General features: G+C 40.7%; 3 protein-coding genes across 3 annotated transcripts; 2 read left to right on the top strand and 1 right to left on the bottom strand.

The window, feature by feature from the left end:
* Positions 1-1,146: 1,146 nt before the first annotated feature.
* ppp1r14c (protein phosphatase 1, regulatory (inhibitor) subunit 14C) lies at positions 1,147-25,580 on the bottom strand. The gene is made up of 4 exons (XM_085431651.1): positions 25,233-25,580; positions 6,203-6,286; positions 5,196-5,228; positions 1,147-3,480 (listed from the first exon to the last, which is right to left on the bottom strand). Exons 1-4 carry the CDS (start codon positions 25,464-25,466, stop codon positions 3,406-3,408), a joined length of 426 nt encoding a protein of 141 aa, XP_085287777.1. The 5' UTR covers positions 25,467-25,580; the 3' UTR covers positions 1,147-3,405.
* A 5,115-nt stretch (positions 25,581-30,695) lies between these two features.
* On the top strand, positions 30,696-35,298 carry iyd (iodotyrosine deiodinase). Its single transcript, XM_085431650.1, has 5 exons — positions 30,696-30,966; positions 32,411-32,617; positions 32,727-32,886; positions 33,002-33,158; positions 33,269-35,298. Exons 1-5 carry the CDS (start codon positions 30,768-30,770, stop codon positions 33,449-33,451), a joined length of 906 nt encoding a protein of 301 aa, XP_085287776.1. The 5' UTR covers positions 30,696-30,767; the 3' UTR covers positions 33,452-35,298.
* A 1,150-nt stretch (positions 35,299-36,448) lies between these two features.
* On the top strand, positions 36,449-50,960 carry sec63 (SEC63 homolog, protein translocation regulator). The gene is made up of 20 exons (XM_085431649.1): positions 36,449-36,727; positions 37,413-37,512; positions 38,970-39,084; positions 39,283-39,395; positions 39,506-39,567; positions 40,531-40,589; positions 40,782-40,832; positions 40,928-41,036; positions 41,179-41,273; positions 41,531-41,663; positions 41,957-42,046; positions 42,177-42,322; positions 42,446-42,593; positions 44,652-44,734; positions 44,914-44,982; positions 45,116-45,271; positions 45,401-45,589; positions 45,744-45,944; positions 47,225-47,329; positions 48,835-50,960. The coding sequence occupies exons 1-20, from the start codon at positions 36,604-36,606 to the stop codon at positions 48,970-48,972; spliced, it is 2,286 nt and encodes a 761-aa protein (XP_085287775.1). The 5' UTR covers positions 36,449-36,603; the 3' UTR covers positions 48,973-50,960.
* Positions 50,961-51,611: the final 651 nt, after the last annotated feature.

Genomic DNA, 51,611 nt, shown 5'->3' with positions numbered 1-51,611 from the left:
GCATGACGTCAAAGCTTTCTTTACACGGTCATTCTCTTTTTATAGTTACTTTGAAACTGGAGCAGCCACATCCTTTATGCAGTTTACTAAACTCCTTTTACTAAAATGTAGCTTATTGTGCCTCTGTGTGGTAATCTCTGTGCAGTAGTGTGCTGTTTAAACCTGATGGCAAACCAACCAGTTAGGGTTGGCGAATGGTTGCTTTCAAGTTTGCGTTCCATTTCTTTCCAGTTTCACTTCTGCTAGGCAAAAATTTAGTGAGTGTTTGCAGACAAGTCAGCATCTTTCACACAGACTGTAGATGACCATGAAACCTGCTAGCAAACAATAGGGTCATAAGGATGTTTTGCGAGTAGCAACATATATGTCATAGCCAGTGACTGCCAGTAATCTCCAGCATCTACCACAATTCACGCTTTTCCCTCAAGACTGGTCGTTGCTTGGGGTTCACTGATCTGTTTTTAGGCCTGGTGACTGTGACTTTAGGAGTTGATTTCACAGTTTCTGTCAGTAACCGCTCGCTAACTGGTACACGTTTCCCTCACGACGACCAGTCTCCAGGCCTGTGTGACTGGGGCCATAAGTAATCAGTGACGTTGCAGTTGCTGTATCATCTGCATAAATGTTAACACCTTCTTGTGCTTTGGAGACACTTGGGAATGGATCTTGCTGCTGTCTGGTTCTGTAAAAAACTCTGAAAACACAGGTCTTTCAGTCAACTGCCTATTGCATAAAAATTTACTTGAAAAGGAAGTTGTGATTCAAGCTGTCATTGGAAAAAATATAAGTGTAAATAAGTCTAGGTTATAGAAGACTTTTACCATGCTAAGAGAAGCTAACAGTTAATATAGTATCTATCTAATAAAGAGCAGTGTTTCAAGAGAAAAGACTATGCAAATGGTGAAATGTGGCTGTAATGAAACATACAAATGCATTTTGCATGTCAAGTAAAATGAAAACTAGAAGTAGAAGGGAAGTAGAAAAGAAATAGACAAGTAGAAACATTTTCTTAAACAGTACAGAGTCATTCTGCATTTTTATTATCGGCAAAAACAAACCACACCACATTACATTTTAAAAAGAAGAAAGCTTATTGTGGATGTACAGAACAAAACTGCAACTGAATAACATTTTTGTATCATAATAATAATAATAATAATAATAATAATAATAATAAAGGTATAAAAAAGGAAAGTGTTTTACTTTGTGAAATAAAAACCTTTAGGCCAAGAAAATGTTCCCCTCAACATGCTACTTTAAAAACACATGCAAACATAGAGCTTTCTATATATGGACACTTTCAAAATACTCTCCACATGAAATCCCATAAATAATAAAATATCTGCCACTTGCCCCTGAAGTATTTCTTGACAGAAAATCCTATAGAGTACCTTGATATGAATCTCAGTAGCCCGTAATGTCTCCATCTTCATGGTTTTCCTCCAAATTCACCGAGCCAGAAAAACTCACCATTGCTAGCTTAGAGTGATGACACGTATCCAACCCAGTTCAGACAGAGAAATAGAAGATGCAACTCTGGAGCATCCACTCCATCAGTCAAGAGAGACAGACTTCTTGCAGACACATTTCTCAGTCACCAGTCAACAGTGAAAACGCCTTTTATAACTTAACCAAAGTCTGGGAAGAACATCAAAAACAGCACCATTTTTTAAAATTTCCTGGATTATCTCCAACGTGACGTCACGTTGTCTCAACACAAAAGGTTTTACAAAGTCATACATGGTAGCTATGTCAAAAAAGTTTTTTTTTTTTTTAATTTTTGCTTGATTATAGGTCTATAATATACTCTTCATCAATACCTTGTCTCTGTTGTTAGCATGCAAGAGGGTGCTTTGCAAGTGTTATGTTAAACTAAAACATTGCCCTGCTTTTGTCTTTGGCAGCTGTGGGTTTATACTTTATATCAAACTGCAGGTTTTAGTCTGCACCTTCCTTTTTTATACGATTAATTATTCCAAAATGAAACTGGGCACAACCCTGTAAGGGATTCGTGATTGTACCAGAGATTTTTCAGTGTGTTGCTGAAGGGAAATTTACTAGCAACAAAACAAATCCACCTCTTAAACCTGCTTATATTCAGTTGTAACACAGTTTTCCTGCAACATGAAAAGAATTACTAAAACTTCTGAGCCCACCCAAAGATATCTCTGTAGTAGGAGCTGCGGCAGACTAATGCCTCCATGATGTTTGACATTTTAGGATCCCAGTTTTGGCACACCTTCTGTCGGCAAGTTAAAGTGTCAAGTCCTCCGGGGTTCTTATGCCACTGTTCTTACGCTTTCAAGTCGTCAGTAGTTTAGGTTCAGTGCTGAGTAAAAAGTGGACTGATCCTGAATGTCCTTAAAGGCAACATCAACCGCTATTACAGAGACAAGTTAGCAGAATTAAGTGAACCGGGTGTAAAAACGACTACAGTGTTTGGGTGCTGAGCTTGAATCTAAACTACCAACTGATATGTATTCCAATAAGGGAGATCATGAACATGTACAATGACGAGCAAAAGGCTGCCAATCATACAGGTTTTTGTAGTCTCATACAGAGAGCTGCAACACCCATCATGCCTTGCTGTGGTGAAAAGTATACTAGGAGACTGGGTAACAAAAAAAGGAAAAAAGAAAATCTTGATATGATTTTAGCACTGCTTGATAAAACGTTCCCACTCTTTCCAGAGTTTACACATCACAAAAGACGACGGGATTAATGTATTAATGTGTTGTGCTTTTAAATGAACTTGACACAAGACCACAGAGCTCCCTTACATTTGCAAGCAATAATGGAGTAGGGATAAAGAGGGTGACAAGAACTCAAACTCTCGAAGACCACATTTCAATCACGTGAACAAGAAATGGCAACATACAGTACTTTAGAAAAAAAAAAAGAAAGACGCAACAGCAAAAAACCTCCGTAAAAATAGGACAAGAAAAAAAAAAGATCAAGAAGCACTGTGTTTAAATAGTGCTACAGCTAATTTCACACCTACTGCAACTATTTTTACCACCTCTTTTAAAGTTTTTGTTGGCGTTTTATTCTGTATGGCTGTTTGGTTTGTAGGAGTGGTTTAAAAAGCTTACATGGCTCTGACACATGAAGTTAGGTGGTGTTTGTATTAAAGCACAGTTGCAGTTCTGGCACATTCCAGATATTGTGACTATTTAAACATTTTGGCTCTGCTTTACTTATGTACCTTTCAACAGTCAAATATTATAATACACCTTGTTATTGTGATCGTGAAAAGAATGACTAGTGCTATATTCATGGATTATACAGCAGATGTTTGCAGAACAGTTACTGATGTTTTGATAAATTATTCTGTTTAATGACAGTCCATGTATGGCGGGCTAAGTAGGAGATGACGGAGTTTATGGCTGATTGATGGTTGAGCCATTATAGGCCCTTCTTGGTTGGAGCGCTAAGTTTTCTCATTCCCCTTATCCTTGCGAGGAGCTCACGGACAAAGTTCTGTAGGGAGAAGAGGAAAAAATGATTTAAACACACACACACACACACACACACACACACACACACACACACACACACACACACACACACACACACACACACACACACACACACACACAAATCGAGCTTAAGCAATTATCAAATGAGATTTGCATCAGAAGGCCATAATTCAAATCTATAACATTTCTTTAGTTTCTGTTTGATTTTGCAGGCTGAATCCTGAATCCTTTGTCTAATGGCTTAATAAATATACAACTGACAGAAAACAGGTTATACACACAACCATATTTACTCTGCCGAATGACTTAATAACACAGTTCCTAAAGATACAATTAAAAATTGTAACAGGTAATTGCAAAGTTATTTGTTATGTGTAAACACAACAGTGATTCATTCCTTGAATTGGTGCTTTTTTTATGCTTAGATGATTCATAGGTCTGTGTTCAGCAAAAGCAAACCAAAAACATTCCTCTGAAAATAGTCAGGTATAATGACTGGACTAAAAATAAGTGAAAAAGCAACAGGAAAACTTTGAAAGACCTTCAGAAAGCCTGAAGTACTGTTGTTCAAGACCACTTTAATTACAAGGAAATCTGGTTTATTGGCACCGAAACATAAAAAATGAGTGGTGGCTAGAGTCTTAAGCGTAGTACTGTAGGAAAGGAAAAAAAGAATTTGTACCAAACAGAAAACAAACACTGGCCAACCCCAGTCATATGGGTATTGCTTTTTAAGTCACAAAAAAGAAATGCCAGTTTATGAGGCAATAAGTCAGAAAAGGATGGAAGAAAAAGATTCCTCATCTTGATCTAATGGCTCTATAAAAGTCTGCGATGGTGCTGAAATATAAACCTCACAATTGTAACAGAGGTGACACTTATCGTGCCCTAATTACTGATACCTCCCTCCTCTTGTCACTCTCTTCTTTTCCTCCTCCTTGATCTAGAGGTCTCATCTATCCTTCACCATTTGTAACAGCTTCTTTCATCCCCTGTCATTCTCTCACCAACAGTGCTCTCTTTCTTTTACTTTCATCCTTTCTTCATCATTTGCTTCCAATTGTCACAATTCACCTTCTCTCTCCATTGCCTCTGCTTTTCACTGTCCTTAGTCCATGTCATCTATGTGGGATTGTGTTCAAAATGGCATCTGGGCTACTCCAGACTCGAGGGATTACAATCTGTGTGTGTGTGCGCGCGTGTGCGAGTACGGATGTGTAGGAGTGACACGTATCAGCAGCTGTCAACCTGGCTGAACGTTGCTGTTATCTCAGATGCCAGTGACCTTGACATTTTTTCAACAGGCTGACCTAATGCCACGCACAAACACATGCAAACAGTCACAGATGACAGATGGGCAGTCCATGTTGGGCAACATGGCCGTATGTAGAGGTAATGTGATTGTTCTGCACCACCTTTAATCACCAAAATAGCTTAACCCTAACTCCCCCAACCCAGATACTTGAAAGCTTACCCGCACACACCCATTCGCACACTCAAAAACAAGCGCCAGTGTGAACAAAGTTAAATTGTGTGTGCTTGTATGTGTTCTGTGTAGCTTATGGGCCCATCTAACACTTGTTTCATTCAGGTCAGGGTGACAGTAGCATGAAAATGTGACTTTACAAATTCAATACTGCATGTGCGGATCAATAATTTCAGGTCACTGATCTCAAGCAGTGGACATGGAAAAGAGAGCTTCACCGGAAGACTTACCTCTGTTGGTTTGTAGCAGTCTATTAATGATTCCTGTGTAGAAATTGGTAAAGGAAAAACAGAGAGTTGTTTAGGGACATTTCCCAGCACTGTCTGTGTTGGATTGGTTGGTTAGCTTTTGTTGATATGGAAAACCGCGGTAATGTATTCAGACAACATAAAGACTGATGATTATGTATGTTTGACATCAGTCTGTCTTTGAGGACAGGTCCACCATACAGTAGAGCCAACAGAAACAGGATACCATACAAAGCAGTCACATGGAAAATTTGACTTTAAGGTGAGTGTTTCCATTATGGAACAACTAGGGTGAACTCAGGTAACCTGGGACAATTTCTGGTTAATCACTTCGGACACTAAGAAAAAAAAAAACCCTGTGTATGACATTTAACTGTGTTGGATTGGTATAATAGAATTTTACTGTTTTGAAATTTGGGCTGTCCCATAGTTTTGACATTGTTCAGGTAAAATGGGCCGACTGACTGCCAAAAAATGGGCCAGTCATATATATATATATATATATATATATATACATATATATATATATATATATATATATATATATATATATATATATATATATATATAGCCTCCCTCGAAAACATCCTTTCTATCACATTTCTGTTACTTTCTGATCCTCTTTGCTTCTCTTTGTTCATTTCTCTTGTCTACATTGAAACATTGTCTACAATGACTAGTCTGACATTCTTCAGTGTCAGACTAGTGATAACTAGTTTGACGCCAATATCTATTACTTCAATATCAACACACCTCTTTTACCCTCTAACGTATACATGTACAACTGTGTTCATGTGTACATGTTAGTGTATATTTGTATGTATTTATAGCTAAGATATATACAATATATACCATAGATGAGATGCATGAACCATGAATGTCCCATTTTACCTGATAACCCCACTTACCTTATTTCGCCTTATTTCATCTCCTATATGAGATTACAATGTATTTTCTGAGGACTTACAAATGCAGCCCAAAGAACATACCTGCAGTTTGCTGGCTCTCTCGTCATCACTGTTGACCTCCAGCAGGTCATCGATATCTATCTCTACCTCGGGCATCTCCTCCTCCTGGAACACAAAGACACTCTGGTTTACTGAGCAGCTCAAGCAGAGGAACTTGTGGAAGACGAGCACATAAATATGTGAAGGAGTAAATAAGAAATTAAAACGGAAAACAAGAATATTATACACTTATTATACACAGTTTATACAAACAGTGTGTCTGAGCCTCTGAACTTCAAGCTGCAAACAAGCTGAGCATATTTAGCATTTAGCTTTTTGGAACAGGCATCATATGGAAATGTCATTTTACTGTGGGTTGGTCCATTTAGTGGTTAAAGGCTGTTTTCAGCTCAGTGCCACTTCAAAGGTCCGCTGTTTCACTGGTTCATTTTATTTACCCACGGACGGCGCAGGGAGGATCAAACTGTTCCTCCCAGCTACCGCATGATGTATCATCCAAATTCTTCCTTTTGGGTTTTGAAGCCAAAGTGTCCATGTATATACAAGCAGTGGCCTTTATCAACAGCCATATTAATTGCAACAATCTGTGACTATACCACTCCACCATCCCTAGAATATATACAATTTCCATTTCAGATTATTCCCTATAATTTACATCTAATGCCAACGCTCATGTAGGTCACTGCACTCTTTTGCACAGGAAAGACTTTGTGTCTTAAACCGGTAATTAGTGTTTTCTCTTCCATTTACCAAATCTATGATCTTTCTCTAGCATCAACAAAGACACTGTTGATACTGGATTAATATTTTGGGCATTTGCACATTAATTAAAAATAAATAAATAAATACATAAATAAAAGACTAAGAATCTTTATCTACTACATGTTCATTAAAATATACCCCCAATCACCTTCTATCAACTGCCAAGTGTTAACTTTTTGTCACTTATATGGAAACTCAACACCCAAATCTCCATGGCTTTCAGATTTCAAGATTTTGCCAACCCTTACCTACTGAACTATTTGTATGTTAATAATTTATTTCTTTGTAAATTAAGTCTTTACCGGCCATAAAATTTAAGAGACAGCTATATGATGAACTTATAGGATATCAGTGCTCTTTTTTTTTTTTTTTTGCCACTTTATTGAACAGTCTTGGTGAAGGTTCACTGAAAACATCTTTATTTTCTTTTGTACTATATTACTGTACTACACATCACACTGGAAGGCTATAATGCTATGATACATTCACATGAGCCTGGCTCAGGCTCTATTATCAAACCCATGGTTTTAAGTGAATGTGACTTGCAGCCTTAATGCCTTTCTCATCTAATGCATACTAAACAACATTCCTTAGTAGTCCTCCATAAAAATTGTAGGATGATATCTATCATTATTTTTGCAGTAAACTAAAATTAATAAAAGCGACTAGTTCTTTAGTTGCACGTGTGTTTGTGTAAGCCTCCCAGAGGACTCTTGTGTAAGGTGAAGCCTCGAGCATGCACTGGTATTTAGACACAGGGACAGGAGGATGGAAGGATGGCTTGATTTTAGCTCTCAGCATTAAAGCTCAGTCACTGCTCAGTTTTGCGTGGGTGTTTCGATATGCACAGAATGAAATTAGATTACAGTTATACCTTTGAAAGTAGCCTGCAAGACAAAATGTACATTCCAAGAGACAAATGTGCTGCAATATGCACACATTTGACTACTGATGAACTAGTGCAAATGTATTGCGTGTTCTTGTTTTAGTTAGGCAACATATACACAAACATCCCATCATAGCACCCATTTACACAGTCAAAAAAAATTCTACCACATCTTAAACAGTCTTGATCATATTTCATCTATATTTCATCTCAAACACACTTGACATTCACACACACACGTAGACACACACACAAACACAAGGCTACCCCACCTCGATCCTTACTCCTGACAGGCATTTACACAACCTGCATTTTAAGCACCTCTTTCTCTGAAACGTCTTAGCGTGAGGGTCTCGCTCTGAAATCCTCACTCGTTGAGGAAACTGAGAAGAAAGGTAGCAAAGCCGGGAAAGGGTCAGAATATGTCAAAGCCTGCCACCTATTAGCATATGAGTGTGTATGTGGTGGAACCACAGAACAGAGGTTGTGTAAAAAATGCTAATCATCAGAGGAGATGAGCTTTTTCAGACTGCGGAGTGGAAGGATAAATTGATTTAGATGAAGAGGGGAAAAAAAGTGAGAAAATTGAGTTAATGTGAGGTGGTGAAATGATGGTAATGTTATTGTGTGTGTTGTCCTGCTAAGCACAAGCACTGATGTTTGCTTGAAACCTCAAGATCAGAATACTTATTTGTGTAAAATGATTATTTCCTAAATCTGCAATGCAGCATTCTTAGCTAGAGTGGAAGTAACTGACTGGTGAAATTCACACGATTTGGTTTGGTAATCAAATATTTCTTTAAAACTGATTATTGAATGTTCTCTTAGGAAACTTTAAAAACATTGTTGAAGTTTGAACTCACCTCTCCTGATGAGGGCACTCCTAAAAAGCAAAAACTGCTCATTGGAAAAACAAAAAAGTAATGGTTGTCTAGTGATAATTTTTCTGCAGTAGACTAAATGGTCACATCACTCTCATTCGCTCATTGTCTAATTCTTCATAACTGCACTTAATTGTTATTGCACGAGTCTCCTGGTGCACAAGTCAGCCTGTCTTCAAACAATGGCAGCTTGCGTCAGACTCACTGCAATCACTCCCAGACAGATTTGCAAATAACCAGTCTTATTTAGAAATGCAGAGAGATTTGAGGAATCAGTTGGAGTCAGGCTGCAACCGGCTGCAAAGTAACGCATATGTTGTGTTAATTGTGTGGAATTTCCCCAGCTGTGGTGTACATGTGCATGTCCAAACTAAATTATTTTTATCCCCAGTAGGGATAAAGCTGCAAGGAAACTGACATCCTGATCCAGAATAAATACCTTTGAGCAACAGATTTGTGATTTTTGCTGAGTTACCACAGTTAGTTGGCGTATTGTCACAAACAAATTCTCATGTAATTGCCCTTTTGACCCCAAATGATACCAGACTGATTCCATCTTATTGCTGTTTTATCACCATCTTGGTGAACCAAAGTTGCCTTGAAGACAGAAACTCTCTGCATGTGGTGGCAGGGTTGGCCCCCACCTTTCAAACAACCACTTCAAAAGGCAACAAGATTTCAAAATCACTGCACAAAGTTGCAATAATTTTACTAGTACCAAAATCTCCAACCACTGTTTTCCTTAACTGCACCATTATTGAGGCCCAAACCGGCAAACCCGGCAGCATCAGGGTGCCAGAATTCCAGGAATCGCACCCATGTTCCCACAGATTTAGCAGCTGTATTAAGGGGAACCACATGATATTAGCCAGCTGATTTCAAAGATGAGATTACAGCGATGTTATATTACAGTGATTTATATATAAATCTTAAAAAGAGAAATTAAGTATTTACAATATAAGCATATAAGAGAGGTCAAACCGTTCAGTGCCAGGCTTCCTCTACATTTTGCATTTTTTTTAAAGCTGAAAATAGGTGACAAAAAACTCTGCTCAGCTGGTCCTTAAGGAAATCTTAGACTGTTCAATATAAAAATATTCTTGCTGTTGTCTCTAAAAATTTTAGACAAAGGCTGGGTTTCATAGCCTTAGTGGAGACAAAACCTAAAAGTTCAAATCATCAAACATGCCTCCTTCCTTGGAAGGTCATGTTGTTTACACCTCACAGCAGCTACCTGCAAATTCAGACGTGTGAGTGGAGTGCAGAGATCATGGCCTCGGTCAGTGTCGATGAGTTTGTGTACTGTGATTTGCTGGTTTAACCTAATAATAAACATGAAAGCATGAATTCGAATGAGTAACAATGTGAAAGTGAAAACGTGTCAGGATCATAAATTTAGCAGACTGACCTACTTCTTAAGATGTTTGAGGGCAAAGGACAAGTCTGTCTGCCTGCCTGTGCGCCAAGCTATCAATCACTCGCTTCACCCTGAATGCTCCGTGTGGGTTTGTGTGTGTGTCCCTGAATATTCCACTTGTCAGCAGGCACTCCGTCACCCCCTGTCACTGTGATTGGTGATGACTAAAAACACGGCCTGCTCGCCAGGCGTGACTGCAGGCTATCGCCAACAAAATCCCGGCTCCTACAAACGCGCACATGCACCCACGCCGGTTTTTGCTACCATCAATCTTCTACAGGGAATCACTCACCACTGGGCTTCGCATTACAGTCCCTAAGTGTATTAAACACACTGTGTAGATGGTGAGAATGGAAAAAACACGCTCTCACACCTAACACACACATTGAAGATGTTGTCCTGCTAGATGATTGCGAGCCTAAAATGGCTAAGGTCACACCTGCTGCTACCGGGAATATAATTTTCCATTTAACCAGCATACAAAATGACAAAAGGCACAATGGCAGAGAGTGACAGGCAGCCACAAAACAAACAGAAATGTGAAAAAATGGTAAGTGCTGTGAAACTGTGAACGCCTGTTTATGCACAAGAGGCCTAGATTCAGCATTTTTCACAGATGACGGCTGGTTTTTGTTTGCATATGCAGAAGGGAGATATAAAGATGACTAGAAAAAGAGAGCGAGAGTTTGTGCGAAGAGGATGGTGTGCGCAAAAACAGATAACAAGGAGCAGTGTTTGTTGTAATGAAGGCAACTCTGTGAAGACGACGTGTGAGAGCCAGCAGGCAAAACAGAGGCCGAGAGAGAAGCGGAGAGCAACACTGCCAGCCTGTGTGTGTTTGCTGCGTGCAGAGATGCAGACGAAGTGAGGCATGCATGTCTGCCAGACTCATATTCACCGACAGCTAAACAGCCAGCAGCGTTTTCAGTCTGCTTCATCCGCAATGAGGTGAATCAAAGCTAATGTAAGCGGCCCAACCCCGTGACTCAACGCAAACTCTATTCAGACTACTCAAACGTTTTCTGCGAACAAAGAGTTAAACTCTGTTACGGGCGATCGCTTCACTCAGCCAAGTGATTCATAATTATTCCTATTCATGGCCCACTTTTATGAACTAGATCTACCAGTTACATTGGACAGAAGCAAATCCTACTTGAAGACATAATTAACGAGTCACATGAAACCGCGATCGAATGTTGTTTCACTTTAGAAATATTCTGTTTGAGGAGTAGCACATGACCTTTCGTGAGTTTTTCAGCTGAGCCAGGTAATGTCTCAGTAAGGTTGCTTTCAGTTCATCCAAGAAACAACACATGATCTGCCACGACTCTGCAATAAAGCAAAAGGAAGACATGTTAATGTATCCTGGTGTGATTCAGCAGACCACTCTTGCAGGATATGCATATCCTCCTGGTCAGTTTGATTTGACTTTCTGTTCGGTCCTGTTATCACAGATTGACAGTGTGGTTCAGCTGCCTCATTAAACACTTCAGTCAAGTCTTTATGTGTAGTGGCAACTGATAATGGATAACAGCTGAGAGTATTTTCAAGCATAGGCTTCTCTGAAATGGAAATATTCTAAGGTAAAACAACAGAGTCAAACTCACAGACGATGAGCACTCAAAGATATTTACACAGCCAGCAGCAAACACGCTCACAGAGGAACTTAGCAGCTGGAGTGCAAGATCTGCTACCCCTTGGGCCACATGAAACCTCACGTTGCAGGTCTGGATCTTTATGCTTATTTTTATGGCTTCCTGCTTGCTAGCTTAAATTCAAGCGTGGCGTTATGATAAAATGGTGCCACTGATTATTATAGTGCTGTTGCATCATCGCAAAAAGACACTTTACCTGGAGGATCATAATCCTCAGTGTGCATGTGTGTGTAAAAGAAAGAGAGAGAGACATAGATCTGCTGCAGTACAAAGAGCTCAACAACGTTCAGTCTCCACCCTCAGTGGGTAACACGTGCAAAAAAGGTGGCTGACATTGACTGATCCCTCTCATGTGTTAGCCGATATTAACCACACAAACACGGGCTCAACTGGATTGAAAGAGGAGTTATGTAGTAAATAAGATAATACCACCGCCTCTTCTTTAATCACTGCTCTGTATGCATGTGATGCAGTGCTTATAACAGAGACTGACAGGAAGAGCTGGTGGGAAAGGAAGAACGTAGGAAGAGTTTTAATCGTGCAGAGATGCTAAAACCTTCACCCTGTATTGTAAACAAGGAGACATGTCTAAAGAGAAGAACAGAGAAGAAGAATAAGCAAACGTTAGACCAGTGAAATAACAAATGCACTTGTTTGTTTCATTGGTATGAGTATCATTTCTTTCTTGATGATGTCATTACATTGTTTTATTGTTGTCTGACCCAGAGAATGTGGATGGAAATTAGCTTGCCTCTAAATCTGGTACAGTACATCTCTTCTCTTAGGAGACTAATGGCTTTGTAAATTTTCCCTGACAAATAAAAAGAAAATACAAATACAAACACAAGGAATGTAGGCCTGTGTTAAATTAGCAACCACGCAGAGATGAAAGAAAGGGGGGAAAAGGCAGGAAAAATGTGAAAAGAAACAAAAGAGACCATGTACGAGACTGCTAAATACAATATATAAGAGCCGATAATAAGATACAGGGAGATGGGGAGCGCACAGATAAGTGGGTCACTTGTGATGATGATGCAGAATGCAAGGAAGAGGAGGATTGCGCAACACTAAAACCTCACAGCTCAGCTTTCTTCCTCTCTTTGCTGCCGAGCGCTGTCACATCAAAGCGAGCAAGAGCTCAAGGTGGGATGAATTCATCTTCAGAGACCGCGTTAAACCGAGTAAGAAACACTACAGTGTGACAAAGAATGCAAAGAATCACAGGGCAGGGATAGGACAGGAAACATAAGGAAAACAGGGACGGGAGAGAAGTAAAACAACTAAATACAAGGATTTTCTTTCAATGCATGGGGAAAGCAAAAAGTTACTTGGAACAGTAACCAATAAAGGCCGGCTTCTCCTCCGTTCCTGCATCCCTCGCTTCCTAACTCACCCCCACCTCCCAGCACCTTCTTCTTGCCCTCCAGCGATGCAATTTGCTGAAACCATACAGCATAGATTATGTGACTTCGCTGGGTGAAGTTAGCTACTGCAGCAAAAGCTCTTTCCCACGCTGATTCAGCTGTACTCCGGAGGACACAGTATATCAGAGAGGAGAACTGTCAGAGAAATAAGCTTGTGGGGAGGAATTATACTCAAAGGAACTTTTCAGTTAAAAATAACAGATGATCGTGCATACTAAATTTAAGAATCTCGTTGTGATGTAAATGTCCTAATCATTCTCCCCCTGATGTTTCTCCACTTTGGTGTTGTAGTAGCTTTTATCTCCATGGCCAAAACTTGATGTTGAAGCCATGTCCTTGCCCTGTTATGCTGAGTCTCCTCTGATTTCTTTTTTTCTGTGTCATAAATGGTCTCTCCCTTTGAGTTTCCACATATCACTCTCTATCAATTAATACATCAATACCTTTGCAGTTTGGAAGAACTAGTCCCCCACCCATAGTCTTTAAGGTAATTGCTCTAATTTTGTATTCTGTGTAGCTGCATCATGCCATATGATTCTATGATTTACACTGGAGTTATATACACTTTTATATATATATATATATACTACTGGCTTTAGCCAGGTGGGCATTGCTTTTTCTCAAACAATCTCAAAATTCTGTCGTGGATGCAAATTTTGGTGACCTTTACGTTAGGCACGGGCAATGAACAAATACAAATGGACAACGTAACATTGCATTGCATGTCATGAAGATGAACATAATACATAGGAAAACCAGGAGAATTTGTATTTCTAATAAATCTTTTTTAATATATATACATATAGATGTTAATAATCACTATAAGTGTGACTACGTTTGTAGAAAGTTTCATTCAGATTGGCTCAACTGTTGAGGAGGAGATGAAGTACATGCAGACATATATACATGCATACATGAATAGGTTGGTACCATGACTGGTAACACCACTGTTTGTGACATTGCTACATTTTGCTCTAACTTTGCAAACAAAGCCTGATGGATAACTTTGCCATGGACCATTCTCCACATTTCTCAAACTCTCACCTATATTTTTTATCAGTTGAGAAATTAGCCTTACAAATCGGCAGTTTTGTTGGTTTGTTTGGGCTTTTTCTAAATGTTTGCAAGTCATGTGACTGATATACTGAGGTAGCTTCATCAATGAGGATCTTTTGCTAAATTATTATTTTTTTAATGACACCAAAGAGACAAATCTGGAAACTCGTTACGCTGCCAGTGTTAGGTCAAATACATCATATTTGAAGTTATCCCCCCTCTTGGACTGTAATCATTACCTATGTGTTTGAGGTCATGGAATATGGTTGGCGTATGAGTACATTAGGCTGATAAAGCACAATTAAAAATAAATAAATAAATAAAACCATGTTAGGATTTAGTATTCTCAAATGCTTGTTGCTCTTTTAATGCCAAATGGGCCATTTGAATCACTTATAAGTGAAAGCCAGAGACATTAAAATACCCGGTGACAGGGAGAAAGAGGCGACATTTAACCTCAGCTTTCCATACCAACCTGTGCTTATATAAGAGTTTAAGATCCTTTCCAGAGGCTATGCACTTAAGGTTAATAACTACCTATGCCTTGAATCCTCCTTTAGAGATGTAGGTGCTTATCCATCTACATGGCTGATACATAGATAATCTCCATTATAGCTCAAAAGATAACATCATCTGCAAAAGACAGGGATACCAGCATGATGTCATCACTAAAGTCTAGGTGTTCCCAAACATCAGAGGTAGTTACACAGAAAAAAATATATACTTTTAATGTTTTGTCAAGAGCCTTTAGGTCTTCTACCTTGCACAGTCTCTTCTTCAATAGCCCAAAATACTTACAGCATCAGCTGACACACAAGCCTTTTTACCCTATTGCTATACAAAATCAAAATACTTAACATCACCCTTCCTCCCCTTTGCTTTAAATCCTGATTTTAAAAAAGAGAGTAAAAATTACAGTAGACTGTCAAGCATGAAAATGCCAGTGCCGGTTTTGTGACTTTATTTCACAGTTTTGTGATCCTGCACAGGATTTATTTTACTGTATTTATCAGGCAGACAGTTTCTTCCTGAGGCTAATGGGTCAACAGCTGGGACCCATTTGGACCTTTGCCCTGAGTGTAAATGAGCACTTTCAGTCATTCTGGATGTAAAACATCATGAGCACCAGGGGCAGAAGCAGCCATGTTGCATATTGGCCAGCTATTTGGGGAGTATAATAACATAGGGTTAAGAACTGATAAAAATAATACACCCTCTTTGTTCTAATTTTCTTTCATCTCTAGTGCTTGTTTTTCAGTTGCATTAACTGCTTTCAAATGTGCAATGTCATGCAGCACATGCAAAGGTAGACAAGCCACACGCCCATATATGAGCACACGCCCATGACTTTGAGAGTCAAAACAACAGTCTTCCTTTTCTGCATATTTCCTTTTCTCAGACATGTGCGAATGACGACGGTATTTTGCATCTTCTCACTGTGCCAACCAGATAAACTGAGTCAGTGTTTACATATAGCCAGATTATGAATTGATTTGGCCTGCTTACAAAGAAACCACTGATTAACTGGATCATCTTGGGATGGGAGGAGATGTCATAGGAAGACAAGAACATCAGTGTGCGCGTGTGACAAGTCAACGCCTTTTCTTTTCATGGTCTCAGCAGCTTTCCGTTTCCCCATTGCTGGTTGCACATTTTGCAGCTGGTTCTCCTTAGTCTCTTCTTTTAATGATCATCTTTGATCAGTGTTTGGGTTCAAAGCTCAAGCTTAGTAAAATGGAAATTACACCACTACTAAACTAGGACTGAGATGCCTTGTATTTGTCATTTTTCTTCTTGTACCACTACATGTTGGGATTCAATGGCTACATTTGTAAGCAGTCTAATTCAAGTTAATAACCTGAAGACATTTAGCCTCTTTTCCACTAGTATCTACTTGGCTCTACTCGACTGGGGTTTTCCATTAGGTGGTAGTACCTGGTACCAGGTACTTTTTTAGTACCTACTCAGTTGGGGGTTCCAAACGAGCTGAAAATGTGATGTCAATAGACTGCATGCCAATCATCGTCAGGGAGTGACATCACTGGATGAGTCATGAAAGCAACTCAACTCTGAAACCCAGCAACTAGGAAATAGCTACATATACACCAACACTGAGGTCCAGTGATACGGTGCAGATGTTTACCATCAGTTTAGCAGCAGATACACCATCGCCTGATGTCCTCCATTGTTGTTTTGTGTTTGTGTCGCATACAAACGACATCACAAGACAGGAAGCGCTGCTGTATCAAACCCACCCACAATAAGGTGGTAGTCAATCGTTGTGGAAAACAACTGAAATGAGTATGGAGTAGAGTCGTGTCGAGCCCAGAAGGTGCAAGTGGAAAAGAGGCATTTGTCATTTCCAGATCTCTTTATTTTCACCTTGTCCACATTTATTCTTCATATGTGTATGTGTACACATATTTAATATCTGAAGTTATGATGTTGTTTTCTCCATTTGTGCTCACTGTGATTCCTTGGAGTTCTAAAGCCTTAGAAATGGCTTTGTAATCCTGTCCAGACTGACAGATATCAATGATTTTGTTTCTCAGAGATCTCTTAGCCTCCTTCACTTTGTCAGACAGGTTCTATTTAAGTGATTACTTGATTCAACAGGTCTGCCAGTAATCAGGCCTGGGTATGGCTACTCAAACTGAACTTAACTTTCAAAAAAATGTGGTTAATCACAGTAAATTCATGCTTTGGTAAGCTTGGATAACTTGTTGTCCCTTAACAAATGATATCAGACAGATTAGTGTTAAGGTGTTCGTACTATACAAATACTATACAAATATAGATAAAATGCATGATAAACTTTCTTGGCTTCCTCCATCCATCCATTCGCTTCTGCTTATCCTTTTCAGGGTCACGGGGGGTGCTGGAGCCTATCCCAGCTGTCATAGGGCAAAAGGCGGGGTACACCCTGGACAGGTCGCCAGTCTGTCGCAGGGCTAACACATAGGGACAGACAACCATTCACACTCACATTCACTCGCACATTCACACCTAGTGGCAATTTGGATTATCCAATTAACCTATCCCCACAAGCTTGGCTTCCTGTGCAAGCTAAATTATACTATGGCTTGCTTGTATTTATAAAGAAAGCAATACTGTTTAACACACCACATTTTCTTTCTGCTCAATTGCAGTATCCAGATGAAAAACATAATTATAATACACGATTTTCAACAAACCGCAATTTAGTAATTCCTCGAGTTAAAAGCAACTTAAAAACTCTGTTATATTTAGAGCATCTTTCAAGTGGAATAATTCTATTTATAATTTCAAAAATAGCTTAAAAGCCTATTCAAACAGCTTTGAATTATTGCAAATATTGTAAGAGGGCAATGTCATTTGTAATGGAAATTTGTGTATTTTGTCTCAGTGTTATTGATATTTATATGTTCATATTTTCACAACTGTGAAACCTCACTGTGGATGTAATAGCCAAATTATGCAGATATTTTGCATTCACTTTATTGTGTAGCATTTTATTTGATTGTATTTGATGGTTTGGGATTAGCAACCGCTGTTGTGGAAGCTAATGGGGTTCCTTATAAATAAACAAATAAACAAATATCATCAATTAAAAATGAAACTTTGTTTTTACTCTGGTTATCTTTGTCTAATCCCAAACTTTGTGTGATGATCTGAAACATGTAAGTGTGAATAATAAGAAAGCAATCAGGAAGAGGGCAAATATATTTTCACAGCCCTGGGCAGGGTGAAGCCAGTGCTGGTTGTTCGACCTGGTAACAACAGGTGAAGACTGCTTGCTTTTTCTCCTCTTTTCCTGTTAGCTTTTTCTGTTTGCTTGTCAATCACATCTTCCCTGGGTTAGGTCACAATATACTTCAGCTGTATTACGTAGTGGCACGTATAAACTTTTACCATAGTACAGATGTATCAGTCCCACCTTTCAACTTGTAGACATGTGTGATTAGGATCAATAGGAGACTTAAGAGACAGATGGTAGAATAAGTCCTGGTGAGAAAAATAACAGAAATGAGGAGGCGGAGGAAAACAAAAAAGCAGATGGGGTCAGACTGCACCAGAAGTTGACATGAAAGTGAGAAATTACACCAGGATGGAAACTATAGAGGGAGAAAAAAAAAAAAAAAAGCAATAAAACCTTCATGCTGAGTTTTGCTTTTGAAAAAGACATTTGATACCTTTCTGCAGCCACTGTGTTTATAACTGTTTCAACAGCTGGTGTTTAGCTGCTTGCTAAAAGGCCTTCTTGTCAACACCTCTGATTTGTTTAGCAGCGCATGCATGTGTCTGCAGGTGGTATGCGAAATGCGCCAGCACGTGGTTGGACACAGACCCCATCGGTTTCTATTTTTGCCCGTGTAATTTGAATGGAAGATAAGTAAACACAACAGCGACCTTCCTCGCCAGATCCATAAACACATCAGGGTCACTCAGTAAAACAATTATCCAATTTACCGGTGAAATCTCCTACCAAGTGGGTCTGCCAGTCTTGGCAGTAATGATTTACTAAATGGGGGTCATTCTGGATTCAGGTTTGTCCCCTTTTTCCTCCTTCTTAGACCCACCTTCTTGTATAATCTCGACCTTTCACAGATTTTAAAAAGCACATTTGATCGGTGTGAAACAGACCCAGAGGTTGTAGCAAAGATCACCAGTTTTCAGAATAATGAGGCAGTGCAGCCCAGCCAGCATCCTGCCATCAATCAGAGTGAGACCTGTTCGATTGATCACTGAGGGGAATCACATCCATCAACTGCTGTGGGTGGTGAATTCACATTTTCACAGGCTTGCAAAACAGAAAATAAAAGACCCACAATGTTAAACTAGTGCCGGTAACTGTTTGTGTATACATGCAGTATATCCAGTAACTTCAGTGGTAACATAATGCTCCTGTCTTTGTATATGCCGATATGCGTGTTCACCCTCTGCATGGTATTGCTAAACCTATTGAACGCCACTAATGACTTGGCTTGAATTGCACTCCTTACTTCTCCTCAGCAGCTACCACACGAGGCTTGCACGATATAGTATATGACTGTTCCTGCTTCCCAATGTGGGGGGAAACACACACAGATACACACATGCACAAAAGGCAAACGAGAAATGTTATAGAGAAGGTCACAGGAGAAGCAGAGGGAGGAGGGGATAATGATGCAGACGGAGAGAGATAATGATGTTCTTTTTTTCTGCCAGGAAGTTGATGCTAGGGGGACAGAATCCAGATTCCACTGTCCACTACCAAAGCACACAAAGGCCGCCTGGGGACCCTCCTACACAAAACAGTGTAGAAATTAAACAACCGCTGTTATTGTGGTGATGAGAAAAGGAGCAGGAGATAGAAACATTAGTATTATCCAGAACAAAAATGCTTCTTCCTCAAGTGTCCGTGCTCCATTTCGTCTGTACACTGACCTGTGAGTGTATGTGTGTGTGTCCTGATGCTTATCAATGCATGGAAAGTACCCCCGACTGCTCAGCCATGGATATTATGGCCCCGAAAAGCCCACACGGCCTTATTCACACCCATGGACGCAGACATAAACACACACAAGGCCTCAGGGCCAAGTGTTGTATGCTGGCAGTGTCTGTGCCTGTGCACATGAATGAGCTTCATTGAGTGGGGCTCTATTAAAGCTGAGCCACGGAAAAGTAGGGCATTACAGTGTCTTTCTCCCCTTATTCTACAGCATACGCCCCCCGAAGAACACACACATTGAGCTTGGTACGCAAGCCAACAACATATTTACTGCTCTAGCAATCTGTTTGTCTCGGTTATTCTCTTCTTCTCTTACACACCAAATAAAGGCCTAAAGCTTCTCCTCATTCATCGATTGCTCTCAGGTGCTCTCAGACAGACGGTCTCGTCACTGTGCTGACAAACTCTGCCTTTTAATCACCTCGGCTTGGCCTCGGCGTTAATCTGCAGTCCAACAGCGTCTACTCAAGTCTCTGACTGTGGGAGAGGCTACGGCATCACACAGTTAATCGAATCTCAATCATGATTTTGGCGTCCTGCAAATAAACCCGCACAAGCCAATCACAGCTGTTCCCTGCACCACGGAGCTTGACGTTTCTTTGACAAGTCTGGTCGAGTACTATGTTAGAGGACAGAAATACAACAGAATTGGAATATTTGGCACAGCAGAGGCTGAATCCCTCAAGGCAGCTTATCATCTGCTGTTGGAAATACTTTGGATTTTGGGCAAGTGATGTAAACCAAGGAGCAATAAAAGAGTGCTGTAGAGTTGCTGCTCCTAAATCCCAACTGCACTTTGCTCAACATGGATGAGGCTGTGTGACGGTCAAATGCTGCTTGGTTGACAAGTGGGCCGGAACAGGGAAGGAAGCAACAGCAGAACCACCAGAAATGCATGAAACAGCATGAAAATAACACACAGTGACTACAGTGGAGACTGTTCACTGTTTTTAACACTCGGTTTCAGCTGTTTGAATGTTACATATAATGTTATATTTGCCCTTCTGGCTGATGGACCAATAACAGCACCAGCAAGAGCGGCCAACACACCAGCCACACCACATGCCCCCTTCAAGAAGATTGTGGTTCAACTGCTGTTGAACCATAATCTTCCCTTAAGTTATTCGACTGGGTGAAAAGACGCCACCATCTGCAGTGTAATTAATGCATGAAGGCCAAGAGAAACAATGCAAAGTGAATCTAATAAGCACTGTGAGAAACGAGGGTTTCAGGAAAGTGGTCAAGTTACTGGACAAACCACATGTTATTTCCTATGCAAAACATTGCCAGGGAGCTATAGAGGGGTCTCAAAGCTGTCTTTGTTTTGAGTTTTATTAACAGCTATTATGTAGAGGCACCGAATAGAATGAAAGACTTTATATTTTGCTTAATACAAATGCACTTACCAGAGGTGAATAAACACTGTATTTGTCTGCAAAGATGCTTTAGTTAACAGGAAGCAGTGCCATGTTGACTGGATTTTGTTTTAGGTTATTTGTGTTTTGCTTATTTTTTGACTTCTAAGAGATGCACTCACTTTAGGTGGGTGAGGAGGGCTAATTTGGATGCATTTGTGCATTTGCAGGAATGTCACACAAAATGGATATGAAAGCAGGGTTATGTTTTCACAACTTTGTAATAAAAAAATTTTTGTCGCTAGCATAAATGAATAATTTTGACTAAAAACTGAATATTGATTAAAAAACAAACAAACCTATGATTATCATTTACGTAATAATGGTGCAGCCCTAGGAGAGGTTGTGGGTTAAGTGTTTCATAGTGTGAACTTACATGTTAGCAGTTCCATTAACACTTCAAGCTTTAATACTTTTACACATATAAAGTAATATAACAGTGAGTGATTTCTTTGGGCACTACAATGAGCCTATAATATAGTCAAGGCTTTCACTATATTAAGAGCTGCAGTGGGAGCACTTAGGACCTCAGCTTTCTAGCGCCTCTCCCTCTTTGGGTCATCCCCTCCTGCTTTTTTTCTCTCTGCTTTTTCTCCTCCCTGTCCTTTGAACACCAAAATGAACAGAGGCAACGTGTCCCGGGAGAGCAGAGGGGAATCCATCTCTGACAGAACTCACCTTCTGTTATCCTCTCACCCAAAGAGGAGGCACAGAGGGAGAGAGGGAGGGGTGGAAAAAGACAGAGGCTTAGGGAATAAATATATATATGAGATGAAGCCAAAAAGGCAAATTTGATATTTTGATATCTTGTTCATTTTAAGATTAAAGGTTGGTTTCAACATAAGAGAAAATATTCGCCTGTCTCCTTAGAAGTCCGGTAATACTCTCCTGTCAGCCACTACCGGAGTAACTTATACAGAGAGACTGGAAAAGAGTGAAAACTAGGGGCAGCTGTGACTCGGGAGGTAGAGGATCGTCTTCCAATCGGAAGGTCGGTGGTTCACCTGCCGGCTAGGCTGTGTGCGTGATTGGCTGAATGAAGATTTTATAAAAGGTGCTTTGAGTGCTCAGTTAGAGTAGAAAAGTACTGCTCAGTTTACCATTTAGCTATCAACAAGCCAGCTCCTCTCCATATCAGAATTTGGCATCCTGCATGGCTAAATGTATATCTGGTTTATTTAATCAATATAAAATCAAAGTTGCAATATTATTACAGCACAAGTTTCCCATGAATGCTTACATTTTCATTTTATTGCTTAAACAAAGGATGTCTTTATATGTTCACTCCTGGAGGTGCTGGTAGCTGGATCTTAGACATGCTAGAGGATCATCAGTACTTAGTTCAATTCTGATGAAACGGCAAGGTTTTCCATGACACACATTTTCTCCCTTTACTGTTTTCTAAACAATTTGTCTTCCAGCTACTAAGCAAGCACTGTGGCAACAGTTACAGGGAACAAGTGAAATTCTCACCAAAAACATAATCCTATTTGTTCTGAGTTCACCTTTCTTCCAGTCCATTACAATTCAGTATCACCACATTACCACACCGCCTACACAAACTTGCACACGCATACCCACACCTCTGTGATGATTGCTAGTATCAGGTTTTCTCATGAAACCGATATAGTGGCTGACCTTTCAGCTTGACCAGCACGCTCAAATCAGTAGCCTCCACTTCGATTTATCATCCGTGCACACACAAACACAAAATACACACCTTGGTCTATCTTGGGCCCTGCTCTTGAGGTGTTAACAGGCATGAAGGGGGTGTGTGTGACTTCATGCTTACAGTCATTTGAGCAAACATCAGCAGCAAAGCCATAAGAGCCTGAATGAAATGAACATGAATGCGCATAAACACAAAAAACTATTTAAGCCCAGATTTTCCTCAATGATTAATTATTTGAATATATAAACCTTGGATTTCATCTATTTCAGTTCCACCTTATGCAAAATAACTGCTTCATCTTTATGAGGGAAAAGAATATTTTTTTCAGTGTTGTGTGAAAGAAAGCATTGAACAATGCAGCAGAGTGATACTGTGTCAAAATAATGGAGAATATTGATGTGTTGGTTTCATTTCATTATCAGGCCCGTGTCTTTCTAACACTAGTCAACAACACCGATCTCATTCCAGCATCCAGTGTGACATCAGACTGGCAACAACACCAGTGAGCCAGGGGATTACCATGTGATATTATCCCATTTGCCGTGTGAAAGACATGACATGAGGAGGTGTAAGGCTGCTGGGAATATCTTTGCTGAAATCTACACTGCAGGGACTCTGTCATTAAACTGAAGTCGACCAAAAGCAGTGTTTTCTTAGAAAAGTGTTGAATTCTTTCTGTCTGGAAATCACGAGAGCTTGCGTACGTGCTTGATCTACTGTGTTTTCCTGTTTATCTAAATATCCATTTGCATGAAGCAAATCACAGTCCAAAATACAGATCGGTGCTGGGCCAGTGCACTCCAGCCGTCGTCAAACATCAAATACTCCAGTCACCTCTGTGTAGATCAAGCACACCTGCTGATGACAGTCCGACACACAGCCAAAGAGCTCGGATGGCTTTGAAATTGAAACTAGTCTGCTCTCAGGCAGACTCTGAGAAAGCCAGGGATGAACCAAAGCAGAACCATAAAAAACAGAAAGCTTGCAAACAAAATGACAGCTATATAAATCATACTAAGGTACTTCTATGTGCAGAAGGCATGCATGAGGTCTATATGCATTAAATGTGGGAAAGAAATAGCAGAAGAACAAACTACTGAAAAAGACATTATGACATTCAGCATCCTGCTGTAATTTTAACAAAAGTTTCCTTTCTGCATATTCACACACATACTGCTCTCAGATTTACTGTTAGAGTCAACATTCTGCATTCATTAACAACCACATGCGCATCTACAACTGCAGACATGAGACATACTCATGTCCCCACACCTGTACCTTATGTTTAAATAAAATTCAGCTCCTCTGTGTTGCCTGATTCATGCACATGTGCATACATGCTCGCAGACCCCTATTTAGTCTCTGATTGGCTGAGTCTGTGGCGACAGGCATACTGTAAGGCTGTATGTGTGTGCATAGTTGTGGAGACCTTCAGCTTGAAGGTGTGGGGGAATCAGAGTCAGAGGAGCTGATTGGCTGTTAACGAAAGTCACGGTATCAGCTCGTCCTTAACCCACTGCCCTTCTTATTTCCCCCATCCCCCAGGCCTGGCTCTGTTCACTTGGACATGACTTATAGATCGGCTCTCTTTCTGCACCCCTTTCGTCCCCCACAACGAGTATTGTGGCAGAAATTTGCCACAATACTGGTTTCCAGCGCGTGCTGTCTGCGCACGCAGCTCGCGGAGAAAACTACCATCACATCATGAGCCTGTGAGGTTTGGCTCTCGAGGATGGAGAGGTAAATGCACGTGAGGTGGATGGATGCCTGTTACATGGGCTGATCTCACAGCGGCGTGTGAGGATGAGGTTACTTGTTCGACACACACTGAATAATGAGACAAAGCGCGTCTCGGTCGTTCATGGCCAACGCGGCTGGTGCGTAAAAAGCGCAAACGTGCGGTTTCTCTCTCGCCGGTCTCTCAGCCTCGTGGAGTCAGCCATCCCTCTTTCTCTTTAACAAGGGAGAAAATTACACGGGACATGACACATGAGTACCACACAGCTTTGTATCTCCAAGCCAGCTGGTATGAGTGCGGCAGAGCACAGAGAGACACCGGCTAAAATATTTGGGGTCAGATGAAACATGGACGTACTTTATTCAGGTGCCATTCTTGTAAACGCAGTGAACCATCTAAAGTGATAGAGTAGTCCGGCTGCTGCAGTTCTGCCTAATCAACACTGAAACTGAACATAAAAAGCAAAGTCGACCAAACAGGAGAAATGTATAAAGCGGTTTCGATTAATCGTCTTTGAAGGCGACAAAAAGATAAGATTTAAAAACACAACCTCTCAAAGAACAACAAAGCAGCTATGCAGGGCCACTTTTTTTCATCCAGGGCTGTTCATTGTCCAGCCGTCTCGGTGACAAGAGCGCACAGCCGTGTGCGGCTTTGGAGTTTCTTTCGACTTACCTCACAGTCATACAACACGCTGAGCTGCTCGATGATCCACTCCTCCAGGACAAGTCTTTTCCGCAGCTCTTTCCTGTCGTACTTCACGGTCACTTTGCCCTGCTTCTTCTGGACCGTGTCTTCCCCATTGATGGGTCCGGACCCCACGCAGCCCACTCCGGGCGCACCTTGGAAGAAAACGCGGCTGCCGGCGGTGGGCAAAGGGGCACTGGTTTCGGTGCTGGCGGCCGACATAGCGAGATGTGCAGGAGTGTTATTAAAGAAATGTGTGGATGGAAGGGGAGGACTGCGGTGCCGAGTGGGGACTGCGTGCTGCACGGCAGACGGGAGAATGGTGAGGAGCTTTTAAACAGCTGCTATTTAAAGCGCAGCGCCGGAGACAGGCGAGAAGGCGGAGCGAACACTGCAAGAAGTGAGAGGCTCTCAAACCAAAATATAAAGGTTGGTGACTGTAATCTAACTGGTCATCCTGCTGTTGGTAAAATTGCAGACAAATGCGTAAAAATGTACCATTAGTTGGTTAAAAATGAATAAATAAATAGGCTTAAAAGATTCAAATTAGATGAATGAATGTATTCATTTTTGCAGCGTACAAAGCGAAGCCCCTCAGTGGTGCTTCATCTTCGCAGATGCAGATACTGAGGGTCTTTCCTCAGCGTTGCTGATATTTCTCAAATATATTTTTCCAATTTCTAAAGTAGGGTTTGTAAAATTTTGTGGAATATAGAAGTAGGGAAGTCGTCTGAATATTTTCCAACTCAGTACAATTCTGAACTCTTTTGCGTCACCTGTCGGACATAATAATAACCTAACTTGTATTTTAATACATTTATTTAAAATAAATTTCTCCCTTCTTGTGTCGAAAGTGATTGTTTCTATGTGTGTGTGTGTTTTATATATATTTTTCTTATATTGGCAAATAGAGTGTAATGGACAGGATTTATGAGGGCGTTATAAATAAACTAAAGAAATGGCCTATCTTGCAAGCGTGTGCCTTATTGTGCCCACGTTATAACCAGTCTTGTCATTTAAAATATATTTGCAGAACTGTTATGTTGTATTTGTTACCATTTCTGCTTCCCCCTTTGCCCGATCTCTAATTAAAAACGCATTTTTATTGTAAATGAGACGTTTTAGCTGGATTAATAAAGGATATAGTTCCTTTCTGGCTCCGAAATGACTCGATATCATTCACGAGAGATGTTTTTGACCTACATTTTTAGATTATAGGCCAACAAGTCAATTATAACTCTATTAATTTTCACTTTTCGGTACAACTAGCTAGCTTTAAAGTGCCCAAGTGTATTTTTTGCTCCTTTACATGTTTGCTGAACTGCTTCATAGGATAAAAACCTTTTTATTAATTAGATGCTGACTCTATTGTTCAAATCAAATCTATACTTTATGTTTTCCATTTGGCTTCCCTGGATTGATAAGTTTGAAAATAAAAGCATTCAACATTGTGAGTGTCAAAATGCATCATGTAAGTGTAGAAATATTTCTGTTGTGGGAAAACAGGATAAAATGACTGTGTTTGGGGCTTGATGATGAATCTGATCTAAAATGAACTCGTGAATGTCAGAAGAAGATACAAGCTTGAGTGTAATACTCTGGTAAAACTTCATAATGGGGGTAATTACTGTATACATCTTGGATGTTATCTACACTCAGAATATCTTTTAGTATATTCTTTGGGAACTTGGTTTGGTCTTGGAATAAGCAGTCTATTACAGATATCAATGACATGTGTTGGTGAAACACTCTCTGTACCTGCAGTTTGGTTTTTCCAAAAATGTAACAAACAAAACAAGGACACACATATTGATCGCTGATGTCAACTCCACTGTGTAAGGTTCTTCCACATGTTCCACAAAAACAAATAAATAAATTAGGCGAGGGAAAAGATCTACTTACTTTTTCTGTTCTCCAGCCTCAGTAACTTTCACACAGTAACATCTACTGTAATATTTAAACCTCTGATGAAATCTCATAAGTGTTTGCTTTATTTTGTTACCACGATTGTTTACACAGAGTTTGTAATTGCAGAGAAATACTTTATTTATTTTGGGCATGTCATTTTCGAGCAGGAAGCTCAGAAACCCCTTTGGGGCTTAACAGGTTAATTAGGCCTCTGATATTTATTTGTGCTAATTTATAGTTAAGTTAATGGAAGAAAAATGAAAGCTTAGTCTACTGTTAGCATATTTAAATCTAAAGAAGGGTATCAAAAAAGCCAAACACCATTACAAAAAGAAGGTAGAAGAACACTTCTCCAACTCCAACCCCCGACGCATGTGGCAAGGACTCCAGACCATCACAGACTACAGGACCACCAAACCCTCCCCCGCATCCTCTGATGTCTCCTTCCTCAACGAGCTCAACAACTTTTATGCTCGCTTTGAGTGAGGGAACCCCACAACCACAACCAAAGCAGACGTGACGCCAGACGACCACCAACCTCTGACTCTCTCCCCCACCGATGTAGGAGCGGTGCTGAGCAGGATCAATGTCCACAAGGCTGCAGGTCCTGATGGCATCCCCGGGCGTGTTCTCAGAGCGTGTTCTGGGGAGCTTGCAGGAGTGCTGACAGACATATTCAACCTGTCCTTGGCCCACACTGTGGTACCGGCCTGCTTCAAATCCACCTCCATCGTCCCAATACCCAAAAACTCCAACCCATCTTGCCTCAATGACTACCGCCCAGTAGCACTCACCCCCATCATCACTAAGTGCTTAGAGCGACTGGTCCTAGCACACTTCAAATCCTGTCTCCCCCCCACCCTGGACCCCCACCAATTCGCATACCGCCAGAACAGGAGCACAGAGGATGCAGTCTCCATCGCACTGCACTCTGTCCTCTCACACCTGGACAACAACAACATCTACGCCAGAATGCTTTTTATAGACTTCAGTTCAGCATTCAATACAATCCACCCCTCACAACTCATCAGGAAACTGACAGACCTGGGTATCAGTTCCCTCATCTGCAAATGGTTACTGGACTTCCTGACCAACCGCCCCCAACATGTCCGGCTGGATAACCGCTGCTCATCTACAATCACGATGAACGGTGTACCACAAGGCTGTGTGATGAGCCCTTTCCTCTACTCCCTCTTCACCCACGACTGCAGACCTGCTGATGGTTCCAACACCATCATTAAGTTTGCAGATGACACCACGGTGATTGGCCTCATCAGTGACAACGATGAGGCCGCCTACAGGGAGGAGGTGGATCGTCTGGCTGAGTGGTGCGACAGAAACAACCTGCTGCTTAACACCGAGAAGACCAAGGAGCTCATCGTGGACTACAGGAGGAATGCTGACCCACATCCACCCATCCACATTAAGGGGACGGCTGTGGAGCGTGTGAGCAGCTTCAAGTTCCTGGGAGTCCACATCTCTGAGGATCTCATCTGGACGACCAACTGCTCCAAGCTGGTCAAGAAGGCTCACCAGCGCCTCTTCTTCTTGAGGACTCTGAGGAAGAACCACCTGTCCTCAGACATCCTGGTGAACTTCTATCGTTGCACCATCGAGAGCATCCTGACCAACTGTATAACAGTCTGGTACGGGAACTGCTCTGCCTCGGACCGGAAGGCGTTGCAGAGGGTCGTGAAAACTGCGCAACGTATCGCCGGAGCACCACTTCCTGCCATAAAAGACATCTACAGGAAGCGGTGTCTGAAAAGGGCTGGGAAAATCATCAAAGACCCCAGTCACCCATCACATGGACTCTTCACCCTCCTGCCCTCTGGGAGGCGCTACAGGAGCCTCCGGACTAAGACCACCAGGTACCGGAACAGCTTCTTCCCCACAGCTGTCAGACTCCTGAACTCTGCCTCCTGACATCTGACCCACATTAACTCATGGACTGAACATACACACACCCACAATGGACAACTGTACCCTCAAACACAATAATAACATGGACTGAACCACCACTCACAACCACTAGCACTTTATATAGCCTCTGTAGAATTATCCACATATCTCACTTATCTTAACTGCACTACTGTATAGCTCTGTAATAATCATTCTGTACATACGATAATTTTTAATCCTACAACCGTTTACAACTTGCATAGTTCCCATTTCTGTATAGCTGTATATCCCAGATTCTGTAAAGTTATTTATTTCATATTCTGTATAGTTTTTCATATTTATATCCTGTTCATAGCCTGTACATAGCTTGTACTCACTACAGCCTGTACATACTTATAGTTATAGAATATTCACAACATACTTCATACCGTGTACATTATAACATACCATAATAGACCCATTTCTGTAATATATTTACATATCTATATTATTGCTAATATTTATTGTAATATATCTATATCACTAAAGCACTTCTGGATGGATGCAAACTGCATTTCGTTGCCCTGTACCTGTGCATGTGCAATGACAATAAAGTTGGATTCTATTCTATTCTATTCTATTCTATTTATTTGAAAGGGCATTGTGTTACTTTGTTTACATAGTAGGATATAGATCACAGTTATTCATCAGTGCAGCATTTTCTGTAAACTCAGTAAAGGTCTGTTACTGAACTGAATTGCAGTAACCACCAGAGGGAGCAGCATGTGTAGATTTGAAATGTCAAATTTCCAAATGTTGCTCTCTGGGAGACACTGATATTGTGAATGATTTAAAGACATGGTATAAACAGAATAAATTCCAGTGATGGCAGGATCATGGAGATGACAAAATGAAGCAATATTTTAATTAGTGACAGAAAGAGGCCACAAGATGGCGCCAGTTTTGACGTAGTAGATACCACCCGTTGGCTGTTTGGTTTACGTTCGCACCACTCCACGAGTATTGTGCATAAAGTTTAAAGTATTCCTCAGGCTCATGATTTCTTTTTCCTTTGTGGCTGAATTAAAATAAATTAATTTAAGGAAACTAGGGCGAGTCTTTCATCAGTAATTGATTATTTAAAATACTTTACTGCCTAAAGTCATAGGTGTGAGTGCGAATGTTTCTCTGTCGCTCTGTGTTAACAGGCTGGCGACCTGACCGGGGTGTACCCCACCTCTCGCCTCATGGCATTGGGATTGGATTCAGCCCCCACAAATTAGATAAGTGGTAGAAAATGGATGGATGATATAATACATACCTGCCTGATCAACTGAAGTATAATATTGACCAAACTAGCAAACAGTTACCAGAGGATTGTACAGTACATCTAATTTAAAGTAAATCAGTGAACTGTCTGTGAACCTTAGACTTAGATATGAACAGACTGAAATATCCACTGGAAGTGGAATATTAACCTAGTGGGACTTTACACGGATTTAAATGTCCTTTATGTTGGTCCCAGTGGATGACTTGGTGGTGGATCTGTGCGTTATTTCATTTTATAGCTGACCCTGAAGCTAGTGGGCCATTTCTCAGTACGGCTGCTCTGACTCAGCCTACAGCCCCCGCCCCGATAACTGTAGTAGTGTTTCACAATCAAGTCTGCGTTCCGCTGAGGTAAGCAACACAAAGGGCAGGTACCCGTGGCCTTTTCTCTGCACTCCAGTGAGCATGGCTTTCCTGTCCGTGTTCACGCCTGTTCTGGCGGTGGTTTTATGCCTGGTGATAGGCTTCGTGCTGGTGAAATCATGGGACACAGAGACCACTTCCACATCTCCAGGCAAAAGTAAAGGGGCGACAAAAGGGGAGAAAAGACCATGGGTGGACCAGGACTTACAGGACGATACAGAAATCACAGCAAAAGAAGACGGTGAGAGCTGAGCCTTGTAGTTCGCTGTGGGGCTGAACTTTTTTTTTTTTTTTGGTGTGGTTGGTTGGGTGCATGCTTTAGAGCCAGTTGCATAATGTTCATATGTAGGTCACAACTTTTAAAATGCAATGTAAACTGAACATTGAACACAATAAAGAATGTGGTTACCGGTTTAAAATGTTTCGGCAAAGGTTCTGCGTGGATTCAAAAAGAGTTTTTTTTTTATTGGTTGCCTATTACATAACGTTCCTCTGTTGTTTTTCACATGAAACTCCACAACTTGGCAAGGCGAGTAACTGTATCCTCACATGCTCTTTAAACTGAGAAAATGTATCATTTAAAGAACATAAAAATAACTCATTATGAATTTCATGCCAGCAACACATCTCAAAAAAAGAAAAAATACTTTGAGAGTGGAGAAACAAAAGACTGAAAAAGTAAGTGGTAATAAAAAGAAACAGCTGGAAGGACATTTTCCCATTGGCAATGGACCAGTAACACCATTGGGTTTAAAAAAGAGCATCTTAAAGCAGCAGTGTTTCCCAAAAGTAAAAATGGGTGAACCAAAAAAACAAAATTAAGTGTCTGTAAATTGTTGAAAATTTTCACAAAATTGTTCCTCGAGTAAAATTGTGACAAATTTGTATATCTTATTATAACTAAATTGAAATCTCTGCATGCAAGGGACATGGCTGAATATAAGTAATGCCAGTGCATTAAAAGCAGGCATGATTGTGTCACGGAAGTCACTGAGAAGAATTGCAGAAATCGCTGTCTGTTCTCCGTACTTTCCACAAATGCAGGTTGAAGCTCTGTCATGCAAAGAAGAAGCCAAATGTGAAAGTGATCCAGAAACACTGTCTTCTGGTGTAAAGAGGAAAGTGACCACCAGGGTTGTTATCGGCACTCAGTTCAAAAGCCTGCATCTCAGATGGTGTGGAAACACATCAGTGCCTGTGAAATTGGCAGCTTTCACATCTGGAAAGGCGACATTCTTGCTGAAAGGTATATTCAGGTTTTAGAGATGTTCCAATTCAGATGGCGTCTTGCATATTTCAGCAAGAAAATGTTAAACTGCATCCATTACAGCAGCACAGGTGTAGAAGACTCCCTGTGCTCATCTGGCCCACAGTTCCCACATGGTGGAATACTGTTGTTAAAAGCAGACGGGATGCTACGCAGTGGAAAACAGGAACCTGTCACAACTGTATTTGAGACATGCTGCTGTCATCAAAATTAAAATAACCCAGTATTTATCATGAAATAGTAAGATATGTCAGCTTAAACATTTCGTATGCTTTGCGCTCTTGTGAATAAAATGTGGACTTATGAGATTTCCAGATCATTGCAATTGATTGTGATGACTTTTTACAGTGTGTCCAAACTTTTTGGGATTGGAGTTGTATTTTATTGGTATGTCTTTCTGTCTTTCATCTTTTATAAGATGGTGATGCTGATGATGATTGGGGGGACAGCACTGAAGAGGAGAACCTCACACAACTGCCTTATTCACCGCAGCGATACCCTGAGGAGACAATGCTGCAAAGGTCCAAGGAGTTTTACACTTTGATGAACCAACGGAGGTCTGTCCGATTCATCAGCCCGGAGCCTGTCCCACGGGAAGTCATCGATAATGTCATCCACACTGCAGGCACGAAATGTCATTAAAACATAATTCACTGGGATTCACCCTAGTATATTAGTCTGAGCTTCATTTTGAAGGGTTTTTTTTCTTCTCTTCCTGTTCTTCACGTGAGCAGGTACAGCACCTAGCGGAGCACACACAGAACCCTGGACGTTCATTGTGGTGTCAGATCCAGATATAAAGCATCAAATTAGACTGATAGTTGAAGAGGAGGAGGAGATGAACTACCGCCAGAGGATGGGGGAAAAATGGGTTCAGGATTTGGCCAAATTGAGGTAAACATGCATGCAAGAACGAACATGGATAACATTAAATTCACAACTAATTTTCAGTTAATATCTTCCAAAGTAAAAAAAACACATTTTCTTTCTCTTTTCCCTCCTCTTGTAGGACAAATTGGATTAAGGAGTACTTGGATGTTGCTCCATATCTGATCCTCATCTTTAAACAGACCTACGGGATTCTCCCAAATGGCAAGAAGAAAACGCATTACTACAACGAAATCAGCGTGTCCATATCCTGTGGGATCCTCCTGGCTGCATTACAGGTCATAATTCAAATCATTTGAAACACTTGGGAAAGCAGCTCTTCTCTCTCTCATAAAATCCAAAAATGTAGTGCACAAATCTCACTGTTTCTCTCCGTCTGCTTCATCAGAATGCGGGTCTTGTTACCGTCACATCTACGCCCCTCAACTGCGGCCCCAAACTCAGACTTTTACTTAAACGCCCGGCGAACGAGAAGCTGCTGATGCTACTTCCTGTTGGTTATCCTGCCTCTGATGCTACTGTGCCTGACTTGAAACGCAAGCATCTGGATGATATTTTGGTGCATGTGTGAGAAAATTAGATGTCTTCATCAAATTCTTTGCCTGTAGCTGAGAAATCAACCAAGCAGATGCCTGATGAGAATTAGAAGTGCTTTCACAGTAGAGAGAAGCAGAGAGTGAGGCTTCTTTAGATCAGTCTTTAAATGTTTAAGATAGACAATCAAGAGAGGATGGCATGAATCTTTCATAGCTTACTAATTGCTAACCTAGCTTTTGAAGGCAAAGTAGTGAACATTTGGTTGGCTTATTTGGGTTTAGCATATTTCTATCATGCAAATTTCAAATAAATAACCAGCAAAAATTCTTTGATTCCGTTCTATAAATGTTCCTCTGGTCTCTGATTTTCCAAACCACACACAAACAACTGAGGAAAGTTCATTTACAACAAGATTTGGATGAATGAAGAACAGGTGGTTGCTCAGTTGAATGCTAACTGCAATAGCAGTGTTCAGTAAGCACCTGCATAGGGGGAGAAAAGAGAATGAACTGTAAAATTGAATTAGTTCCCAGAACCTGATGCAAACTTGTTGCCTTAAAAAAACTAAGTACAGCTTACTTAAGAAAACTAAGTTAGGGCACCTTATTCATTGTGAGTATAGTCCAGCCATGAGCCTTAGAGTATTTTTGTGGGAGATCTTATCTAGAATTAACTTTTCCCAAATACTGCATACAATTAGAACACTGTCATTTATTTTGAGTGTTTGTAGTGTTCCTTAAAAGGTGATTTCACAAGCCCTGATGAACAGGAGAAAGGTCATGCAGTCTCAAATTTCCATTCTTTTGACAGCTGGGAGGAGTTTGTCATGAAGTCCAATTACTCAATGGAACTTTGGATAAGATGCCTATAAGAGCTTCCTGTTGCATCTTATCTGTGTTGCGAGAATTCTTCTCTGGAGTTCTGCTGTGAGTTTTTGTAACACAGAAAGATTAACAAAACAAGAGAGCACAGCAGGCTGATTTTTGATCGCAGCGTTTGGCCCTAAATGTTACTGTTAAACCTTTTGTCTGTGCTTTCCTTGCCAAGATCTCATATTTTGAACTTGGTCTTTTTGACACCGATCTCCATATCAAAAGCTGAGATTGTTTTATCAAGATGTTGCGCCAAGATAGCAAGTTGTTTTCCTTTTCCTGCAATCTGGAACACACAGGTTGGTGATTTTTCTTCCTCCAGCCTCCACAGATCTCTCCAGGTATGTGTTGAAGAGTGCTGATGAGAGCAGGCATTAACTTCAACTGCAGAACAGAACTGGCGAAAGAGAAAAAAAGGTTACAAAATCTCTGAGTGGGTAATATTTGGAGAAAATATAACACCCACACACTACCTTTGTGAATGTTACCTACAAGCATACTTTAACAGGTAAAATGCAGTGGCAAACCGTCCTGGCTTTATGAGCTACAAGCATACTCTGATGGGCAAAGTTAAGTGGCAAAACGTCATACCTACTCTGTGACAGCAGAAATGTGCATAAACTACTTACGGTAGGACGTTTTGCCAAAGTAGGATGGTTTGTCAGAACACCGTCTTACCACTAATGTAATGTACCACAATTTTTTTTTCTCCAACTGTCTCCCTATCGCTCTCTCTTTCTCTCTCTAACTTTCTCCCAGTGTAATCCAATTTTTTTATTATTATTTTTTGGGAGGTAGTATGTTCCAATATCACTGACACTTCTTGGAAGTCCTTTAAAAAAGAAAAAAAAAGATACAAAAAAAAGATACATTATTCATCATTTGTGATATTTTGCATTTATTCTTGATGATTGGAATATATCCAGAGTATGTTTGTATATGCATATGTGTATATGTATATGTATGGACATTGTACCTGATAAATGTCAGTCGGAGTGACTTAATAAATGCATTAGCACTAAGTGAGACTGTATGCTGAAGTTCTATTTAAATATTTATATAATTCTTTAAAAATACATTCCAAAACATAATAGGCTAGAACAAAAAACAAAAACCTGAACAAAGTGCCCAAAAATGTAAGCAATAAATTGCACAAATTGCTGGATGTAGCAAAACGCAATGAATTAAAATGAATTAAAACTGCAAATATGTAAATTGATCTATAATCACTTTTATGTTACACATAAACTACTGACAATTAACTAATGGTTCAGACTTTACAGATCCTTCATATGAAGTCATGTCATACACGGGATGTTTACATAGCTAAAAAAACAAATAAAGACACCCCCCCCCCCCCCCTCATTTATTCAAGCTCAAAAAGGAAGAACATGGACATGAGTAAGAAGAAGAGGCCTCACCAGTCGCTGTTTATCCGGGAGAGTGAAGTGGAGAGGGTGAGCAGCTTTAGGTACCTGGGCGTTCACATCAGTGAGCACCTTACCTGGACACTGAACACCACACAGCTGGTCAAGAAGGCTCAGCAGCAGCTGCACTTCCTGAGGAGACTGAGGAAATTTGGGATGTCTGCCAAGATCCTCTGCAGAGCATTTACCATCGCAGAGTCCAGAGGAGAGCTGCCTCCATCCTTAGAGACCCAACACGGACTGTTCACACTTCTGCCCTCGGGACGAAGGTTTAAAAGTGTGAAATCCAGAACATCTAGACTCAACAACTCCTTCTTCCCCACTGCTATCAGACTCCTGAACAGCTGACCTACCTCAACTGCAATTTTCACATCAGGACAATTTGCACACTAAGTTCTTTTGCACATTAAGCTCCTTTGTACATCCTTTTACATTGACAACTGCATACCTCACTTTTCTTCATTTACATATTTTGTACTTATTTATTTATCTTTCTCTATTTTTTTATCCTTATTTTTACCTTATTTATCTTGTTCCTTCAACCCTACCTAACTTGGCATTTGCGTATGGACAGCAAAGGAAGAATTTAATTGCACAGAGAAATGCTATTTCTTCTGTACACATGACAATAAACACTTTGAATCTTGAAACCATTCACACGCTGATCTCCAATGCCACCGCTAGGGGTCGCTAACGCGGGGAAGGTTTTAAAGCATTAAAAGAAGAAGGCAAACCACATTGCGCAGGCGTACACCACGTACACCGATGCATCCATAGCATCGAGCTCTCTTGGCTGGATTGCTAACGGTCTGTCAGGTATCACACATTGGGCTTGAAGGGGGAAGAGCAGCGGTGGAGAAGAAGGGCGACCTAAGCGCCGCTACGAAATGGCCGGGCAACAGTTCCAGTACGATGACAGCGGCAATACCTTTTTCTATTTCCTAACGTCCTTCGTCGGACTTATTGTGATCCCGGCCACATATTACCTCTGGCCCCGGGATCAAAATGCTGGTAAGGCCTGACTGTGTGGCTCAGTGCTAACTGAGCTAACTTAACTGTCTAACTTAACATGAAGTTTTCTGGCGGTATTTTGGCTCGTATACGGCTACCAGCTGGCCACGATTTAGCCTCCATTTGGGTCTATCTCCAGGAGCTTTGCAGTGAAACCCAGCGACACAGGCGCCTGGAAACATGAGCTAACAGCACAGCTAAAACACCAAAAGCCAGCGTCACTCTGGCACGCGCTTAAGCTTTCCTTTGCGCTTTTATTGACCTCCTCTTGATAGCTCCCTACCTTAGCGAGACTCTATGCTAGTCCACAGAATGCAGCCAGCATAAGCTGTTATATAAGTTATGGTAGCAAACTTTATGCAGCTGGTCTACTGGGAGTAGCTGACTGGGAGAATCTGACTGGCAGGTAAACCGGTTATCGTAGTGACCTCAGATAATTTATGGAAGTTAATAAACACAGAGCCACTAAACTCATAAAATCATTATTTGTCCATCTTCTGCAATAGGATTGAAGATGGAGAAATACAAAATTCGAGCTGATTGAAGTAAACAACATTAATAAACCCTCCCCCTGGCACAGTAGTGGCTCTGTGCAGCCAGGCAATCTCACTGAATTGTTGCATTGTTGTTATGCATACTGATTGTGGCTGTTTTCATACTGCTAATGTGCTTCCTCTTGTCTCAGAACAACTGCGCCTAAAGAGCCTACGGAGGGTGCACGGCAGGTGTCTGTGGTATCGGCTCAGGCTGATGAAGTCGCAGCAGAGCATCGTGCCAACACTAAAGTGAGTCTGCTGAATTGAACTTTGGGTTTGTACTTATAGTAGCTCGTCCCACACGTGCTTTTCTTGTTGTTTGGTGGATTTCCTCAGCTTCCCTTTCTAAAGAATTTTTCTGGAGGTAACATCTATGAAAGCGAATGTCTTATTTATAACTGGTTCGAGACTTCAGTTATGAATGGGACTCTATCGTGCGTTACACCGAAGCCATAAGAAGTTTTAGTTTGAAGTCCTTCATAACACTATCTTTGTATTCTTTACAGGGAAGATTCACGGATGTAGTGAAGGTGGAATTCAGAGGGTTGGTGTGGAAGCTAGGGCTAGGGTGACAAGGAGGCATATGATTTGCTTTGGTGACCGCTAAAGGGACCAGCTGAAAGAGGATCACGACTTGCATATAAATATGTTGACTTATATTTGGACAACACTTCCTGGACAGTATAATAACAAGCTTGCATGCTTGGTTGTTTGCCTGCTTGTTGAACGTCACATCGCTGCTGTTATTTAGGATTGACTAACCCAAGCTGTTAACACTGTGATCACTCAGACATCGTCTCGATACTGTACCTGTTTCTGACAGCATATAGATTCACTCCGATGGTTTATGCAGCTTGACACAGAATGTGTTGCGGTATATGTTATGGTCAGACTGAATATTCTCTTTCTGCGTGCGTATAAGAACTTGCTTTTGGCATGAGTGCAGTTTCTGTTGTTTGCATGTGACTTGTGCTGTGGCTGTAAACATTTAGCTGCACTGCTTAACATTTATCTTAACATCACCCTGTCTTCTAAGAGCTGTTTATTCGCTCTGCGTGGTTTAACAGCTTCTTACTCCCACTTACTCCTCTCTCGCGCCTTCACTAGACCCACATCCTGTATTTACGCCCAGTATTTAACAACTGGCATTTATAAAGCCTTCCCTTGCTTGGCTGCTCTTCGTACAGAAGACGGTGGAAGCACACAGCTTGTTTACCGAGGTGGAAAAAATCAAAGCGATCATCTCAGCCTCACTCTCAAAATCTCAGTATCTGTTTCCCTCTCACAAGTGTATCATCGGGATCGTGTTTATTATAAGAATCCATCATGTATTTCTCTGGTCGAGCAACTCAGACAACTCTGGCTAGTGAGCTGTCGTCATGGCAACAGATGCTGCAGAGCAGGCCACAGGTTTTTGTCATTGTCATGGTAACAAGTTCAACTTCAACGCATAAATATTAAACAAACAACAATGTCAGAACGTGGCATGTCCTTGTGTTTGGATGTGTTGGGTTGAAATTTGCTTTTAGTGTTTCAAATTATGATAGAATGTTTGTAGCTTTAAATGGTAAAGATCATTTCAGTTGCAGTGTTATATTAATGTGATCTAGTCATTGGAAGTGTTTCTGAAAATGACAGATGTCTCATGTGGGCTCTATAGCCCAGATGTTTATTCATGTTTCCTGTTTGTGTGCTGACATTTTCAGGAAAGCAGCCTTGTTATTTGGGTGGCTCGTGTTTTTGCTGCTGGCCTACAAGGTGTCTAAGCTGGACAGAGAGTACCAGGAGTATAATCCATATGAAGTCCTCAGCTTGGACCCGGTAAACACACACAAAACAAATGGTTTATTGCAAAGCCACTGAAGTCCTTAATGTTACATTTTTATTTTTTGTATTACTTCCACATCTCACTCAAGCTCAAAACGTGTCTTTCTGGATTTCTGGGACTTCTCAGTCTTCTTTAAATTAGGGCTGATTGTCTTTGTTACCTACATTACATGTGGTGTATTTGTGTTTCAGGGTGCATCGCTGTCAGAAATCAAGAAGCAGTACCGTGTACTGTCACTCAAGTATCACCCCGACAAAGGTGGCGATGAGGCCACATTCATGAGAATTGCTAAGGCTTATGCTGCGTAAGTATCATTGTGGTTTTGACTTTGTTCATGCCAGCCAGATTACATCTTCTAGCCCAGAGTTCTAGGTTGATCAAATAATCTGTTTTTTGTTTTTTTCCCCCCTGCAGTCTAACCAATGAACAGTCAAGGCAGAACTGGGAAATGTATGGAAACCCTGACGGCCCAGGAGGTAAGTGAAGCTTCTCTAATGCACACCAGTTTAATGCATTGGTGCACCTTCTCCACTGATGCTGGTGAAACAGTTACCTGTTAACTTGTAGTAAATCATTTGAAACAGCACAGTCCAGTAAGAGCAGGGATGATACGAAAAAGAGTTTGCTCCACTTTCACACACACTCTTTGTCTGTGCGGCTCCACTAATGGAATGAAAGCACACTTTTGGATTTCGTAAGTGGAGTTTTCTAGTTTTAGTTTTTTGAGGAGGCTTGGCTGCATGCAGACAAACAGGGAGGAGAGCAAAAAAGAGACTTGGTGCTATCTTTAGACAGTCACATCATCTGAAAACAACTTGACTTTTTATTAGCTTTTTAAAACTGTATCCGGATTTGTACACAATTATGATGCACAGAACAGGAAGTCTTGATCCATTATCTATTCTCTAGACATTCCGGCCACACCTGAAGCCCCAGAAAATTAAACCGTTGCCTCGAGTGTCTGAGTCATCAGACTAGCTGATTACTTCGATACTGCCTTCACTGAAGATCAATTTTCAACATGGTAGAACAAGATTGTGATTAGATTACAGGTTGTCCCAACAGATTCCCTGCCAACTTTGCATTCAGTTACTGAGCATCCAAATCATTTCCACACTGCGGAGTCATCTTCACCTGCCATTCTGTCTTCTGTTTGCTATTCAAGTTGCACATCAGGGATCAGTAGTGCACCCAGTGAGCATCACTCTCATTGTGTCACTACCAGCCATGGTAGACGTGGTGTAGAAAAGTTTAAATGAGCTGATTATACTGTTTCATATGCCAATTTTAGATCATCAACAACACAGTATCATTAGATTGCTCACCCTTACAAGTAATGTGCGACACAGAGGAGTGCTTTTGCAGAAAGATTGCTTTCAGCATGTATAAAGGGAATTTTCCTGTTTAATTCCATTGCCTCTTATGTCTCCCTTTTCTAGCAACCAGCTTTGGCATTGCCCTGCCTGCCTGGATTGTTGACCAGAAGAACTCAATGCTGGTATTTGTCCATTATTTCATTGTAGAGTTAACTGATAAATCTCATTTGTGATTTTTATTTTTTCTTAATAGCAGAGAGCCCCTATATTCCAAAAAACCATACTTTATTTTAAAAAAAACAACACTATGCGGGCTATTGTAGATCAAATTGAAAGACTTGGTTGGATCGAACTGCTTTATTTTCATTTTATAGGTGCTGTTGGTGTATGGACTTGCCTTTATGGTTATCCTTCCTGTTGTTGTGGTAAGTGTTCATCATGATTTCATATGGAAATAAAAGCCTTGTATTGTTATAATCTGTGTTTCTCATACTGGTTGTTCTTTTTCTTTGTACTTTAGGGGACATGGTGGTACCGCTCAATCCGATACAGTGGAGACCAGATCCTCATCAACACTACCCAGCTCTTTATGCATTTCATGTGCAAGACACCGAATATGAACATGAAACGTGAGTTTCTGGTTCACATATTCGGAAGTTCTGTAGCATTGCACATGCTTTACTTTATTCAGCAAAGGTTATGTTGATATAAATTCGGTCTTCTTCCTGATTGCATTAACAAATTGTAATTTTGGCTGACTCTGGCCTCCAGGGTTAATCATGGTGTTGACGGCAGCACTCGAATTCGATCCTCGCAACAATAAAGAAGCAACCATAAGACCCACAGACAACGTTGAAGTGCCGCAGGTAAAAACAGAAGTTTGCTTGTGTGAAAGAAGCTTCATAAGAGAAGAAACTTGGTTTGAGGGGGGTGTTATGTCCAGATGTTGTTTTTGAGATGGAAGTTTTGGAGATGAAGAAGGAAAAGAGCGTTCTCATTGCGATTTTATTTCTTGTGTGATTGAAGTTCATTGCCAGTAACCCAGAATTCAGCACGCAACGTGGAAGATGATATTTTGTACAATACAGTATGTTATAATGACTGCCTCCCAACTCTCCCATAGTTGATCCGTGAATTAGGAAATATCAATGTGAAGAAGAAGGAGCCTCCGTTCTACTATCCCTACAGTCTGAAGGCCAGGGTGTTGGTGTTAGCTCACTTGGCCCGCATGGACGTGTCTGAGGAATTAGAGGAAGGTAGGACACATGCTGAATGATACTCACTGGAATTTTAAATTTTTACTAATTAAGCTTGTTTAATTATTTTATTAAAAAAAGAAATCGTCAAGTAGATCTGGCCTAGTTGTTCAAAAGATTAATGAAGCCTCATTTATCAGGAGCTAATAAATGAGGCTTCATCTTAGAATAGAATATAACACAAATAATAATATATCCTTTTCTACATCAGATAAACAATGCAGCGCTTCATTCAGTGCTTTTGATAAATTTCACTGGCTCTTTAAATAAAATGTTGTATGTTTCTGTTCCAGATCAGAGGTTTGTGGTGAAAAAGACTCCAGCGCTTCTCCAGGAGATGATCAATGTGGGCTGTCAGCTTATTTTTATGGCCAACAGCAGAGGTTTGCATATATACTACACATTATTACAGCTCTTTGACTACTGTTATACATTTTTTTTTAGTTCTATTGGTGCTACCAACATCATGAAATCTTTGTATACTTTTCCATAAATGCTAATGTCTCTCCTCAGGTTTCAGTGCTCCTCGCTTGGTGACCATAGAGAACTGTATGAAATTGACCCAGATGATAGTGCAGGGCCTGAAGGAGTCAAAGTCACCGCTGCTGCAGCTGCCTCACTTTGAAGAGGAGCACCTCCGATACTGCATTTCTAAAAAGGTATCTAACGAAAGTTTGCATGTGCCCGCATACTGTGTGTAATATAATGGGAGATAAAGATGTTTTATGGTCGACAGGTCACGTATTCTCTCACTGCCATCCTCTTCCTCCTCCCTACTTTAGTATAAGGTGCGAACCCTCCAGGACTTGGTGAGTCTGAAGGACTCCGACAGACGAAACATGCTGCGTTTCCTTGGAGAGGAGAAGTACGACGAGGTCATGGCTGTGCTGGCCAGCTTCCCTCACATCACCATGGATATCAAACTGCAGGGTCAGTCCTTAAAAACACACTTTGTTTGTTCATAGCAGACCTTTGATAGTCTGATCTGCTGTTTTTTTTAACAGACTGTTCTCTGGCCATTAGTGCTGTATATCCATTAACCTCCTAAGAAACGAACTCTTTCATGGCATGCATTTTTAATTTCTCTTTGCTATTTGGGCTGATTGGGATCTGATGAATGTAAAAACAAAGAATTGCATGATTTTTTTCTTTTTTTTTTTTTTGTACCTTATTTTCGTTTCTGAGAAAAATGAGATCCACATATGAGGATATTCGCTTTAAATTTTGATAGAACAGTGACAGCATAATGTCCTGGTAAGTGGATATCAGGCCCTTGTAGAGTAACATTTAGTATTTTGGTCTAGACAACCCAAAATGCGATGTCCACATATGTGGACGCCAGGTCCTAGGAGGTTAATGTTGCTTTGGTGTGAGTTGCTCATTTTTTAAATTTATTTATTTATTGGATGTGTTGGATGTAAATATGGAACTGTGCACACCCCAAGTGTGAGGAAATGCCATTGACATCATGACATTGTTACTGAACAAATCTTGTTGTGCGGAGTTTCATGTAGGAACCTTTTCTTTCTACCAAACTACAACTGCCAACAGTATCACTGTGCAGAGTCAAGCATCTGTCTACCTGTGACAAGAGGCTCATGCTTGTGGCAGTGTGACAGGCTGTAGATGTTGTCATGTCTTGTGGGGGCCTCAGGGGAATGGGAAGCTGTAACCGGAAAGTGGGGGGGGAGTGTGTAACATAAACTCACTGACCACTTTAATAGAGACATCTTGTGAGCATTGGTTTGGACTCCTTCGTCCTTTAGAACTGACTTAACGCTTCATGTCATTGACTCAATGCTGGGCTGCACATTCATGATGCTCCTTTTCACAATCTCAATGGTGTTCTGTTGGTTTTAGGTCTGCTCAGTCAACTCATTGTTATACTTAGTAAAGAAATCTGAGATTATTTAACCTTTGTGACATGGTGTGTTGTCCTGCTGGAAGTAGACGTCAGGAGATGGGTACACTATGATCATACAGGGTGGACATGGTGAGGCTGTGGTGTCTAAACAATGTTCAGCTTGTGCTAAGGGCCCTAAAGTGTGGCAAGAAAATATCCCCCTGCACCATTACACCACCAGCAGCAGCATGCAACATTTTTCCAATCTTCTATTAGCCCATTTTGCTGAGCCTGTGCAGGCTGTGTAGCTGCAGTTGTCTGTTTTTGGCTGACAAGAGTGGCACCCTCAGTCTTTTTTTTTTTTTTTTGCTATCGCTCATCAGCTTCAAGGTTCAGCGTGTGTGGTGTGTTGAGAGAAGCTCTTCTGCATACCTTGCTTGTAACGGGTGCTTTATTTGAGTTATTGTTGCCATCCTATCAGCTCAAAGCAGTCTGGTCATTGTCCTCTGACCTCGGGCATCAACAAGGCAATTTCTCCAGGAGAACTGCCACTCACTGGATATTTCCTGTTTTTCAAACCATTCTCTGTAAATCCTAGAGAGTGCTGTGCATCTGATCTGAAATACTCAGACTTGCCTGTCTGGCACTAACAAAGTCACTTAAATCACCTTTATTCACTAATTCTGATGCTCAGTTTGACCATACATGCCCAAATCTACTGAGTTGCTGCAATGTAATCAGCTGATAGAATATTTGCATTCATGAGCAGTTAAACAGGTGTACCTAACAAAGTGGATATCGAATATTTGTATATTTTCTCATTTTGGTAAATGTTTCTAAAGCTGATGCTTACAAAACCGACATAAAAAACAAGGAGGATGCATAATTACACTACAGGGTAGGGGAAAAATATGTTACTTTGATTTCGACTTCAGTTTCATGTTACTGTAGATGTGGAAGATGGATTAATGAAGAAAAATTATGGTTGTTTCTGTATGGCTGTAAGAAGAAGCATTGTAAGCTTTAGTGCAGTTTGGCTGAACTGCTGATCATTTAGAGTTTTATCTTTTGGCACAAGTGTGCACATTATGTTTTTCTGTGTTCAACTTTTAGACATTAATGTTTTTGGGTGGTTTTTTTTGCAGTCCTTGATGATGAAGACAGTAGTAACATCACGGCAGGCTCAATCGTCACAGTAACCGTCACCTTAAACAGGAAACGGATGGCGGTAAGAAATGTTTCCGTGTGACTCAACACCTACGTAATACTTGACGTAACAATAAGTTACTAGAAAGCAGGTTCTGCTGCCTTGCACATGCACTACTGTGGATCACCATTAGAGTGCACTGTTGACTGAAAACATGGCTGGATAGCATCAGTTAACTCTGCTTGTTGATGTGTGTGTAGGACATGTTTGAACAAGAGCAAGAGCCAGTGCCGTGTCAAGGAGATGAGACTGCCACTACAGAGGAAGCGGTAAGATCACACATGCAGAAACCATTTCGGCTCAGTTTATGTTCAGTTTGCTTGGGCAACTTAAAAGCTGTAAAAGTTTAATGGTTCAAAGAATCATGTTCACGTTTTCTTTTTTTGTGTGTCTGATATGAAGCAAGGAGACACAAGTAAAGCCAAACCCAAAGTGTGGCAGAACAAGAATAAAGGGGCTAAAAAGACAGCCAAGTCCAAGAAGAAAAAGTTAACCAAGAAGAAAGCCACTCCTGCTCCTGCCAAAAACAAGCAGGCCAATGGCACCGTGGCAGGAAATGTAAGCAGCCACTCACTCAGTTAGTTACACCTGAATTAAACTAACACCAGCATCCACCTACTGTCAGATGATTATTTAAAACAACAGTGCTTTCAGCATAACTTTTCATTATTGATACTGGTGTCGCAGGAAGCCGCAACAACAACAACAACAGCAGCAGCAACTGTGGCGACAAAGGAGGAAGATGATGATGGGTCAGACAAAGGCAGCGAGTCAGACGAGGGCGAAGCCAACAAGGATTCTCCGAGCGAAAGAGACGAAGACAGCGACAAACAGAGCGACACAGAAGTCGACGAGATGGCTGGCGACGACGAGGAGGTCAGAGAGCGTTAATCGGATGCATATGTCATTCGTAGGTTTAGCAGCAGGAGCTTTATCACTTAAAAGCCTATAGTGTTAAGGTCCAGCTGATAAATGGAAGGGAAAGGCTCTATCCAATCTAACCGTCACTCTTTTCTCCCCTCCCTGTCAGGAGTGGGAAGCGTTGCAACAAAGCATCCAGCGGCGAGAGCGGGCCCTGCTAGAAACCAAGTCAAAGGTGACACACCCGGTCTACAGTCTCTACTTTCCAGAGGAGAAGCAGGAGTGGTGGTGGCTCTACATTGCTGACCGCCGAGAGCATACCCTCGTCTCCATGCCCAGTCACGTGTGCACGCTAAAAGACACAGAAGAGGTGAGATTGCCGCACTAGAATTTTAACTGACACACAGGAAGTGAGCGTGTGCCTGTGCCAGATGACTCTTTGGAGAATTTGGGATCTTTTCATAGAAATAATTTGACGCGGTGACATCATGGTCGATAATTTACACTTAATTAATCAGCACAATTGTTATTTTAAATTGTATGATTTTATATTTTATATTGTTATTGTTTTTAATTAAAAAAGTAGAAATGTACACGATCATCAGATCCAGCACTGTACAGTCAGTTCATTGTGTTTGTATCAAAATACTTTGTGAGTATCGTTTGGATTACACAGTAATGCATGTGAGGTAAAAAGGTCTTAATAAGTTAGTGTGTGCTTATGTTTCTTGTAACCCCTTGCACATGCTGTTGCTAAGCAACCCTTTGCACTTGTGTCACTTGTCATTATTTCCTCAGAGTAGTGTGTGTCTGTGTTTGTTTTGCACAATTTGCACCACTGATCCTGGTGCTCAGCAGCACCAGCACAGACTGATGTGAAGGTAAAAGCTTAACAAGGCCGTTTTTAAGCGTGCATGACTGGCCACCCCCGCTCTCAAGGATGGTAATAAGAGGCGTTGCAGGTCACTGTCAAGAAATCCATTAGCCTGTCACTTCAGCATTTCCTTCTGTTGTTTCTCGCTGCATGACTGTTAATACGCCGTGCTTTCATCTCTGGCCAGGACAGTTAATAGTGGCTATGATCACAGCTCATTCTCTGCTCGCACGCTGAATAATAATTAGGTTCATTGTGCTCGTAATGAGCTGTTTTCCATATGTAATTGCGCAACATAGTAATCATAGCCTGAGGCAATGTTGGTCTAATATTTACAGTTGGACCCCATCATCGTGCGGCAGTTCATTTGTAATTACCTACCACGCTGTGGCCCTCTGCTGCTAGATGATTGTACATCATTGGTGACAGCAGATTGCAGAAGTTTATAATATTCACAGCGTTTGTCCTTTGCCTCCTTTTGGTGCTTGCATTAGTGGTTTCTATGGGGATGGAAACAGGTCGGCTTTGTTTACATGGAGACTATTGTATTTTCGCATCAATCGCAGGATTTTGGCCACAATCCAGCATTGCAGCTATAATTAATACATAAAACAATAGTGCTCTGAGTCATACAGTTATATACTGCACATTGAATGCTTCTGTGATTAGATTTGGTTAAAGGGAGTTTTAATCTCTCTTTTACACCATCAAATCAAGAAACATGAAATTAACATGTTTATATGTGTGTGTGTGTGTCTCCATGGTTTTTTTTCCAGGTGGAGCTCAAGTTTTCAGCCCCCTCCAAAACGGGCAACTACCAATATTCTGTTATCCTTCGTTCTGATTCCTACTTAGGACTGGACCAGATCAAACCACTCAAGGTGTGTATGTGTGTGCCTTTTTATTAGTGTGTGTAAATGGGGGGGCCTTCCGTCAGCCAATCAGTTCAAATTGCCCGGGATATGATGGGTTTTCGCTACCAAAGTGGCTGGAATAATAAACCCACCAGCTGCAGCCAAATGTAGCTGAGGCTCACTGAACAATGGTATTGATTGCTGCCAAGATGTTAGGAATGAGGGTATTGACTGCTAGCCAGAAGCAATATGATTTGTATTGTTGTAGGCAGTTCACTTTAAGTGCACTTAAGGTTTGGTGTTTCTTCTACCGGTCAAGAATTTATTTATTTCATAGCTGCTCACCTTTATCTTAAAATGCAGGATCTTCAAATCAATGTTATTCAAATTAGACTTGAACCTAATATGAGATTGGTTTCATTCTGAAAGCATGTGGTGCTTGCAGTGGAAAAAATGTCAATGCCAATGTCAGATAGACATACTATAAAATGACTTGTTTAGTACCTAATTTTCATCCAGTATTTGGATGTGTATTTAGATGTTCTACACAAAAAAATGTGTAGAACATCTTTGAATGGGGATTCTGGTTGGCACTACATCTTTTATATATATTTTTCAATGACCTTGTGTTATATGAAAGTTGTCAGCCATTGTCAGTGGCCGATAGCGCTTCTGCAGGCAGAGAGGAGGTTATCCATAATAACCATAAAGCACAACATGTGGGCCAAGCACTAAATGCATAAATTAAATGATGCACTGGCGAGAAAGAGTTAAAACACTTGCAGGCTCTTTACTAGAGCCTAACAGAGAGAATTTTTAAGACTAATATATTTAAAAAATCAGATATATTGGAGAATATATACTCTATATTGCCAAAAGTATTAGCATGCGGACTTCTAACAACATTTTTTAAAAAACAACAAAAAAAGGGGGTCACTCTCACGAGCTCACGGTGTTTTGATACAGTGATGGCACAAGTCCATTCGTGAAATTTAATCACTACTAAATATTCCAGTCAGCTGTTAGTGGTTTTATAACAAAGTGGAAACCACTGGGAAAGACAGCCACTTAAAATCAGAGCGAGGTCAGATAATTAGTTGGCTTGGTGTTAATTTACTTAACAGCAGATATAATACTGACTCTGATAGATCAGCAAATATTGGCTGATATACTTCATACATTACACCAATATTTTTAGCTGCTTCCTTGTCACAAGGGGTCGCCACAGCAGGTAACTGGAATTAAACCAGCAACCTTTTGCTTAATTGACATTTTAAATGCCGTAAACCAGGAACCGCTGCTGTACATTTCCTAGATTCCCATGTGATCCTTAACATTTCATGTAGGTGCACAGGTCATTTTTCCCAGTATTGTGTTACAATATTTCCTTATCGGTTTTCCAAGAGCATCTTAAGTCATATTGAGGCACATGCTAGCATTTGTAATAATCTACAAATCACCTTAAATAATATGCACAGACTCGAAAGTGTTAATTGCAATGATGATAACACAAGTGCTTTGTGTTTGTGCAGTTGGAGGTCCACGAGGCCAAGGCCATTCTGGACAACCACCCGCAGTGGGACATCCCCGACACAGAGGAGGAGGACGAGGAGCAAGAGGACAGCGACGGCATCGAGGAGAGTGAAGATGACGATGAGGACAACGACTGAGCGCGTGCGTACGCGCTCAGCCCTCCCCTCCCTCCTCCCTTTACCCTCTCATGGACTTGGCCACACATTCACTGCTGACCCCGCTCAAGCCAGAAAGCAGTCAGTGAGGAGCAGCGAAGCCACAAACACTCACAGAGTCACCGGGGACAGTTTCTACACACAGAGCCCTCCTCCATTTAACCTTTGCAAAGTCATGGACTGTGACCTGAATCCCGACACCCCGAAATTCTCTTTTCTACAGAGACTTGTTTATTCACTTTCCGCTGCTGGCGGAAGAGAATTCTGTGAATACTAACAGGCCTGTTGTGTGTGTGTGTGTGTGTGTGTGTGTGTGTGTGTGAGTGAGCGGGTGTGCGTGCGAGTGCGTCAATGGTATGTAACCTTGTGTCTTTGTACAGGTATGGCAAATGGACACACTGTGGACTGGAGGATCTATTGTTAGAATTCTAATTATTATTATTATATTGGCTCTTTTCTTCTTTTCTTGACAGGGAGTGGGGATGTATAACCGCCAATTCCATCTGCAAAATTAAAAATGCTGATCTCCGTATGGAAATCATTCTCAACACACTTTGCTCCTGTTTTTAATAATGCTCAGCACCATAGCAGTGATGCTTTCTATTGTACATTTATACTGCAGAAGCACGAAGTTCAGTCCTGCTTTTGGACGTCGCAACCAAGTCAGCCATTTGGGATATTTACTTTTTTGGGGATAAGATACTGATGTCAAAATATATATAAATGTATTAGAGAGAGAGCGTTACATATTTACTTACCTTATCTCAATCTTTTTTCCTTTTTTTTTTTTTTTTTTTTTTTTTTTTTTTGCTGCACATTCCAGTGTGTACTCCTTGTCTGAAAAAGGCCTTACGAATACAACTAAAATACTGCAACATACAAGTCCTTGGGTGCTATGCACCACTGGTTCCTGAGAGAGAAGTAAAAAATTTTTTCTTGTGTAAGAATCTTTAGTGTTGGTTTTCTTTTTCTTTTTATTTGATAACCTGTAGCTCATAAGTATTGGGATACATATCACTGATTTTGTCATCACAATACCTCCCATAAGTACAGTTATTTTGCAGTTGTATGTGCATTGTGAGTGTAAAAGTGAGTATGATATCCCCGTTAGAGAGACACACACAGCGCTCATCTGGGGAAAAAAACTGTTAAACTTGCTTTTTGTTTTTTTTCTTAAGCAGAACAGGCTTAGGTTTGCAGTTACTGCCATGTCAGATTGAGTAGTTTGGTTTTTTTTTTAACCAAACCTGGGAGTTTTCCATTTTTCTGAGGCACACAGAGCAGCTCAGGCTCCCACTTTCATTGATAATTTTTCCGTTAATCATGTAATACATAAATGTGTGTCCGGTTTTGTTGTAATCTAACCTTGATTTTTACATGTGTTAGACTTTGGGAAGGAAAAAAAAAAAGAACAGAGCTACTTTGAGTAATTCTGTGGGCTCTTGCTGTATCCTGGCAACTTGGCAGTTTCAGTAATGTGTAATCTATCACCACAAATATCCATACAGTTGTGTGTTTTTTGTTTTGTTTTTTTGTTTATTTTATTTTATTTTTTTTACAGTGCTTACTAGTGTATCATGTCAGTGTGGGAGAGATGAAAGTTTAAGCATGCTCTCCTCGCACCACATACGCATTCACACAATCTCACATGTGCAAACTATACCCATCTGTAGTTGTGTTCAGAGCAGGTGTGCGCTAACAAGTAATATTGTAATCTGAGTATTTATCACTCTGCAATAGAATGTAGCATCAGTGATTTATGCTGTGGGGGGAGAATGCAGTGAGGTAAAATACGCCATCCCACCCATGACAGACCTTATCCAGGCAACTGGCCGGCAAGTTGCCTCAGTTTGGACAAATGACTACCCAATGATTATCTGCCACTTTTGTTTACAAAGGAACTGTCATTGTAAATGAAAAACTATATTATTTGTATTTAAAAATCATTTCAAATAAAATCTTTTAAATGAGCTGGTTTATTATTGTATGCATTGAACAGGATTTAATTTTGTATATATTTATATTTGTAGTATTTGGTCTTAAAAGGAATATTGCGTAACTTATTGCAGATTGACGGTGTTAGCTTTAGCTCAGGTTACTAAATGAACCTGGTAGCTAGAAAGTAAACATGTGACCACTTTATATAACATCCTCATTTGCATAATGAAGTGAATATGTAAAAAAATTATGTGAGAATAAAAAGGTGGGCTGATAGTTTTGTATTTCTTAAGTAAATACAGAAATAAATATATTAATATTAAAACGAAAGTAAACCCAAATGAATTTGAAAGCCAGTTAAACCTAAAATGTCTATAATCAAATAAGGGCTTCATTTATTGTCAAACTGTGCATTTATTATGATAATTTTCGTACATTTGTCGGCATAAATACACTCCATTTTCAGTGAGTGCCACTTGTTTCTGGAAATGTAACTAGTTACTTTCATATCACTAAAGCACCGAATAGCTAAAATCCTGTGGCCTAAATGACACTTGATCACCAACTGCCACACATACTGGTTTCCTCCTCATAGGAACAGGTGGGAATTCCCTGTCAGTATAATTTGCAAATTTGGAGTCAGTTCTCTATGATAGCATCGTGATTTGGATAATATCAATATG

This window comes from Copadichromis virginalis, linkage group LG15 (genome assembly GCF_057382275.1).
Source record: "Copadichromis virginalis isolate Kocher_CV1m ecotype Utaka linkage group LG15, C_Virginalis_male_GT1.1, whole genome shotgun sequence".
NCBI classification, from domain to species: domain Eukaryota; kingdom Metazoa; phylum Chordata; class Actinopteri; order Cichliformes; family Cichlidae; genus Copadichromis; species Copadichromis virginalis.
This window is presented reverse-complemented; position numbering and strand designations above follow the sequence as displayed.

Excerpts from the sequence above, each read along its gene's own strand:
- sec63 (XM_085431649.1), top strand. The coding sequence starts at position 36,604 with ATGGCCGGGCAACAGTTCCAGTACGATGACAGCGGCAATACCTTTTTC. Across the intron at positions 39,085-39,282 it reads AAGTCCTCAGCTTGGACCCG|GGTGCATCGCTGTCAGAAAT; the intron begins GTAAACACACAC and ends TTTGTGTTTCAG. Across the intron at positions 42,594-44,651 it reads CATGGATATCAAACTGCAGG|TCCTTGATGATGAAGACAGT; the intron begins GTCAGTCCTTAA and ends TTTTTTTTGCAG.
- iyd (XM_085431650.1), top strand. The coding sequence starts at position 30,768 with ATGGCTTTCCTGTCCGTGTTCACGCCTGTTCTGGCGGTGGTTTTATGC. Across the intron at positions 32,618-32,726 it reads TAATGTCATCCACACTGCAG|GTACAGCACCTAGCGGAGCA; the intron begins GCACGAAATGTC and ends TCACGTGAGCAG. Across the intron at positions 32,887-33,001 it reads CAGGATTTGGCCAAATTGAG|GACAAATTGGATTAAGGAGT; the intron begins GTAAACATGCAT and ends CTCCTCTTGTAG.
- ppp1r14c (XM_085431651.1), bottom strand. The coding sequence starts at position 25,466 with ATGTCGGCCGCCAGCACCGAAACCAGTGCCCCTTTGCCCACCGCCGGC. Across the intron at positions 5,229-6,202 it reads AGAGAGCCAGCAAACTGCAG|GAATCATTAATAGACTGCTA; the intron begins GTATGTTCTTTG and ends ATTTCTACACAG. Across the intron at positions 3,481-5,195 it reads ACTGCTACAAACCAACAGAG|AACTTTGTCCGTGAGCTCCT; the intron begins GTAAGTCTTCCG and ends TTCTCCCTACAG.